The sequence below is a fragment of the Squalius cephalus genome, assembly GCF_949319135.1.
Source record: "Squalius cephalus genome assembly, chromosome: 17".
Lineage (NCBI taxonomy): Eukaryota > Metazoa > Chordata > Actinopteri > Cypriniformes > Leuciscidae > Squalius > Squalius cephalus.
This window is the reverse complement of record NC_137138.1, coordinates 10,829,720-10,894,956: the sequence shown is the minus strand read 5'-3', so window position 1 is coordinate 10,894,956 and position 65,237 is coordinate 10,829,720. Positions and strand designations below refer to the sequence as shown.

At 36.7% G+C, this 65,237-nt stretch overlaps 3 protein-coding genes across 7 annotated transcripts; all 3 read right to left on the bottom strand.

Moving 5' to 3' along the window:
• Positions 1-10,684: 10,684 nt before the first annotated feature.
• On the bottom strand, positions 10,685-35,814 carry LOC307144250 (dual specificity testis-specific protein kinase 2). 4 transcript variants are annotated; one of them, XM_079846489.1, is made up of 10 exons: positions 35,537-35,814; positions 34,860-34,920; positions 25,274-25,467; positions 24,056-24,177; positions 22,735-22,783; positions 22,317-22,466; positions 14,094-14,267; positions 13,670-13,753; positions 12,114-12,200; positions 10,685-11,936 (listed from the first exon to the last, which is right to left on the bottom strand). In XM_079846489.1, the coding sequence occupies exons 2-10, from the start codon at positions 34,891-34,893 to the stop codon at positions 11,835-11,837; spliced, it is 996 nt and encodes a 331-aa protein (XP_079702615.1). In that variant the 5' UTR covers positions 34,894-34,920; positions 35,537-35,814; the 3' UTR covers positions 10,685-11,834. The 4 variants fall into 4 exon arrangements, with proteins under 4 accessions (XP_079702615.1, XP_079702612.1, XP_079702613.1 ...); XM_079846486.1 differs by having other exon boundaries at positions 35,533-35,712; XM_079846487.1 differs by having other exon boundaries at positions 34,860-34,917; positions 35,533-35,709.
• Positions 35,815-36,574: 760 nt separating this feature from the next.
• On the bottom strand, positions 36,575-59,781 carry camkk2 (calcium/calmodulin-dependent protein kinase kinase 2). Of its 2 annotated transcripts, XM_079898668.1 has the most exons (17): positions 59,643-59,742; positions 52,498-53,116; positions 50,882-50,929; positions 49,483-49,536; positions 47,360-47,411; positions 47,078-47,211; positions 45,588-45,624; positions 45,421-45,442; positions 45,235-45,323; positions 44,069-44,268; positions 43,924-43,977; positions 43,717-43,790; positions 43,553-43,640; positions 42,567-42,698; positions 42,310-42,410; positions 40,660-40,710; positions 36,575-39,877 (listed from the first exon to the last, which is right to left on the bottom strand). In XM_079898668.1, exons 2-17 carry the CDS (start codon positions 53,071-53,073, stop codon positions 39,805-39,807), a joined length of 1,785 nt encoding a protein of 594 aa, XP_079754794.1. In that variant the 5' UTR covers positions 53,074-53,116; positions 59,643-59,742; the 3' UTR covers positions 36,575-39,804. The 2 variants fall into 2 exon arrangements, with proteins under 2 accessions (XP_079754794.1, XP_079754795.1); XM_079898669.1 differs by lacking the exon at positions 40,660-40,710 and having other exon boundaries at positions 59,643-59,781.
• A 1,203-nt stretch (positions 59,782-60,984) lies between these two features.
• Positions 60,985-62,678, bottom strand: snrpd3l (small nuclear ribonucleoprotein D3 polypeptide, like). Its single transcript, XM_079847915.1, has 4 exons — positions 62,572-62,678; positions 61,908-62,041; positions 61,564-61,756; positions 60,985-61,294 (listed from the first exon to the last, which is right to left on the bottom strand). The coding sequence occupies exons 2-4, from the start codon at positions 62,031-62,033 to the stop codon at positions 61,227-61,229; spliced, it is 387 nt and encodes a 128-aa protein (XP_079704041.1). The 5' UTR covers positions 62,034-62,041; positions 62,572-62,678; the 3' UTR covers positions 60,985-61,226.
• Between the last annotated feature and the right edge of the window lie 2,559 nt (positions 62,679-65,237).

Genomic DNA, 65,237 nt, shown 5'->3' with positions numbered 1-65,237 from the left:
TAGCTGTTCGAATCTACAAATGAGGCTAGGTTGCTTTTAGAGCAAATTTGAATCACACTTGACCTGCATGTGACCAATTTTTTGACTTGGGTGTGTTTTCATGATGTCAGAAACTTAATTCCAAGATCCAAGCAAATGGACTTGGGTTCACATCATCGGTTCTAGTGTGAAAACAGCCTTATTTTTTTCTCTACATTTAGTCTGAAGCCATTGGTGTAGTGGGTCATGAACAGGCATTATTCTGAAGGTCACTATTGCCTTATGGGGCGGGATGGTATTTGATGGCCATACCTGGATAATAGAACGATTAAGACCGTTTTATGGCAGCTTGCAGGTGTAAACTCTATGCATTCTTCTTCTTCCATTAGTAGCTTTCAAAGGTTTTGAGCAACTCGGGAGTTGATTTTCATGTGTATCTTTATGAATGTTCTATTGTACTCAGCTAATAAGCCATACACTCTTTAGCAAGCTGCTCAGACTGATGGCTCTTTGATGTGGATGGCTTCAGGCACTCATGATGAACTTCCAGCTAGTTGAATGATGGAATCTTCTATTGTCTTGCTTATAGCATCATCCACAATGCTAATTGGCAACTCCTTTGGTGTTGTTCAGGCAATCTTTAACTTAACTGATAGACAGAATGAGGTCTTGCCCCATGGAAATAAGTGAAGCAGTCAGTACTCTGTGCGAATTGGTCTTAGATATGAGAATGAGAGGAAAGGAACTCCATCATGCTATTAGAACGTTACCTTGCCAAGATGTGCATCATCTGGAATGCATGACATTCAAATTTAGAGGTGATTTAAGGGTGTTTAATGTTAAAACGCCTTCTCTTACTATAATTTAATGTGGTGACACAACTAAAAATAAGGTTTATTTCCTAAAATGTGTAAACACTGTTGGGGTTGGGGCGGGACTAATCAGTTTGGGTCAGGCCAAGTGTTGTCGATATACTTTTGGTCATGTAGGGTACATTCTTAATCACAAATGTTGCGAAATATTTTAGCATCTGACAGGGAACATTTTAGCAACATATTTAAATGTTAAAACATTTATTTTGCATCTGAGAGGCCGTTTACACAACACCATTTTCAACTAAAAACGTAATGGAAAAAAAATGAAAATTTTGGTCGTTCATTTACACGACAACAGTGTTTTGGGGACCTGACAACGCAAACTTTTGAAAGCAGGTTTCATAGTGCAATTTTTTGAAAACCATACCGTTATTGTCTCCGTGTAAACTACAAAAAACGTGAATTTGTGAAAACGATGCCTTCATGCACATGCATATAACGTGTTCAGTCTATAGGCGTGTAGTGTTTCTTTACAAAGTGACATTGTCAACTACTGGCCTGACAGCATAATGCAGCGCTTTTCGTTTTCGTCAATGGGGATTGGGAACATTGTTGTACATCGTTGTCGTGTAAACGTAACCTTAGATGAAAATGCACACATTGAATGGACATCTTGGAAACGTACATGTACTATCAAGATATATATCCATTCATACCCCAGTTTTAAAGGTACATAAAGTGATCCAATATGGCGGACATACACAAAAGCTAATGAAGAAAACCTTTAAATAGTCTTCAAAGTTTCCACTTCCACTGGTGTGTGTCTGGATATAGAATAGAGGAGGGTTGTCTTATCATAGGGGACATTGCCGGTGGTCGGTGCAGTCAGATAAGCACACCATTTCCCCTAAAGGTTTGCACCCCAGCCAGAAAATAGGCTGCAAATGAATTGGACTGATCCTCTAGCAATTCCAGTCATTATGGGGCCATCTGTGACTCGCAGTAGGTGTCAGAGAGCCTGGCATGTCAGAGGGAACGAGAGCGAATCCACATTCACTATTCTACAGACGCCAACATCACGTTAACGGGAACATTTGGTGGCGAGAGTGAATGTCGTCTTGGGATGTCCAACATGAGCAGAATGCATCAAAAGGAGGGCAGTCATATCACATGTATCGCTCGTATCACTTATAACCACCGTCCTGTTAAAATGTTTGCACATTTATTCATTTACTTTTAATGAATAGTGTTTTAAAACGGTTTGTCAATGTAGCAATATATGTAACTCCTCTATGATGTAAATGTAAATGTTTTGATCTTTTTACTAATTTATTATATATTTATGCTATTTATTTTGTACTTGTGCTGGACAGTAATAGCAGTTTGTGCAAAGCTTTCTTTTAATTCTGGAAGAATCTCAGCTTCTTCTGTACACAAAGCTTTGGCAATGTCTTAAAATTGATCTTTGTATTATATTAGCCTCAAAAATTAAAGTAACACTTTATGAAAAGGGTAAATTTGTTAACATTAGTTAATGCAATATGCACAATATTTTCACAGCATTTATTAATCAGTGTTATTTCAGTATTATTTCTATATTATTTGAGTATTTATTAATATTTGTATATTTTGTTTTCATTTTAGTTTATTTTTTGTTTTTGTATTTTAGTTTTTTTCATTAAAGGCTCCTTTTTCAGTTATTTGCCAACGCAACATGACATTAGCTTGTTTTCATCTAGGCCTATTATTTATATTTTATTTAAACTTTTTTTTAATGAATGAAAATGATTTTAATAGTTTTAGATAACATTAAAAACCCTGTTATAAATCTAGTTTTTCCAGTAGGAAAAACTGAAATAGCTTGTTAAACATGAAAATATTATGCAATCATCCTTATATACAAGCTTTTTGGCATAATATGAAATGTTTTGAAGAAACTGTCCTACGCTTGATCTTACTTTCATAAAAGGGCCTACATTAACTACAGTAATGTTAATAAATTCAGCCTTATTGTAAAGTGTTACCGATCTCATTTAATGCCAGCTTGCTTGTACTTGATGTAAACAGAGATGGCTGATCGAAGGCTGACGAGAAAAAACTCCCGCCCGAATGTCAACTATGACCCAACCCCTAAACCCTAAAAAATTGGTTGTAGAGGTTGATTCTAAACCAGCTAACCAACAGAATTTGCATATGTTTAAATCAGCATTGTTTGTTGACAATGTTTGACGTGCATGAATGGGCGGTTTCAGCCGTCGCTCTACATGATCAGAAGATTCCCTCAGCTTTAACAGTGTTTAGCCATCTAATGTATTCCCTTTGTTGTTGGGCCTAAACTAATTATGTGTAAAAAAAAAAATGTATTAAAGGAGTGGTGCTGTGAATTAATTTTTTTTTTTTAGATAAATGATTTATTTATTCAAACATACAAGGTATTTTTATGAGACTTTATGGACAACAGTATGTTGGTATTTGTTTTTATTCACAATATTAGTAGCCTTTATCAGGCATTACAGTCGAGTAAGTCTACCTTGAGAAAGCTGTCTGTTAGCATTTCCATTCATCGCAACCGCACTTGTGCAAAACCCCCGGAAGCATTTAAACTACATTATTCTGCATCCCGGAAAAAATTTATGGAATTAAAATAGCATCTACCAGAACTAACTTGGTCATGCCAACTAGCTTAACCTTGACCTCTTGAGTACAGTATTTACACACATAAATCTTGCATTGGTCGGCTACAATGACCAAATCAAGCTGGTGCTTCCAGTGAGAGCACAAATGAAAATGAAAACCATTGGCGTATAATGAGATATGGTATAAACAGTATTATTTTATATCCTGTGCATATATTTAAACCCTTTGTGATCATGCAATATGCTTATTAACGAAGTTTAATGGTTCTCTGGTCGACGATGTACCGAATTAATTTCAAGTGAGGGTGCAGTTGCAGCCTTTCAGCGCTCACTCTAAATGCTCTTGAGTAGCATAATTATCTCACAATCTCCCCATAAACTTTCACCCCCTCACGTTTTGTCTCTTTCACCACGTCCCGTTCACGTGTGCAGGAAGGTGAGCAGGAGCGCAGGTGCACCAGAGCTCATTAGCTTTATGAGAGACTTGATGGATGGTTTGGTTTTCAGAGCATTACACTCCAACCCTCTTCACATCATATGAGATTGTGTTTTATAATTAAAGAGAATGAATATTCAGCAAAAATACATCCTTTATCGTCCGTTATTCAGTAAAGAGAATGAAAATGTCCTCTGTGCCACTGGAGAGGTGGATGATAATTGATTTGTTTTTTCGATGCTCCCGTGAATAATGATGACATGCTATTTTTTGTATGAGGTAGATATTGTAGATATAAATTACATAACAGATATATCTGGTGTTGATTATGTCATTGAGATATCTACATCTGCAGATTTGTGTCTTGTGCATTTCATGGTGTAACTGAATCATTGTGCTGGAGATGAAACTCACGCGGTCGCTGGGCCCGCAGCGTCTTAAATACGAGATATTCCAACATGCTGGCACTGAACGGGTGCAAAGTGTTTCTAATGCTTTTCTTTTCTAATAAAATGTTGTTTCGACCAATCTTTGTGGACCCTTTCCTTTGTTCCTCAATTTTTTTTTTCTGAATGAATGAATGCCATTCCCTTCTCTTCCTTTTTAAGAATTTGATTGCATTTTGTATTGGAGTGCATGAGGCAACAATTAAAGGTTTATATGCTTAAGCAATAACGTATGAGAATTGTTAGGCACCAAGTACAATGTGGTTATTATGGTATTGCCATGGTAACATCCCTTTTGCATCATAAACAAATACTACAATTAATTAATAACATAAAATATTATTAATATTACAAATGTCGTTTTGTTAGTTTAATTCATTAAATGGATAGTGTTCCCTAAAATGAAAGTCAATATTTTCTAACCTTCATTTTCCTCTTCCACTGAACACAACTAGCTTCCATGGCCGATTTTAGACGTCTGTAAAAAAGGAAAGCAATTTCATAGAAATAGCAAGTTACTACATTTTGATTAAAAATGATAAAAGCAAACAATTTGGAAAATATTATTTTAATGATAAATGAATATGTATTATGTTTGTAATAGGCGTGAATTCAGGTTGATTCTGACACTTTTTCCAAGTCATCTCAATGGCAAAAAGTGTCCCTATGTTTTAACTTAAAACCTTGATTATTCTTGAATGAAAAATATTTGAAAGATTTAATATTTTGATATGTGGAAAAAGGAATTGTTGGAAGTGAACAATAAATATTAAAAGAGGAAACTAAGGGGCTGTTTACACTACACTATTTTTCAACTAAAAACTGAAAACTTTTAATGTATTTTGGTCTTTCATTTACACGACAACAGTGGTTTGGGGGCCTGGAAACTCAAACTTTTGAAAACCGGTTTCAAAGTGCTAGTGTGTTCTATGTTCTATGAACGATAATAACTTGATGACCAGATAACTTTGCCACGACGTTAATCAAAGTTCTGAGTGAGTTCCCTTTTAGTTAGGATAATTCAACATTTTCTCTAAAAAAGAAAATCTTTTGTTTATTCAACACTAAATATACAGTGCACCATGTTTACTCTTCCCCAGAAGGCCATCTGGACAGGCGAGGTGAGAGCAGACAGGATCATGAGAAGAGAGGGCCATGATCTACTGACCTTGCTGAGCTCAAGGCTGAGGTGAGGACGGAGATGGCCTGTCAGAACACAACGTGCGTCTTGAGATTTACAATTTATACTGTGTGTCTGCATGGCATGGACCGTGAGAGGTTTGGAGCTGTGAACTCTCCTCTCTCAATTTTTATTACTTTATTCATTTACCTAAATGAGCACCTGTTTTAACATGCATCAAAAAACTGATTAATATTTGCTTTGGTGGTATTATGTAAGAATATTATGTTTAATACACTCTTTTCTCCTTTTGTAGTCCAAAAAACTGCGGTATTAGAGTAACACCAGGGTAAATAATGACTGACTTTTTATTTTTAGGTCAACTATCCCTTTATAGTTTTCTTAGGCTGGCTAATTACTCCATAATGTGACAATGTGTGTCTGATTTTTCCATGTGAGACGTTCAAAGTTTCCCACTAAACACTGGACGTCGGATAGACATGCAGATCATGTTTATATTGGGTCCGTCGGTCCATGACCAATTCTGGACATCTATTCGACGTCCAAACTAGGTCCACTATTTGGACGTCAAACCATGACCCAACTTGGACGTCATATTGATGTTCAACATTTGACCTTTGAACTGGGTCATTTTTTAGGACGTCATTTGGACGTCTATGACAGGTGCAGGAAATTTACATGATTAATATGTAATATTTTTTTATTTACTACAGTTGTATAAAAACAACGTCTAAAATTAGTTTAAATTTGATGTTGAAAAGACGTCCACAACCGACCACATTTGGACTATAAATAGCCCTTACGCGGAGGTCCCACGGATGTCAACATTAGACGTGCGGTAGACGTCGAAAAAAGACGTCGCCTGGCGTTACAAAACAACCCGTTCAGTGGACCGAAATTGGAAGTCCAAAAATTACATAGAAAATTTGTACTTGAATTGTGCAGTGGGTTGGGTCAATGCCAAGACTTTAAAGACAGGCCTACATCAAATAAATAAATATAGAGTGTGACAACTAGCCAAGGCCTATACAATAAGAAAAAGTTTAAATTACTGTAAAATTGTGTGGAAAAGCCTTCGTTTATGTGAAAGCACATGAGCCTTGAGAATGATGCAGTGGACAGACTGGCCTTGCACAGAGAACATCAATCCATACAGCCATATGAGCCAGTAAAACCTTCAGCTGTGACACTAGTGGTAATATATGTGTTTTCTCTTCCATCATACACTGACCTAGATGAGACAGTCCTGTGTCCATTATTATATCTTATCCAGATCTGAGAGCGGTCCTGCTCAGTAATAATCCGTCTGACGGAAGGTTCGACTGTAACGCCACCCAGAGGACAGGGTGAGCATGCCACACTGAGAGAAAAACGTGTCACAAAACTGTCCCTGCCCTATAGCATTTAATTGGACTTTCTTATTTAAAAAATAAGTTCAAGGTCACGTGGGCTATGTGAGATTAATAGTTTTTTATCTGCTCATAATTTTATCAACTAATAACGATATATTAGTTGTGAAAAAAATATGAGCACAATCATAAAATCAAAGGTGGACAGTAACAAAGTACATTTACTTGAGTACTGTACTTAGTACACTTTTTGAGTATCTGTTCTTTACTTGAGTATTATTTTTACTGGAAACAATTTACTTAAACTTCACTAAATTTGAAAGACAAATATCGTACTTTTTACTCCACTACATTTCTGTCAAGGTCCTTGAGAAGAAAGTAGTAATGTCAGTCAGTGGATGATTCTGGTTGCATTTTGGTTGAAAGTCGGGTTGACGTCAGAACCCGACGTCATATTAATTTGACCAGTCGTATCTGTACTTTCACTCAAGTAAAGAAGTTGTGTACTTTGTCCACCTCTGCATAAAATAATAATAAAACAGCTATAAAGAAATCGTTTGGGACTTTAGGTAATTTCCCCGTTATGTAGGCTATGTACTACAGGTTCAGTTTTGAACAAAATTAGGCTGACCATAAAATCTAGATGAACAATTCTTACATTTTATGCAATAGGCTATTTCATTATTTATTATAAACTATTTATCAATGCACATCATCATTTTTTATATTCATGTGCCCTTGTAATCTTTAATCAAAATAACTTCCTCTCCCTCTTGTAGCAACCTCTTCTTCTACGATGACTTTACTTGCGCGAGAGCGGGACAAATGATAAAGACAAAGTCCCGCCCTACTTTTTATTTTTTCTTGTTCAATTTTTGTTCATGCCAACTGTGTCTGATGGTTTTCATTCATCATTTAATGTGTGAAAATTAACAATAGTGTTCATGGATAATAAACCATATAGTGTGAAATGATTGAGTGATGAGTGTTTGGAACCAAATTTGTCCTTTTCTACTTCGTTCTGTCGTTTTGCTGAGTGAGACCTAAATAGGAGTAATTGAACTCAAGGGAAAATAATCTCTGAAAACAACAAAGATAGAAAACACAGCCATTATGAGTTTGGAGCTGTTTGTTGCTGCACCTGTTCTCTGAGTAAACAATTAAACATGGCGTCTGGATACAAACCTCCCCTGGAATCAGCAAATCTTGTGTGCTGACTCGAGGATCTGAACCCCACATGTGCCGCTGGGTTCAACGTACCTCACATGAGCCTTTGAACAAGAGCTTTTAATGCCACTTTCTTGGCGAGCGAGCCGAGACTATGATGCCTGTTCCCACAACCGTTGCATTTTCTAAAAGCTCTTAGCATAGCAATGTATTTAATTTAGGCAAGACATTATGGCGCAAGATAACAAACATGGCTGAATCAACAAAATAATGACAGATTCAATTTTGACGTGTGCACAGTGAATTCCACGGTGACTCAGGTTGTGTATAATTTTAGATGTTTCACCTTTCTATGTATAATCTGTAACAAAAGGCCATTACACTTTCTGCCTGAAACATGCTGACCAGAGAGAATGAAATGGTTTTGCTGACTCTTAAACCCCACGTTCTTTACCCCCAAGCAACTTATAGCCTACTTTGATTTGTGCAGTGCTTGTGAAGGACAACCTGCAAGTATGCTCCGATTCTATGTATTTTACCTACTAAATGAAGCATATACTGTACCTGATGGTCTTTAGATTATCTTTTGGATGGAAAATTGTGCAGATTTTCTATAGCATCTTGAGATGATACCAGCTTGTAAGGAGATTTTTTTAAGCTACCAAGAAATCATACAAGCATTATATTCTTACAAAAAAGTACTGTGACAGTACTGTGGTAATTTGATAAGCATTACATGATATTGAATGATGGCCATATTCAAATACCATAGCATTTTCAATATATGTCAGCATTGAATAAACCGTTTTGTCCAGCATACACTGCAAAATCTAACAAATGTCCTATACTGAACACTTTTTAGTTGACAATGTGCAACAGTTGAACCTAATTGCATAGCTCTAGTAAGTGTTACTATTTGTGTAGTAGCCTACTAGAAACGGGATAGTTCACCCAAAAATGAAAATTCTGTCATCATTTACTCACCCTCATGTTGTTCCAAACCTGTATGAATTTCTTTCTTCTGTTGAACACAAAAGAAGATATTTTGAAGAATGTTGGTAACCAAACAGTCGGTGGTACTCATTGACTTCCATAGTATTTTCTTTCCTACTAGGGAAGTCAGTGGGTGCGTCCAACTGTCTGGTTACCAACATTCTTCAAAATATCTTTTTGTGTGTTCAACAGAAGAAAGAAACTCATACAGACTTGAAACAATTTTAGGGTGAGTAAATGGTGACAAATTTTTCATTTTTTTCACTACTGTATCCCTTGAAGGTATGATGCCCTTTTGCTTGTCATCTGTCCTCAGTTTAAAGAAAACTGCTGGTCTCTTTAATCTTATTTAGTAGCAAAGTGTTTAACACACTAATATTAATTCTGCTCAACAGTAAAACAGTTGTACACGTTGTCATTTAGCACTGAAAGCAACACAAGAGCGAAATAAATCAATAAAAATGTGAATTACCACATGGATGCTCAGTCTCGTTTCCGGTGATCTACCTTCATACAAAGCTATAAGCTTTGGCTTAATAAACTACACCACAGTCACGACTTTAGTGTCACTATCACTAAGCTTACGATAACCCTTTCAGTCTTTATAAAAAAAAAAAAAAAATTGAGTTCACAAGAGCTCAGTTAAACACGAGTCTGTAAAATTGGACTAGTGAGTAGATGAGTTTACAAGTGACAACCTATGTCGTCCCATTTATCCACTTGTTATAGTAACCGCCCTTTTCACAAGTCACAAGAGGGTACTACTGATGGATTTCATTTAACCAAAAACCCATTAGAAAACCATTGACCCGTTTCGTGGTTTTGGCCTACAAGTCATCCCTGTATAGCACTCATGATTAGGATAAGTAGCCTACGCTTGATAATCGGAAATGGGCGTTAGCGGATTTATTTGTTAGAATCATGCTTTTTTTAATTTGCAGCCTTACAGATTAATTTTTTATCAGTGTATTGTTTTGATATTATTTTTTAAATGTCTTAGTATAATAAAAGAGTGCTCAGGGTGTGTTTCAATGAATCACTTGAATGACAGCCTTGTTCTGAGAGACACTGATTGCATTTCTCATATAACGAGACCTGCGTCCATATATTTGCCACGGTCATTTACACCAGGGTCATTTACAACCGCCATAGGAACATATTTCCCAGCAGAAATGACACCCACTTACCGTCACCAACGTACATTTCCTCGCAGGGAGGCATGTCACGTATTCCTCTGGCTGTAAACGATTCTGTCACAAATCATATGTACTGTTTACCACCAAGTGCTCTCGTTTCACACCGCTGGTGGCCTCCAAATGGATTTTCCCTGATCATAAATTACCATCACCCAGGCCATGTCTCTTACAGGAGAAGCCCAGCGAGGATCGAACTTTCGAGCACACACCATTGTCAGAACGGTAAATCCATGGCCTCCAAGTCACCTCAATTACAGAGGAGAGTACAGGGCAGTAATGCAGACGCCTGTATCTGAGAAACCGAGCCAGACCCCTGAACTGTACCTGAATACTAATGACAAAAATAAGCAATGCTCCATTAACATAGCATCACACAAATCAGACTTGTTTTTATCACGTTTAAGTACTTTGCATATTGATTTATTGTTGTGATTTGTTTTAAGCAGATCTTTTTGTGTGCTCTAAAGGAGTTTAAAAAGGACATATTGATTTTTGATGGATCTTGTTTTCATAAATGTCAAAAGACTTAAAAACGAATCAATATGCTTTTATTGGTGTAACTAATAAACTAGAAATATAACTGAACCCATATTTGAATGTAACCAAACACCATGTACACAAATATAGTCAGGAATAATACAAACTGCTCAATTAGATTCAGTAAACAAAATAGATTCCCGCTTAGAAACACTAGTTAAAGGGCTATACAAACATATCTACAAGGAAAAAGTACAAGACGAATACGAGAATATTCACATATTTAAAGCTCCTGTGTGACCTGAGAAAATAGTGATCCACAGCCTTTACTAAAGTACATTAACAAACAGCTTTGTACTGTTATTTTTAGTATGATCATTCAGCAGTTACACCTAAATGAACTGAATTTTTATTCAGATATACACTATGTATTTATGTGTAAACAGTGTCTCTATATGCATGTTCTACGAGCACATTTTTGAGAAAATTATTAGGATATTTTAGAGCTCCATTAATCTTAAAGATGTTTACACTGGGAAAATGAGTGACATGGAAAGCACAACAAGGCAAAAATGGGTGACATCAACAGTGCATGTCAAATGAGCAACTGTGCAATTACTTGGTACAGTAAATGTACTGATGGAATATGCTTTTTTTAAACAAAGGCAAGATGTGAAATTAAATCTAGCACACCTTCATTTCTCAAGTTTGGTCTGTTCCAGGTTTGTGCAACCTTTGCTATATACTTATTTTAAACACATTTCCTGCTTTTGCAGCTATCAAAAAAGTAAGCTCATATTGTATTTTCCTGAAACCTTCAATCAAGGAATCAACGGGGTGGTCCATGTTGAATTTGGTCTTTTCAAAAAAGAAATTGACAAGTTGGTCCCTAATGAATCATACTACTTTCATCTATCTGGGAAAAAACAAAAAACAAAAAAAACAGAAAAGGTACATTTCAGCCTCTAAATTGGACTCTTGCAATCGTTCAGTGTCACGGCTGCAGGCAGGGCGTCCAGAACTGGTTATTGAGTGAACATTCAGTTGAGTGGTTTTGTCCTCAGTTACCAGACATTCCCCTGTATGTTCTACTCTTGGGAGAACAGAGTGCCAGTCACGGTCCACTGCTGCAGATTTTTATGCAGTACAGTGCCTTAAATCCTTCAGTCCAGGGGTTTGTTAGGAGGGATTTGTGAAGATCACCCTGTGGTTAGGTTGTGGCCTGGTGGCTCTAGGGTCTCGGCGATGTCCTCCAGCTCATCCAGAAGCTCAGTGAAGGAAGGTCTTCGGAATGCATCCATCTGAGAGAAAGAAAGAAACTGGTTAAGCTTTGGTGTTTCATTGAATCTGCTATATATACATCTTCAAAGCAGTTAACCAGGTGATTTGGGCTGCCACATTGTGAATGCTGAAGGTGAAATGTCTCACTTGGCAGGTGTTATTCCTATTCACGCCATATTAAACACACCACTTCATACCTGGCAACAGCTGGCCGACAGCTGCAGAACCCGCTCTGGGCAACCGTGCACCAGCTCTCTGAACGATTCCACATCCAGCCCATAGTCCTGTGAACACAATGATGTACATTTTGATGTAAAAACAAACAAACAACCAATGAACCAATTTTCTTTTCACTCGTTCCTTTGAAAGAACATGGAAATGCTCCATACTAAAAGATGTGGTGTTGTCAGGTGAGTCTAAGACAAACTCCATCTTACCAGAAAATTGTAGGACAAAATTGTAGGTTTGTTGTACCAACAAACTCTAATTATAAATTGAAATTCTCAATGAACATTACACAATGTTTATAGTTGGTGTCAGTGCAATTCTGGTACATAATATATATGTCTCTTATGCTCACCAAGGCAGCATTTATTTGATGAAAAATACAAAAACATTAAAATCTTAATTATTCCAAATTCCAGTAGTGTGTACAACATAACCATGTGTCTTTAGCCTCATACATAAATTAACAACTACAGTGAAAAAGTAGATTGACCAGAAAATCATTATCCTTGATGTGGTAGAAGAACACAATGAATAAATCCATACTAAAGAATCTAAATGTCCGTACGATGGTTCCCTTGACCAAGATCAGATCTATCTGTTCTCTCCCCTCCAGACAAAATCGGTTGTCCATCAGCATTAATGAAGCGTAAATGACCACACTGCTGTACACCAGAGGGCAAATACTCTGTCTGAGCTTACTTTTATCGCCAGTGCGGGAAAGAGAACCATACTAATTCATGCGACATAACAAGCCTCTCTTACGGGTTATTTGTAACCATCCCAGAGCTCATGCAAGTACTAAATTATGCATTCTGTGTAACGATTTAGTGTAAATGAAAAAACACATTTGCCTTCATTTATGGACAAATCTTTTGAAATAAATCCATTTAAAGGACATATATTTGTGATCTGGAGAATTTTGATTTCATGCATCAAAAATATAATCCATGTCTTAGTGAACAAACTTCATTTTAAAATATTTATAGTCATAAATTATTTGTATGTTATGAGGAATTGCTTGAATTTGTTTTTTTTTTTGCCCAGAAGCAACACAGTACGACAGTGGGATGAATATGAATGCAGTGGATATGGATGCAGCATATTTATTACATCAGATATTTATTAATAATTTTTGCATTATTTATTATTAAAGTATTTACTTAAGATTTTATTAAAAAAAAAATGAAAAGAGCAGTGAAAGTTTGTTGCACTAATGTTTAATTTAATAAAAAGGGTTTAATAATATTGTTCTTTGCTGTTTTTTTTTTTTACTATTCTGACATCAATAAAAAATACTATATTATATATATATATATATGTTTGTACTAGTATTTTTATTGATGTCAGTATACTAAAAAAACAATTCCCATTGTATTACAATTTTGCCACCAAAACACGACTTTGTGGTGTGGAAATTTGTGGATTTTATCATTGATGGCCATTTTCTACAAGAAAAGTAAACACATTTTTTAAGCATTGCTTTCCTAATGTATGCGATAGAAGGTTGATGGCTTTGAGTATTTACCTGTGTCCTGGGAAGCACCTCTGGGTCAGCAGGGATTCTTGCTAAGATCTCACACAACATGATCCCGAAAGAAAAAACATCAACCTATGATTAAACAGGGAAAAACGGCCAGTCAGCAGAGGTTGAATTCAGTCTTTAATCACATCAGCACCAGCACTGCCTCTCTCTTTACCCCTCACAGTGAGGAAGAAACAGTTTACAGTTTACTGCATTATAAATGACTTTCCAAATCTTTTCCTCAGCCCTGACCTGATTAAGTCTGGCATCAAATTAGATGCAACTGCAAAAGGTTATATGGATTAATGTGAAATCTGTCAGTAATCAATACTAATTTAGTTTTCAGGGAAAAGACAATTCAACCATGAATGTCCTAATATCATACACTTTCATTTTCAAAGTCGTCTTTGTATTTGGTTCTCAGTACCTTGCGATCGTACGGCTCTCCTCTAAGCATTTCAGGGGCCATCCAGAAGGCCGAGCCCACCAGAGACAGCTTCCTGTCTGGTTCATTTGCGGGCAGTTCCCCCACCTCTCTGGCCAGCCCGAAGTCAGTGACCAAGGCCTCCCTGCCACGCGAGGTCACGCGGATCAGACAGTTCTGCATCAGCAAAAACAACAGATTACACATGAAGTTTGTTGCATGAATCACAGTTTGAGATCTTTATCTCACGGCTATCACTACAGCATGAGGAAAGAAAGCAGTAGGAAATTGGTAAAGCACAACACAATAAGGAAGATTTCTCTCCATCTCAGATTACCAAAACGATATGCAGAAGTCAAATCAGGTCACCTTTATTTATATAGTGCTTTATACAACAGATTGTGTTAAAGCAGCTTTACAGTGATAACAGGAAAATGATTCAACGATGCACACAGAGTTCAGCTGTACAGCAGTTCTAACAGAAAATAGTGTCATTGTTCAGCTAAAGTCAGTTCCATTGAAAAGATCATCAATTATTAGATTAGTTCAATTCATCTATAAAGCAGCTCTGCAGCGTTGGCTGATGAGAGAGACTTGTTATTTTTCAAAACAGAACTACCAAGCACAGTTACAGAATTACACCACAGGATGGCAGCATTGCTCTATAAAAGGATTCGGATGAGCACTATGAAATGTTGTCTTTCACTCTGCTTCTCTTTCACAAAATCCAGCTAGAGCCTGAAGAAAGATCCAGTCATTACCTGACTGATCTATTCAAATCTGACCTGGTCGTCAAAGCTGTGGAACTTTATAGTTCCTATTTTCCTCTATTTTCTATCTTAAAACAGAAAGTTACGCCTGTAACATCAGATTGGACTAATAATATATATTTCTATGCAATAAATAGTATTATGAAAAATGTTTATTAAATAATAATACTTATAATTGTAATTATTTTATAATCTAATAATATTAAATAGATAATATGAAATATAATCATTACATTTAGTCATAATTAAATATATATATTTTATTCATATTATTAATTATACATTATATTAATATTTTTAGTACACAAAAACCTAACTGAAGTGAGTTTTACTGAATCTTCTCTCCATGTTATTCAGCGAATGTGTGTAACCAAGTGAATTTCATTCTTCACAGTTCTTTCCATGAAACAATATGTCTAGTCGGCTTTCATTTTTCCAGTCAATGAGCCAGTAACATTAGTGAAATGCAAAAATTGATAAATAATATGATGCTGAATAGTGAGAGAAAACACATGAGAGAGGCATCCAGCTAGGCTTTCATTACACAAGCATCATCTACACACAAAAGAGGGAAAACTCTTCTCTCTGACTTCACACAGTAGAGCATCAGGTAGAGCTTTACATCAATAAGACATCAATGAGAATGTGCAATGCAGTTGTGAGTGTGGTATCAGGCTCTGAGGTTTCATGTGTGGCAGTAACAGTACCCCTGTATTTTAAATACACCCACTGACAAAAAGCATATATACAACCACACTTGAACCAGAAACTTGAACTTCTTGTGTTATGTAAGCCAGTAATGCTTCAACCCCACACTGATAATGGCATCTTTGCTTCAATTAATGCACTTAGATGACAGAAAGAAAACAACACGGTGGTGGGTGAATGCGTGGTATGGTAGGTTGTGTGTGTCTAAGTGTGTTCATGGTTAGGAATAGGTTTAGGCAAAGGGTTAGGGGATAGAAAATATAATTATAATTAGTAATAATAATAATAAAATTATGTATAATAATGGTCAATAGAAACATCATGATAAAAGCATACACATAAATAATGTGTATTGATTTTAAAAAAAATATTTAAAAATTATGGATAGGGTTACACTCTGAATCTGTAGTAAACTATAGTAGTGATTTTTGTGCTATGGATTTAAAGGAGAACTCCGGTCAATTTTAACATTGAGCTCATTTTTTTGTACATTTGGAGTGCTGTCAATCCAGAGAACAACGACAAAAATCGGTGTTGCCTACACCGAGTTATTCTATTTTTAAAATTTGCACCCTGTTGACTTCAATGGGGCAAGTACTAAACCTGCTTTTAGCCTCTTAACATCCTTGATGTGTCATTACAAGTGCACAGAAAATGTGAGTGATTCCTTCAGAGTGAACACGAGTGAGTCTGACTGCAGTAGATGTGAAAGATATGTATAAAAATGATGTTATTTAAGCCAGCGCAAATACCTTTGTTTACATCCTGTTTTTCGGTTGAAGTCCAAAGTAGTCGATTGCCGAGTTCACGCGCGTGATCATAGGTATTAAACCTATGCGTGTGAACTCTGCAATCGACTACTTTGGACTTTAAATACAGGGGTGGTGTGGTCTCCTTTAAATACAGGGGTGGTGTGGCGCAATGGATAAGACACATGCCTTTGGTGTGAGAGACCCGGGTTCGAATCCACTGTGAGACACCAATGTGTCCCTGAGCAAGACACTTAACCCCTAGTTGCTCCAGAGGCGTGCGACCTCTGACATATATAGCAATTGTAAGTCGCTTTGGATAAAAGCGTCAGCTAAATGAATAAATGTAAAATGTAAATGTAAATATCACAGATCATGTGGCTTGTTCAGGTGTGCTATTACTTCTCTAACTAATCAGATTTATGTTTTCTGCCTGGCAGATGATAAAAAGAAAAAGAAAAATCCCTCGGGCCAGTAAACAACCCCCTAGCTATGCCCCATCTAACAGGGAACATTCTCAAAAACTTGGCTAACATTCTAGCAAGGTTCTCTCAAAGTTATGAACAAACATTCCTTTATTAACGTTAATAGAATGTTTGTTCAAAGTCTTTTTAATACCATTATCAAAAATGTAATTCAAAACCTTCATGCAATTTTTTTCTGAAACTTTATAGTTGGATGTTAGTCTAATGTTTTTTTTTTTTGTCTCAGATGGGTTGAGAACATTCAAACAATGTTCTCATATTGTTTACAAAATGATCAAATTTAACATTCACTTAATGTTTTCGCTAACGTTTAATTAAACAAGAAAAACGTATTTAAAACATTTAAAGGTGCAGTATGTTATTTCTAAAAGTCGTTGCTGAACATTTTAGATGTTTGAAATCAACCTAAACAAACACACCCCTCTCTTCATTGCTCCGCCTCCAAAGCTCATCCTCCAATCCTAACCGCCCTGCTCCGAGTCGGTCTCAAACCGCGATAGCCAGCGGGTGCACTAACAAGGACGCTAAACAGTAAACACCTTCTCTAGCAGTCATCAGCTTGCACAACTCTTACTAGCTGGCCTCTGTTACATATGCAATGCGAGACTTCGTTGTTAGTTGCCAACAGCACAGCAGCTCTAGACAAACAATGACACTCAAAACTAGTGATATTCACGTATGGAGCGGAATCAACGCAACCTCTGTGTCTGTTTTCAGGCCTTCCCGCTTAGCTCTGTCCAGCGCTGGAAAGCTTTTCTAAAATGTTCTCATATTTTTTTTTCACTGATATTTTTATGAGCTTTTCACTTTTGTAATGTCTCTCAGCCATCTCTCTTTCTACAGTCTTTCTTCAAATCTCCCTCTTGCTCGTTTTCTCTCCTCCACCGTCATACGCCCCTCAATGCCGATTTGCTACACGTTTGTTGTTGTGTCTGGTTGTGTCGGTTCGACCAACTTTCAAACAGCGTTTTTCAAATATCGCTTACCCCACCTTTAAAAAAAATAGGATGTTTTAAACATTTAGAGAACATCCAGAAATAACGTTTTCATAACTTAATGGTAATGTTAACAAAAAGTACGTCGAACATTTTTGTTGGCTGGGACCCAAGCAACCATTCCAAACACCTTAGCAACCACATACAGAGGCAATGTGATAAACCATTCAAAACCCTTTATTACACACATAGCAACACCATAGCAACCCAACGCATTGCAAGCACCACCATACATGCCAACCCTCCCGATTTGTCCGGGAGACTCCCGAATTTCAAAGCCCCTCCCGAAAATCTCCCGGACCGACCTTTCTCCCGAATTTCTCCCGATTTCCACCCGGACAACAATATTGCTACACCATCCGTCACTGGGCGCCGTTTCAGACCAAACGCTTGCGCTCCCATGGCGTCTGTCGTTGCTATGCAACCAAACTGCGCTCTCCATGATGACGACGTATCAGCAAAGGATTAATTGATTTCTAGCCCTCGCATTAGCTTTACTGCTAGATATATTTCTGGAGATGATAAGGAAAAACCCGCCTGGAAAAACTAGCGCACGTTGCTTCCATTATGAGCGTGCTCACCGCGGCCGCGCGCCTACGGTTGAAATAACAACCTTGAGCGCGAAAAAGACGCGATATGTGAACGGCCCCTAGAAGCAGATGTCTGAAATGAAAGGCAAGAACAGCTATTTATTTAGCTTTAGACTGTTACATGAAAATTTAAAAATGAAATGTCATAATTATAATGTTTTGAGAGTTTACTTATGTAATTGTTGCATTAGGCTATGAAGTAATAAATGTTTATTGATAAGATCTAGCCTAGCTATTTCATGTCTTTTCATTTACAGTAGCATGAACCACGAGTAGTCGAGTAACTCGAGTATTGTTTTGATAAGAAATCGACTAGTAGTAGTCGTGCAACCCCTAGTAGAGGAGTGTTGTTGTTATTGTAAGTTACAAATTAGGGTGTAACCTCCTGAGGAGAGGCCTTAAGGAATTGAATTTGTCAAATAAATGAATTACATTTTTCTTTCCGTTTGTGTGTGTTATATATATGAGTATGAGTTCGAGTCCCCCCCCCCCATTTTGAATATCTCCCTAATTCTGAGGTCTCAAGGTTGGCAAGTATGAGCACCACTCACATTCTAGTATGTGAAATCTATTTTTTTCAAATCCAATATTAAACTGTTTAAAAATAACAAGGCTAAGGCTATGTCTGGTTTTAGTAAAATTGTGTGCGTGTGAGCAGGGTGAGAGGATAAAAGCTTGAAAGTGGACGGGAGTCAGCATGTCATTTTATATAGAGAGAGCGAGAAGAAAGGAAAAGAGGTGAAAAGCAGTCGCAGGTCTGGTGTTTATGAAATGGTGAATGTTGGGTACAGCATTAGCATAATAAAGGTCTGACCTCCTCATCTCTGTTCAAACACAGTCCTGTGCTCACTGCTCACTGCAGCCTGGCAACAGACACAGTTAAATCTGTCAAGACCATGACTGCTTTTCACAGCTCAGAACTTTATAGGATCCCTTCCCAAAAAGTAACACTTTTGTATTTTTGTCTACTTCACTAACAATATTAGTGACCCGTCATATACACTACAATTTAAATGTATGGGGTCTAAGAAATTAATACTTTATTTGGCAAGAATGCATTAAAGGCAGGGCTGGCGATTTTTTCCAGAATTTTGTTTTGTTATGCTGGATGAAAGTTTCTTCACATCCTGATGGCAATCACTATGGCTACATTCAGACTGTCAGTCCAAATCCGATTTTTGTGCATATAGATTGAAATCAGATCAGAATTAGCAAGTGTGAACTGGAAAAAACATACATTCATATGTGGTTTGAAATTCTATTCAAATCGTATTTCTGGAAATCCGTTTCAGTCTGACCGCTCTGATCGGATTTCGCATGGTTTATGCGACTTTCCCACACCACGTAAAACGTAAACGTCAGATGTTGTTATTGGAAACATGCTGAAAAAGTTGCAGCAGAAACAAGGTTGTGTTGTTGCAAAGTGCCGAACGAGCAGAAGATAATGTAATGGAGACATGTTTTGAAACCGGTGGAGACGACAGCACAGAATAAAGCCACTCATACCAGCCTCCTACGGTTCTGCCGCTGCCTCAGAAGACGCAGTAGTCCAGCGTGGCGGATACACGTTGTCATGCGGTAAAAAATAAGACAACATCTGTATTGCAAACCCCTCCATGTTGCGGTTGTTGTTAACACAAGACCATTGCCATAGAAACCAATGCAGATATTCCAGAAAAAGAAAGACCAGCATGGACACACAAATCAGTGTGGACATCAATCATTTTAGATCAGATTCCAATAGAATAAACAAATAATCGGATTTGGACTGACAGTGTGAACATAGCCTAAGTTAAGTGGCTTAAATGTATTTATAAGTATGTATATCATCTGTGGAAGGTGTAGGACCATAACATTTTCGTCATTGGCGTGTGTTATGCGCATGCTCAGCCGCATCTAACTTCCACTGTAAACACATGTATGATGCGAAAACAAAACCATCGAGCGAAATACCGGAGTGAACATGGCTGTGAACGACTTTTGCAGATTATGTGAAGTAAATCTACGCATCCACGGTACAATCAGCGTCTACGTCACAGCTCTCAGCCCGCCCTCTGTTCGTTGATTGGCCGGCTGTTTTCAGGCCGGAGGAAAACGGGGAAAACGGTTGCTATCTCAGACTGAGTACAGAAGCGAAATGAAATTGAGTGGAAGTACGAAGTCTGACGTAGTCAGGCTAACGATGTCCTACCTGCCAGTCAACATATGTATTTCCATAACTTTGCGCAGACATCACACTTTATCAGCGCATTTCATGCTTTGCAGAGTTAGACAGACGTCAGTCACTGAGCACCGCAACCGAAACAGCAGCTTTTAAAGTTCCTCCTGACAATTAACAATTAGATTATGCTGTGTTCATGCCATAACTACAGTAATTTGGAAGAGATGGAAACCCGTGACGTTATACTTGGAGTGATTCGCGACTCGAATTTATGTATTTCAATGCCAACACTATCAACGGCGAAATGAACTGCAGCAGTCAGGTGGTACAGGTCAGTGCTCTTTAAGTTATTCATGTTCTTTTTCATTGTAATGTTATGTGCTGGGTAATGTGTAATGTTCTGAAGGATCATGTGACACTGAAGACTGGAGCAATGATGCTGAAAATTCAGCTGTCATCACAGGAATAAATTACATTTTAAAATATATTAAAAAGAGATCTGTTATTTGAAATTATAATAATATTTCACAATATTTGTTTGTTACTGTTTTTAATATTTTAATCAAATAAATGCAGCTTTGGTGATTATAAGAAACTTAAAAAAAAAAAAAAAAAAACTTTTGAACGGCAGTGCATTTACAGTAGAGTTTCATTTTTGTTTCCTTTACTGCACCTGTACCATTCTGTAAAAATATTCAGAAGAAAAACAGAAAGAAGCCCTGGGCTAATCCTGTTCCTTTACAGGACACGTCTTCTTAGGACACAATGTTCTTTACAAAATTTTTTTTAAATACCTTGGCCCATGGTGTGAGAATGGTCACATGTGTTTTGCTATCTACGTTCCATCACTCTGCTTCTGTGTTCATAATGGACAAAGGAAAACCATAACCGTAGTAAATCTCAGATATGACTTTACACCTAACCAAAGCCTTTCACTCAAGATATTATCAGTTTCACACATTGAAAAACTATTTGTTACAAAATGCCATTCAATATTTTTATAGTTTCAAATGTGAATTTAAAGTATCCAAAAGTGAATGGGAGTCAAAAAGATATTTTTGCAAATATACCACACTTAAAATGCATCATTTATGCATTGAAATTCATTCACAATTTAGATAACATAATATCAACTAGCAGCATCAGCAAGCAAATAATGCAAGACCTTTTTCCTAGAACTAACTTCACTTTAGTTGGTTAAATGGTAATTGTAAAAATAACAAAAAAGAGTGAGTTCACTTTTATTTACAATCATTTTATTTTAAAAGATATTAAGCGTTACTAAAGCATCCAGAAAACTTTTGGGTCACTGTGTAAGTATGCCAATCTTCACTTTGACTTTGAGTGAGATTGTGTGAGATAATACTATGGCTATCTCATAACTACTATCAGAAATTAAAGCAATAAAAAAGTACAAAAAGTACCAAAGCAATAAAAAAGTCTTTGCCACAGCCAGCTATGTTATATGGGAAAGGAAGTAATGGACACAAGAAAAGTGTACGAACTACCAGTTAAACACTGGAATACGTGGTCTTGCTGAATCATTTTGTCCACAACATGACTCAAGTCAGGCAAGTTAAGAGTGAAAAAACATTAGCGCATGTTTCATTGGATTGGCATTAGAAATGTCTGTCATTATCTATAATTGCAAGGCGTGTTTTTGGCCTCAAATGCCTTCAAATCAAGGTTGAACGCTGCAAGGTGATGTTTCATAATATGTCTTTGCCATAAACTGCTAAACTTTGATCCCTAAAGGCTGCCAACACACCTTAGAGTTGAGGTCTCTGTGGTAGATGTTCTTGTAGTGGAGATAGGCCATTCCTCGACTGATATCACAGCCCAGTTCGATCTTCTCCCTCCAGCAGAGGCTGACATCATCTCTGGCCAGCAGCTCCTCCAGACAGCCTCCGCTAACATACTAGGAGGAGGAGGAGGAGGGAAGCACATGAGATTATAAAACACTTCCAATCCTGACCTGATTTATACAGTGAAAACGCAACTCACTTTTACAGCACGTTAAATCAGGAAAACTTTCGCTTTGTAGAAAATTATATACTCTTGACACATTAGAAGAACATGATGGTGAGTCACTGGTTGTGTCATAAGATTTGACGGGCAGCCCATTGAGAAAGCATGTACTGGATACACTGAATTGTGTATACTAAATCCTAAAAGTTGTCACCCACCTCGAGAATTGGGTACAGCTTGTTCTCCTTGACACAGATCCCCAGGTACCTACAACAAGAAAATTAGAACATTTATTAGCTATGACAAATCTTTATACATCTGTGTAAACCCTTTTAAATTGACTTGAGATAAATTATAAAGCTCTTACTGTAAGTGAAATAAAACTTAATTTCAAGCATTTTAGAAGTGCAAAATAAGCTAGATTTTTACATTTCCAACCAAATGTGAGTGCCTATCGAAAGCTCACTGCCTTAATGCTAGGGTGTTTACCAGATACTATAGTAGTTTTTAGTTGCTATTGGGTTGCTAGGGTGTTCTGGGTGGTTGCTAGGTTGTGCATGAGGCCACCTCAAGCCTTTATAATACTATGGCCTGAATACAAAGGGTCAAATGTTTACTCTTACCCTAAGTATGAGCAAATAGAAATATTAAAATCAGTCATTATTTTCATGTTATGAATGATAACTAATAAATGTCTGATAATACTATTTTACCAAAATAAATTAAAAATAAAACAAAAATAGCAAGTCAATCGTTTCACATTTTACGAAAGAATTTATGCATCACAGCATTGTACAGTGTGAAAAATTGATATTCATATGGAAATTTGCTAAAGATTATATGTAACAGTGTTATTAAGATTTGAAGACTAACTAAGATTTGAAGTTAATATATTGAATTAAAATATTAGAATTAACATGCACATTTAAAGGGATAGTTCACCCTAAAATTAAAATTCTGTCATCATTTAGTTGTTCCAAACCTGTATCAATTTCTTTCAATTTATGAAGATATATTGAAGAATATCGGTAACCAAACATTTGATGGACCCCATTGACTTCCATAGTATTTTTTTTTTCTCCATACTATGGAAGTCAATGGGGTCCATCAACTGTTTGGTTTCCCTTATTCTTCAAAATATAGAATTTTCATTTTTGAATGAACTATCCCTTTAAATATCCAATAATGCCTGACACCAATGAATTAAAAATCTCTAATACTTGCCAAAAACTGATATGGTCTAGATATATAATGCATCCTAACAAGCAGTACTAATAATGATGCTTGGTTTAGCAAACATTACTAAAGCTCAGTAACTAAAACAAGGGCTGTGTTGTAGGCATTACAGTCTCAAAGGCTGATGCTTTTTGTAGCCAATCACTGGTTACTTTAGTTAAAAGTCAAGAAATTTGAACCCAGTCAGGTTTTATTATTTAGAGTCAGAGTTGTTTTCTTCCCATGTTCTGAGTGGGCGCTATGAGCATCAGGCCGGCGTGGGATTGACGGAAGTGATTAATCGTGTGCGCAGGGGCGGCTCACCTCACTATGTTCGGGTGGGAGAGTTTCTGGAGTAGACTGATCTCCCTTACAATGCTGTTCTGATCCACGTCGTTCTTATAGATCTTCACCACCATTACTTTTTTTGTAGTGCTGTGCATCACCTGAGCGGTAGAGAACAACAGCATATTCACTTGTGAGTTTCTTTCACTGAGATTCTGTAAACACATTCACAACGAAAAAGGAGCATCCCTCTTATTTCCCCCTGGGGTAATCCTCTTCCTTTACAGCGCTCGTTTCCTTTAGTACACAATGTTCTTTACACAGAATATAAATTAATGATTTCTTGGCCCGTGGTGTGAGAATGGTCACAGTCGAGGCATGTGCCACAGTTTTTCATGCTCTGTGTGCACTGATATTAAACACGGTATCTATCACTGATTCTACGTTCTATCACTGTGCTATTGTAAAGCTCTGATGTGAGCTTAGTCCACACCAAAGTCTTTCTTTCACTCAAGATATCAAGTACAAAGGGTTTCACACATTGGAAATCCCCTTATGGCATTTTTGTGAGGTCTACTTGTAACAAAATGCCCTTTATTTTCTTTCATGAGGTAAAAGTAACGCAGGAGTGAGAATATTTTGCAAAACAAGAAAATAAAAGCATATACTGTAAAAAAAAAAAAAAAATGTGGTTAACAAAATGTAATTCCTCAGTTTTTTTTTTTTTAAATCACCTAGTTATTTTCTTGTTTGTGAAGGCTTTTAAGAGCATTTAAGCTTGACTGGGTGGTGACAGTACATGACGTTAACCTCTATTTCTTTGTTGGGTTAAAAACCGTCTGCAGGACGTAGCTTGTTTTTGGGAGACTACAGACACGTCATGTCTGTACAGTTCTGTTGTAAGGACTAATAGGGCCGTGACTTCCAGACAAAATGAATAGTAGATTATTTGGCAGCATAATTTGGTATGGAACAAAACCTTTGCTCTTGAAAGGCTGCAAGTGGTGGAACAAAAACATTTATCTTGAATGCCTGAGATCTCATTGTGCCTCATTTTCACAGCTTTGATTAAATCAGTGCACATTGGCTAAAGGGCAGATTATCTAATCAGATTCTGTGCTGTTCAATATCAGCGACACAGCAGCTGCGTCCATTTTTACATGCTGCCTTTAGGAGATTCTAGCAATTTTTTGCAAACTTTCCATCTCCAAACAGTAATTTGTTTTTGCTCCTCCATTATTGACAGGAAACCCTTACCTTGTAGACCTTAGAGAAGAAGCCGGTTCCGATAAGCTCTGCGCTGAAGTCCTCCCAGAATTCCAGTTTGCGGACGGTGGTGCGGAGTGGGTGCCAGCAGTCGGTCTGGCAGTAGGTGTCTGTGGACTCGCTGAGCAGCGTGGGACTGACCGGTTCCGGAGTCTCATCTACCTCACACATCTTAGAGATCTCATCTGCAACAAAAAAAGCAGAAGCAACAGAGATAAAGCTTAGTTTTAAACTGCAGAAGTGGATGTAGAGCAATCAAAGCAAGCGAGATTTATTTGTAGCTGATGATTTTTTTGTAATGCACCAACAATTCATCATAAACAGCGCCTTAATCATATGACGTAAGACCAGTTTTGTAGTAAAGCCAGCATTGTTTGAGATCAATCCTAATGCCCAACACTGCATCTATGCGGAGGATTATCCACAGATACATGAAAAAAAAAAAAAAAAAAAAAACCTGAGATGAAAAATGACAAGAACAGACAATGAAAAAGATTACTTTATCCTTTGGTACTTTGGTTTGGTACTTTTTTGTACCCGTTTAATCACAACTCAATTATATTTCAGGATACATTTCTTTTCTCCAGCTGTAACCTCATATAATAATTCTGTTATACATTAAATAAATCTGTTTCTATACTTTCAAGACATGTGCGTAGTTGCAAAGCCTTTACAAAAATCTCAATCATACAACACACTTAAAGGGATAGTTCTGTCATCATTTATACCGTCAAGTTGTTCCAAACCTGTATGAATTCCTTACTTCTTCTGAACACAAAAGAATAGATTTTGAAGAATATGAGTAAGCAAACAGTTGATGGGCACCACTGACATCCATAATATGAAGAAAAAAGAAAAAAAAAATACTATGGAAGTCAATGGTTACTATCAACTGTTTGGTTATGGACATTCTTCAAAATATCTTCTTTTGTGTTCAGCAGAAGAGAGATTTTCATACAGGTTTGGAACAACTTGAGGGTATAAATTATTTTTAATTTGAGGGTGAACTATCAAGTCAAGTCAAGTCAAGTCACCTTTATTTATATAGCGCTTTTTACAAAACAGATTGTTTCAAACAAATCAGCGTTACAGTGATAACAGGAAAATAATGCAACAAAGTTTGTTTCGTGTGTACAGCAGATCTAGAAGAAAATAGTATCATAGTCCAGCTTAAGTAAGTTCAGTGATGGTTAATTTTCATTGTAAAACAGTTATTAATTTAGTTTACAGTGATGTCATTGTGTTTTTTTTTTATATAGGTCTACAATTACTTTGCAAATGATTTTCATTTCAATAATTTCAGTACTTTTTAAAAACATTTCCATAGAAATGTGTATATACAGTATACTGATATCAACCAAAATTGTAAGAATCTCATAATATAAAGTTTTGTTTATATCGTTCACCTCTACTATAGTCATAATTCACTGCATGCAAGTTGAACAAGGATCATACACTTCAATGAGTTTGCGATGATGTCAAATCTCTGAAACATACTCAAGAAAGAGTTTTGTTTGAGAAACAAGTAAAGGAGATATCCTTGAGCACACCTGCAGAATTTACTTTGTTGTCAGAGTTATATCCAATTTCAAATTTACCCAACTCGAAAAGAACCTCTGGTTGGTCACTCTGGATGTTGGCCAGACGTCTTTCTATTTCAGTTGGCAGTTTTTGGTGTTCTATATAGTATGAATGGAATCCGGACAAACTACATACAGTATCACGTGACCTATCAGTGTCAGTTTCGTCGATTCTTAATGACCTCACTGGATGAACATGATGTCAAAATGTAGACTCTGGTCTAAATAAAAAAGGGGCCAGCCAAAGTTTATATTTATTTATGTCTTTCCTGATGCTTGGTGTACTGTAGATGATGCCATACACTGTGCAAGCCTTTATGTGCTACAGTAGCACAAACTTGTGGCTGACCATGAGATCTATAAAGACCACGGCTTGCAAATAAAAAGTCTACGTGTACATGTGTGCATAGTGCGGATAATCTAGACATTTTATTGAGCTGCGCATTAGTGTCTCAGCTGGAGATTACATCATTGCTCGATTGAAAACGCGTCATTTTTGGTGCCCAGAGCACCGGGTGTCCTAACTGCCCAATAACATGTTTACTGGCTTCCACACATAACATCCTTACAGGGTTTCTCAGTGATGATCCTGCCACAACCTCCATCCATCAGCTGCCACCGACACACCAGCCAATGACCCAAGGCTACTGACACCAACACACTCCCTCGCACTGTATTACATATGTGTTGGCTTAGATATTCAAAGCTCTGTATCGGTTGCAATAATCCCAAAGGCAATGAGGCATTGCTGCTGCACTGGCAAGATCTGTGAAGTAGAGTTCATATAATATCAGTGTTAGCTCAGCATAAACAGCGATTAGATAACTAGCTGGCCACACATATGGAGAAAAGGCTATAGTCATTAGAGAGTCTAAGGGATTTGCAGTGTTGCTCTGAAGTTTGTCTACAAGATACATAATTTAGTCCATCAACATGTTTTGGTCAAGTTTTTGGTCAAAGCTGCCAATTAAAATTGTTTTGACCTTGTTTTTGTGCTTGTCGTTGTTTGAGTTTTACAAATTACAATGTACTACCCACAAAGCATCAGAATTACTTTGTCATTGTTTATTTTGGACATGCACAATGAAAATACAAAAGTTGATATTTATATGAATATGGTAATCATTCAATACTAGTGCAATATGTATTTACAAAAATCTATTATTTTATCTAATCTCTTATATGTAATATTTCAAAATTTCAAAATTAAACAAAGAAGATGCTCAAATATTAGATGGTTTTGATTTATTTCCCACTATTTACCACACCTGCCAGTGCCGGTGACTTAAGAAAATTTACCGGCCATAAATATTTTTTACCGGCCATGAAAATGTTTTTGCAAAAACAGGCAGTATTGACACCAAAATAGTGAAAATTCACAATTCTCATGTACAGAAATTTAATTAAGCAAATGTAAAATAACACTGCATTGTCTTCACTGTATTAAACATCCTTATTAATTAACCATTATTAAAGTGAATAAAGTTATTTAGTCAAGAGCAGTCAGTGATTTTTGTCTTTGTGCTTTTTTGTTTGATTAACATTAAAAACACAGACAGCAACAGGAATATTAGGCTGCTGTCACTTTAAGAGCGAATGCTCTTGTACACATGCGTTTACTTTCTCAACTGTTTACGATACTTAAGACATAACCGACAATGTTTACTAAAAAACTCGCTATTTTTTTATAGAATTTTGTGTGAATTTGTCTGTGATTTTGACGTGGCCTTGTTAGAATTCATAAAAATGTTACTGGCCAACTGGTGAATGACAACGTTTCATATTCTCGCCATGCCAATTTTTAACTTGTATTTGGCACTTGGCGACTGTGAATGTTAGGCTAATAAATATATATACTTTCCAGATATACATGGTCACTATATATTTCCCATAATTACATTAGTGTTATTTCATAGCTTTACAATTATTCTAAATTTGCAAAATATTAACAATAAAGAATCAGCCACAACTTTATTATACTGTTTCACCAAATACCATGGTATTTCCATCTGATACACCTGTATTACAGTACCAGCACAATACTGTATGTAAGGATGATTTGTGGAAAAAACATGGTGTGTGTTGAGTGCACATATGCTAACAAAAGGTGTTGATTGAAACGTTTCTTTTTCACATCTGGTTGATATTAAATGCTTCCGCATTACACTTGTGTGTGGTTTCATGTGTGAACAAACAAAAGCATTTTTCCAAAAACTTCCATGAATACTTTATGATGGCATATGTACGTAAGATGTAATAAGATCCATCGGGGTCTAAATCTTGGTATTTCTGTTATCATCTAAAGGGATCATTACCAGAATTATATAAAGTAAACAGCACTCAAAGATAGACAGGTCACCTAACCATCAAACCTGACATAACAACAGATAAGATAAGAAACTCACAAATCCTGTATGATAAGAGAGAGAGAGAGAGAGAGAGAGAGAGAGAGAGAGAGAGAGAGAGAGAGAGAGAGAGAGAGAGAGAGAGAGAGAGAGAGAGAGAGAGAGAGAGAGAGAGAGAGAGAGAGAGAGAGAGAGAGAGAGAGAGAGAGAGAGAGAGAGAGAGAGAGAGAGAGAGAGAGAGTGATTGCTGCCAATACATAACTGGCTGATATTTGATATCTTGTACAATCACGCACAAACCCATGCACATGCACGCACACGGATGCACTGACTCTTAATGCCATCCTCGAATGTCATTGTCGTTATGCGTGATACTTGAAACCTGCTTCGCCAGACGTACCTTGCCTCTCTCACATGCACATGACAATGGTGAACGTAGGATCGAGTGACGTGGTCTTTGAGGGGTTTAGCAACCCAGTGAGTCAAAAGACCAAGTGTGACATGGACACGACATGGAAAGAACAAACAAGTGTAGAATGGATTCAGATGTGGTGTGACGCAAAGCTCTTGCTTGATCTGTACCTTGGAAAGAGAGGAAGAAATTAGAAACAGGGCTCCTGAAATGGTGAACAACACCTCTTTATCCACTTAAAAAGAAAAAAAGAAAGAAAGAAAAAGGGTCCAATTCTGAGGCAAAGCAAAGCCATTTTTGGGGGGATTGGGAAAAAATAGTGGTTTACAGTGTGTCTATTCAACAAAGTGTTTTTTTTCCTGAGGCCAGCATATTTTTAAAAACCGTTTCCAATGGGAGCGCTGCGTATTCAAAATGCCAGCAACATTGGCGTTTTTTTCTTGTTGCCGAAAGTTGAAACATTTTCAGCTTTGAGTGAAACACAATGCTCATTGCTCATCACTGTCAATTTTTACTCAACAGCCCAATCACAGTGGAGGAGAGGCGGGACTAATACCACATCGACCAACCATCACATCCTGGATGTACAATGACAACTTTCTACGTGGTTCAGCCATCTCCTCATCCGAAACAAAGGCCAGAGCAAGTACTTTACATTGTGTTGACCCACAGTTTCACAGACTAAAATGCATGTTTGAGCTGTTTTAACTGAAAGCAACTTACACTGATATATCTTAAAATATGTCAGTGCCACTGTTTTGTCTCAAAATGCACACAAGTAATGTTTTTTTCTAAGGCATGTTTATTAAAGCTACTTAAATGTCCTATTTGAACTAAGGCCTAATCCTGGCTTAATCTAAGCCCTGTCTGTGAAACAAGGCCTTATATTCAGAAACAAACTATCTGCGAAATCAGATAGTCTTTAGCATTTGGGGTCCACCAAAACATTTTCAACTTTTTACTCTCGGCAACACACAACAACAACAAAAGCACAGCACTCAGAATGAAATAGATGCTCGGCGCCTCATCAAGCTGCTGGCGTTTTAAATATACGTCGCTACCTTTGAAAACAATTGGAAACACTTTGGTGGGCACTCAACCTTTAAGGCATTCAGGTACTGTGATTATCAAAACTCTTCAAAGTCCACAGATGAAGAACAGAATAACTAAAAAACATGGGCTTTTGCATTTAAAACAACTGAGGGTTAAAACAGGTCATTTACATAATAAATAATTCAGTGTAAGGCGAGGACTCTCGTGTGTGTCTCTTTGGACGCTCTCCTTTAGAGATCTATTAAGTTTCCTTATGTCTGTGTGGCAACTGAAACTATCTGGGTCAGATCCCCTCTGCTTTCAATGACGTGAGCTTGAGAGTGTGTGAATGAGACAGAAAGAGTGAGAGAAAAAAAAAAACCCGAAAGAGGCGATGAAGATTACAGTTTGGCTAGATTCATCCCAAAGCTTCATATTATGTTAGAATATTCAGTGCAATGTCGTCTCACAGCTGGTAACTGAAAACACAAGCTGTGAAAATCTGTCATTTCAGATCGGTAACCATCTCTACTCTAAGTGCTTTCATTTGGCCGATAATAACCCTGAAGTCACGGGTGGGTTAAGCAGGTCTCAGTCATCATAGGTAATGCAGACGACACATGCATAATTTACACATACAGGACGGGTGTGATGAGTAATGCATTCTGGACAGAGACACTCCTATAAATGCAGGTCAAATATCAGTACAGCTAATGGACATCTAACCAAACTGCAAACTAGTAATAATCCGGTTTGATTCAGTTTGTTCCATAACAAAAATGACATGCTTTTTTGTTTTTCTAGACTGTTTAAAGGGGTCCAGTCATACATTTGCATGCTAATAAAGTTTATTGCACTAAAAACACTGGTAATTTAGTTTTCCATGAACATTTTCTAGCCTCCCTGATTATTAGAATTAAACATGCTTTCTTTTCTGCTGCTGTGCCTTTATGGATGTCTATATGTAAATTAGCGCTTTGCATGTGAAATGATTATTCAAATGAATTATATAGTTGGCACTGCTTCAAGCATTTCCATAACAAACTCCCTTGCAAGACCTGCATTACATTCTGACAGGTTCACACAACAATCCACACTGAAATGTGACGCAAACTGTTAAAGTTGGACTTGGATGTGATCAGGAACATTGTTGAAAATACATTTTCTTTCCTAACATTATGCAGAGCTGCTGTGCAGTCTAGCAACGAGGAATAGCGAAAGACTTGGCAGAGTATCTTAGTTAATGTTAGTTACATACAAACTGTAGTTATAGTTACTTCTTCTTTTGGAATTTAGGATTAATTGTTTCAATCCCACTTTTACTTCACCATGACTGGCCGAGCCAAACCGAATATCGAAAAGGTCTTGTTGGAGTGGTTTGGAAATGTTAGAAAACAGCACAACCAGAGTGAAAGGATAGTATAAAATTATGTAGAAAACGTTCTTAAAAATAATTTGTCTGATACTCGAATGTTGCCAAGTGTAAGTATCAGTTAATGTCAAAACTACATGGGGTTCAAGAACAAACAGATGTCTTCAGGGTGTGATGACAGGTTATCGGTTTCATTCAAAATAAACAGAGTAAAGGAGTCACCCTGCAGGACATGGATAGCTGAGCTCAGGCAAACACTGGAAAAAGCTGGTGCGGTTAAGTCAGAGAGGTCAGGCACTACTGACTCATGTACTCACAGTGATATAAGGCCATGTACACTATGACCTTTGGGGTCAGTAAGATTTGTTTTAAAGAAATTAAAAATACTTCATGCATTCAATTGATTCAAAGCGACAGTAAAAACTTTTACATTTGTACAAAAAAAAAAAAATCTATTTCAAATAAATGCCGATTGAACTTCATAATCATCAAAGAATCCAGAAAACACATTGGATCATGTGACACTGAAGACTGGAGTAATGGCAGCTTTTTTCTGTGTAACTTATTTTTATATATTGGTGATTATTTGGGATTTTTCTGGTATTTGTGTTTAAAAAAAAAAAAAAATGAGATGATTGGGTTAATGAGTCAAATAATTAGATCAGTTGTGACGGATCACATTTATGTAAATTGTATCTTGCTGAGTTGCTGTGTACTTGTTGTTTGCCTGAGGAAGACCTTCGGGTTGAACATTTTACTCTCTTACTATGATTTATAAGCTGTTTTCCTGTTGGGGACCAAAAAATGTCCACACTAGGACAAGGATTTTGGATATTGCGATCTTTGTGGGGACATTTCATCCCCATAACGTAGGGTTTACCTAAACCACACACACACACAGAGGGTGCGGTTCATACCAAGACACCATTCTGTGAAATTCCACACTTTGTGAAGATTCTGAAGCACCTGACATGAGAAAAAAAAAACACATATCTGCTCGTCTTACCAGACTATCAAGAGGACAGACGCATCAAATAAAGCCTTGAAGAAAGACCGTAGAGAACTACATAAACCAAATTCAGAAAGGCCAAATCACAGTGTGGCCTAAATAACTGATACGACTAGAAAAGCTTAGGCTGTCCAGCAACGTCACCCACACATATGAAAACGAGACTTCCGATGATTGTTTGCTTGCTGTTTGTTTGCTATTTGTATTGCATTGTGAAGCGACCTTGGGTTCTTGAAAGGCGCTATAGAAAATAAACATATTATTATTATTATTATTATTATTATGTACAAGGGTTTAAAGACACTTGATCTCCATTTGCACGTGTACGGATGGATCTACCAACTCCAACCGGTAATATACAAAACGTGAGGGAAAAGGTAATCTGACTTTCCACAAAGGATATTTATTCTAATTACATCAAAAAGAGAGAGATTATAGCTGCAGCTTGAGATCATTAGCAGGCTCACTCAGTCATAATGAATCAAACCCCTTGTTCTCTTTGTTTAGCCTACACTGCATAGATGACCTTTAACCTTCTATTGAGACCTTCCACTACAAATGCGAAAGTCAACAGTGTTTCCAACAACTTTCATGTTGAACTAACTGATGGACATGCTGTCCAAATCATTCATGACTGGCTTTATTCCCCTCTTGGGTGACATAACAGAACTGTCAAAAAGGTAACTGACCTCAGGTATGAGGTGTAGTTTGGCAAAACCCATAAGCAAATATGACACTTAAACAAATTAACTGCCTGTATAAATATATAGACATCTTGTGACCCTGAAGACTGGACATTAAACAGTTCTTTTAAAATGTAACAATATTCACAATGTCAGTTTTTTTGGGGGGTTAAATAAATGCATAGGCTACTAAGTGAGCATAAGAGACTTCTTACAAAAACCATAAAATATTTAATATGTTTGGTAATGTTTGGTAGCTCGATTCAGAGTATAAATAGACATCTTGACTTGAATTGTGTTTAAAAGTATAGGGACATTCAGTGCTTTTTCGACAGCTTCATGAGCGCACAGAAACTAATTTCGCTTTGTCTCTCAGTATGTAAACAAGAAACAAACAAAAAATGCACTGACAGAAATGCCCTTACAATAGAAGTCTATGGGGAAATCATTTATTGTTTTGCTTCCTGTAAAGCAACTGATAGAGAGCGAATCAAAACCAGTCATTTTTTCAATTGATTTAAGTGTAAAACCTCATAAAATCCTGCAATGTTTCCGTTTGTGCTAAACTGACAGTGCTGGTAGACACCCCGCGGTCTCTGTATCTCTCGGTAGATATAAATATCTGATTTATCACCTACAGTACATTTCCATTCGTACTCTCTAACCTCTCAACAAACCTTCACACCTACACAATGTGTCAGATGTCACACAATATAATATAAATCCTTTTGATAGATATATGAGACAATGCAGAGAGAAATAATATTTTTAGTCAATCATTTTTAAAGTCACACGCACATGATTTGAACAGCCAGTAACATAAACACACCATCTATCAGCATGTGACAGTATATTCGTATTCAGCATTTATAACTGAATATTTGCCAACTGCAGTAAATTTCAGACGTCATTTGGTACAGCTGGGGAGACGGGAAGACCAACCCGTCATTTTCCGCTGCAATACAACACAATCCAATCTTCTGACCTAACTTGCAACTAATTTTAACCCAGGCTATTAGAAGGTTCATATGCATCTCAGTCCAAACAAAATATCGGAGATATCGACATACGGCACATAAAGTTAGCCAAAATACGTTCTGCATGGTCCTTTCTTACAAAAAAAGAGAACACGTTTAATACTTACTCCATCGGTTCAATAAGCTGTTCATATGCATCATGAGGAGATCTTCTTCCTGTGACTGCTTCTAGGAGAGACCACACAAGTATGAGCAAGAGCAAATGATACCTAAACATGTGATTGACTTGAGTGTTGATTGACTAGGAAGTGTTTATTTCTTCTCTCCAGGTTTTTTTTTTTTTGTTTTTTTTTTGTTTTTTTGCAAAGCTAGATCTTGTCTACGCTTGTAAAAGATAAAGTGTTAGATAACTGTCTTTAAATAAACTTGCTAGATAAAAGATCATTTGATTGTACATTTGGACACTGATTTGTTCCAGACCATCTTTCGAGCAAAAAGTTTTAAATTGAAACAGTAACCCTAAAATGAAAATAATATATATATTTTTTTATTTTACTATATTTTATGTTATATTAATTATTTTTTTTCAATTAGGCTATATTTTAATTATATAAATAATATATTTTATTATGCTTCTCATAACAAAAAGCAATGACAACAAAAAAAATACACTGTGCATGAGATACTTAATATTAAAATGTTCTACATAGAAATATCTGAATGGTTACTAATATTCAGTAAACAAACAAACAAAACAAACACATGGTTATCTAAATATGAACTAAAACGGTATCCTGCAATATCATTTCTAATTGGATTACAAGAAAGGAAAATACTCACTTACAAAAACACCTGCCTCTCTTCAAAAATCTTTCTGGCACCTTCCAGAGAAAACGTTCGTTAGATGTTGATGGTCCATCAAAGCGTGAATCCACAGTGTTATGAAGAAGACTTCCTCCTCCAGACCAGGCGCGCAGCTCAGTGCGCATTCACGCTGATCCGCGCGCTTTGCTGTTCACAAGCACAGAACGCGCGCACGGCTCAAGTTAATACACGTTTGATCAGTTGCTATAGGAACCTGCGAGATGAAGCCTTCATGCTGAACGGAGGCTCCACTTATCTGCGCATACAGTTCTCAGACTGCAAATCTGTGGCGCTTTCAACACGCGATAGATTTTTTATTTAAGAATTTTTTTTAATTTTTTTTTTTTTTTTTTTTACTTTCTAAATATTCTGCTGAGTAGGCTACTGATATTGTTTTTGTTTGCAGAATGAACAATCTTTCACGAGACCACTGTCCTCTGACGCCCTCTAGTGATGTATAAATGGATTTTTAAGGAATATTTCTTTCCCTACCTACACACATACACATACACACACACACATAATTTATTGTGTAATGTGTGTGTTGTGTCTGACCTCAATGTGTTTGTCCACCACAGTGACCCTCGGTAATGTGTTTGTGTATATTATGTTAAAACACTGTGGTATCAAATGTTCACACATGTTCTAATTTGTTATTTAAGTTTTTAAATATTATATATTACATATAACTACTTAAATTTAAGTTAGTTATTATTCTATTATTTTGATGTGTTTATTATTATTCTAAGTATTCCAAGCTTTGGCAATATTGTATTATTTACAGTCATGCCAATAAAGCAATTTTGAATTTGAGAGAGATAAAAATTCTGTCATAATTTCCACACCCTCACCCACCCACATTGTGGAATGTAGGTAATGAGCTAACAGAATAATTATTTTTGTGTGAACCATTTCTTTAAATCTAAACTATAACTATACTGTGTATTGTTTAAAGACTGTCTGATTCTTTTATTTTTTTAATAATGAGCAAAAAGATATAATTATGAAAAAGAAAAACTAAAGGCAACTTCAATTTATTCAAATAATCAACTGGATACAATATATAGAATTATCAGTAATGAGATCAGAGGATGCTGTAAAGAGCTCAAACATGCTTCGAAAACATGCTGAATGAAACTGCGTGAATGTGACGGCATGCATTTTTGTAACATGTAAACAGCCCTCTCAACAGTGCTCAAAACGCAATCTCTTTTGTGACATGGATGCAAACATTTACCCTAGCCCTTGAAGAAATACTGGGCAGATACAGTGAGGAATTATATTGAGAGGTTAGAAATATACAGTACAGCGTTCTCTTCAATATACACCTCTACAATCAATCAATTCAAAGTACCGTTCGCATGGTCAGTGTCTGAGAAAATGGCTATACATAGGAAACTGAAAGATGCTGTCTTTGATTTCAGCTGGTTAATTTTGCTCCTAGTTTTGATCGTACAGAAGAAAACATGGTTACAGAGGCCTTCATTTAAAGTTTTCAATAAACATGCATCATTTGAATTATGATAAAATTCTAATGTGCAAAGATAAATCTCTCTCTCTATATATATATTTAGATTTTCTCTAGAAATATTTACTCTGGGAACGGTGCTTCTATGGTTCTGAATATATATATTATTTAAAGGTGCAGTATGTAATATTGACAGCTAGTGGTTGAAATGGGTACTACAGTCCAAATTCAAATTACTGGAGAGTTGTTACCACCCGCCCCCTCCTCCTCAGACGCGACGCTCACACGGGTTGCCAGATTGAGGACATGCAACAGAAACAAGTGCAGTTGACAATGGAACTGTAAGTTGCCCAGCTAATGTATACGCTTGCAATGTTTTATTTCCAATTTTTGTTTTTTAGGTCGAGTAGAATCTGCGATTTCTGACCCTGTTCGTTAGCTGGCTTCCATGGCTGTGTTTTCCGTCAACTGGCAACCCGGAGTGTCTAAATACCATTGGGTGAATTGGCAGTAGGCGGGGTCACACAGACCAAAACAAAAACAGACATTCCAACACGGAATGCACATTTCAAAATAGAATAAAGTTGTTTTTCGGAGAAACAAGTATTTGAACTTAGAATGCTTCCTAAATCTCTAAACATATGGCATTTTAATGACAAATGATGTCCATAAAGCACCTTTAAAAGGTCATCAAAATCTGTCCACTTACATATAGTGGTATTGTATAACCAGCTTGGGTTTGTCAGTGCACATGCATATTTGAGTCAATATTGCAAGTTTCCTTCAATTTTCAATAGTCAACATCCAATAGAACAAACACAAAGGACCAACAGACTGACTCTGTCCAGAACTGCACCACAATGTGAGATTTCTTATGCATAGTAATAGTACCTACACAAAAATAAATCTCTAAAAGAGAGAGGGGAAAAAAAATAAATCACAAAAAACAAGTACTGTAAAACACAGCAAAGTTTAACATGCAGGGGAAAAACAGTTAAAGAAAAAGGGTATAGAGTTTACTTTAGTTACAAGGTAAACCAACAACATACATTCAACCTACTTGTGCAGAAAAGACTCCCCTGATACATGGAAGCATGAACTATGTTATAAATTTCAGTGGTGGAAAAGCACCATCACTCAGACATTTTGAAACTACAGCTAAAACGATCATAGAAAAATAATCAGCACAGGAGATACATGACCATAGTGCACATTGAGAAAATCTCAACAGGGCTTTGGACTATTTTTGCTAACTTTAAAACTGAGCTTAAGCAAGTTACTATATTTCTACACTTATCTAAAATTCTACTATTCTATTGTACCAACAAAAACAAAACAAAATCTGCACATATACTGATGATCTATGCTACAGTTATGAGTATGAAAATGTAAGGCATACATTTGTGTCAAAACAGACTGACAAACATTGATTCCTTTAAGTGAAAATTCATGCATAGATTGCACAAAGTTATTGTATTTCCTCAAGAACGTTGAACGTAGAGTTTAGAAATGGCTAGGACTAATTCACTCTGATCACGACGAAGTCGGGAATGCACTACTATATGGCATTTTGGTAATTCTACACAGGAAAAGGAAGCGAAAGATACTGTTACCTTCATGATTAAAAGGGTCACGTTACTGTACAGACAATGGTCACGATGCATATAGTTGCACTACTTAGATGTTATTTGCGCCCTAAATAATTAAACTACTATTTAAAAACATGCTATGCATAATGCTCTGATCTCTTGGATTTGGACTTTGTTGTATTAAAAAAAAAGTTTCCAGGACTGGTCCTGTTCACTGTCTACAGCGCAGACATTATAATACAAACACAAAGCGGTGTGATTTGATATATAAACAAACACACACATACAAACATATCTGTATTTTCTTTAAATCGCACCTGAAGTGTCTCCTTACTATATTTATACACATTTCCTGGCTGCAAATTTGAATTATTATAAACTCATTTAAAACTTTTAAAAATTGTACTTTTTTAAATTTATTTGTTTTTATTAATATTTTTTACATTTTATCTTTGATCAAACAAACCTGATTTTTTGAGAAGATTTTCAAGTTGAAATTAATATCTGATGAAACTCCGAGCTATTTTTCTTTTGTTATTTTCAAACTCAGTTCTACTAATCTAATGAGAATCAAGCATGTCTCTAACCGATGAGTGATGGACCAACCTAAGAAATCATACATTTCTTCTAAAGACGTATTAGTGAACATAATTATTAAAGGCCATCAAATTTATTTGACTAAACTTAATATACATACAGTATATTATTTATTCTTAATTTTGTCAAACCTGTTTTTTTTGGGGGTTTTTTTTCAAGATTTTTGAAATGAAATGAATTTTGAATGATTATTTTCAAATTTACTTCAGATCTCCAAAACTGAAATCAAGCAGAATGTCTCTCTAATTAATGACTGATGGACTTAGGAGGACAAACCTAAGAAATTGTAAATGTGATGATCATCCGTTTAGCCTTCAATGGCGCCCCCTAGCTACAGTAGAGGAGTAGAGCAGAGTCTCCAGGCCGGAGAGGAGAGTAGAAACACGCGCACACAGAAAACGGGTCCTGAGAGACGGCAGAGACCTGGGCGGACAGATACGGTGCATGCTGCTGTGGACTGTACAAATGCATGCATGAGCGGGTGGGCACCCTCCACATCAACAACGCCCCAGCCCCAGGTCCATATCCTGGCCTTCCGGAAGCCACAACAGCCTCATCTTGATGCATTTCCCTTGAGTAAGATGCCCACAGTTATCAGGAAAGAACTTCATCCTCGCCCACGAAGGGCAGGTCCATGCTCCGCACGCCTTCCTCGCTCTCTTGTTTCCTAGGAAACAGACAAATGTGGAGGTTTAAAACAGTCGCACATTCCAGGCGCGTCAACCTGTCTGCGGCAACGCAGACTGTTGTTAAGTGCGACTAGAACTGTTAGGCAGAGGGTAAATTAAGTCAGCGCGAGGGGAAGTACATGGCATCGCATCAGTCATATGCTCAGGTCAGGAGGTGGCACATGAGAGTGACTGACTGCCATGTTTTTGCGAGGGGTTGTCCCGGGGAGGCTGGGACTGCAGTGCCACATGCAAATGCACCCAGTCTGACAAACCAATCAAAGTCCTTGTAGAAAATGACCATGGCTGGGTGGCAAATCAGGATGCTCTTTTCTTTTCGTTGCTGATATTATGCATGAGGGGCATGCAGATATTTAGAAGGACCTGGAAAACATCATCCTGAACTGCCCATGAACTTATATTTAGCTGTTAAAACATTACATGCAAAATATAAATGCTTGATGTACTATTATTGAACATAGCTTGTACAGTTAAATACATACAAGAGGTTTTTAGAAGGGAATATCATGAATATTTTAGATATTACATGCATAAAATGCGGTTTATTAGGTAGGAAAACACAAGCGGAGAAGTTCGTTATTCATTAAGCCATCTGAATGAGAATTGTTTTGATCTTAAAAGCATGCTAAAAAACACCACATCATTCATTTTAAGTGCAGATCATTCAATATGGGCATGACCATTATCTCCTACATATAATACAGGTGGAGGAGAGTGAACAGGACATAGGTGGAGCGCTAACAGGCTAGCGGAGCTTTACCTGGGGGTACAGAGATTGCGGCAGTATTTCAAACTCCCTGCTCTCCCTTTTCTAGACGGCAGGAGAGATGCGGATATGTGAGAATTCTTAAATCGGAGCTTATCTATCAAATATTCCTGAAACCATGACTAAACAAAAGCCTTAAAAGAATGTTTCATGCTAAATATTACTCAAACATGCTATTGATTACCACAGAAAATAATTTATACTCGTCCCTATGGTTTTAAAAAGTAAAGTAACGACGAGCTTAGCAAAGCTAATATTATACGCTAATATTACTTTGCTAGGTAGTAATCAACCTAGAATATCATTGCAACAGTGTGAATAGCTGCAAGGGGGCGCTCATGAGTCAAAAAATGACATATGGGCGTTATGTGTCAGAAAATGCATACTTCCCTACTATATAGTAGGTGAAAAAAGTAGTATATCCAAATTCAAGTATTCATAAAACATTAGGTGAAAAGTAACCGGATGACCTACAACTTCTGGTGAGATTCTGGCATGCGCATCCAATGGGCACTTTGCTGTAGCTCACATGACAGAGTCAACATGGTGAATGTAGTACGTCCGGATTCCATTCATACTACAAACATTCATACTATATAGAACGTACTTTTAAAAAAACAGTATACGATTTTGAATGCATCTTGTGGTGTTGTGGATTTAATGGATGCACACAAGTGAAGGCCACAAGTCCACATCAAGTGAGCCATTTGGGACAGATCCTTTAGCATCTTGCGTGAAGCGTTTTAGCTTAGCAGGCTAATCAGGTAAATAACGGAAAGTACATTAAAAGTGTTTCATGTTAACATGTGGCTTTGGTTTCAAAATGTGATATATGATTTGTGATGTATGATTTAAAAGCCATTCATTTATCAACTAAGAGAAAATTAGCCCTATGTTCCCACAGCCCTATGTTCCCACAAATGGCCTACCCCTGACCCCACCCCTAAACCTACCCGTAACTGGGGTTTAGACAAATCGTAAAAAAAAAATTCTTAGAAATGTGGGAACATAGGGCCGTAGGAACATGGCTGACCCCAATTAATTCCTGTGATTTTCAGCAACTATTACTCCAGAAATCGCATGATATGCTAATATGCTAATTTGGTGTTAGAGAATAATTTCTTATAATTTTCATCAATGTTGAAAACAGTTGTGCTGCTTCATATTTTTGTGGAAAAACTTTTCCCCCATAATTCGTACTGTAAATGAATAGAACGTTTTATTTGAAATAGAAATATTTTGTAACATTCTAAATGTCTTTACTGTCACTTTTGACCAATTTAATGCATCTTTGCTGAGTAAATATATTAAAGCATAGCTTGCCTGTCAGGCTTTATGTGCATTGCTGTAATTTTTCATTTGTATGAGAAAGTAGTCAAAATTATTTTCTGTGGAAATCCTGTGCATAGACATTAAACATTACTTAACCTGAAAATACATCATTATAGTATTACATTGGAACCTAGTGTAGTGACATAGCATTCTATATAGTACGTCTATCTATATTAGTAGGTCCAATTAAATTACTGTCAAACCAGCTATAAAATCAGATTTTCAATGATCCCTGAAACCACTGCAGAAGTTCAAGTCTAAGTTCAGGACGTCTGTTCCAGTTATAGCCCATCCCAACTGAGGAAGACTTACGATAGCATGTGTCCTGGAGCGGTGGGACTCCTGTCTTCCCTGCGGGCCCAATCAAACGGGTTTCCAAAAGAACGCTTCCGCAACATAGTCCTAACCAAGATCTGTAGCAGAGAACATGCGGTAAGTTTCAAAAACAGGCATCGGGTCATTAATCTGTTTATTCATTTGATGTGGTTATTAGCATTGAATTCATTATGCGTATTCATGAAACAGAATTAAGGTTGTGTAAATAGGCCACCAGGGGGTTGAGATCTCACCACGGTGGCCAGGCTGGGGATGTGCTTGACAGAGTTTTCCACTTCCTCCTCTGTCACTTCTATTAGACTGCAGCAGTTGTCGTCCTCAGGGGGGAGGGGCTCAGCGCCGTGCCGTGTCACCCATGGGTGCACCTACAACAACAACGGAACAAAAATCCGGCTTTGATATCATTAATTAACTCAAGACTGTGTCTAGGTTGTTGGAGTGTCCTATATTCACACAGGAAGTGCTTTGAAATCCTCTTTTAAGAATAAGGAAGGGTTCTATTTTAGGTTCAGTTGAAGTATGGAGGCTAAATATAACATTATAAGAAAAACTACACTACCGTGTACAAAACAAAAGTTTGGGGTCAGTGAGAGTTGTTCCAAATGAGTTTCTTTCTAAAGTCAAACACAAAAAGAAGATATTTTGAAGAATATGGTAACCAGACAGTTGATGGGACCCACTGACTTCCAGAGTATGGAAGATACAAAATAAATACTATTACATATATATTCTTCAAAATATCTTTTGTATTCAACAGAACAAAGACTCTCATACAGGTTTGGGACAACTTGAGGGTGAGTAAATGATGACAGACTTTTCATTTTTGGGTGAACTATCCCTTTAAGACTTATTAAACATTACGCAGCACAAGTGTATTCAATTTTGATAAAAAATAATCACCATATTAGAATGATATGTGACACTGAAGACTGGAGTAAAATTTTGCTTTGCCATCAAAGGAATCAATTACATTTTAATACATATATATATATACACACACACATATATACACACATATATACATATATATATATATATATATATATATATGAGAGAGAGAGAGAGAGAGAGAGAGAGAGAGAGAGAGAGAGAGAGAGAGAGAGAGAGAGAGAGAGAAAGAGAGAGAGATATTATTGGTGTCATTAGTGTTTCTGAAATTCCGCATTTCACCTATGATGGACTCGAAGGAGACGTTGGTGAGGAAAAGAGTCATACTGACCTTGATTTGTGGGACAGTAATTCTGGTTTCGGGATTCTTGTCCAACATTTTAAAAAGAAGGTCCTTTAAGTCATCTGATATGTCCGCGCTGTAAAGTGGTACAAAAATGCTATCAATGTCAAAACGGATGGGGAAGGTCTTTCAGGCTCAAGAGAAATACTCACTTCTCGGGAAGCTCCACTGGTTGGGTCTTGATCTTCTGATGGAGGCTCAAAATACGCTCATCCATAAAAGGACACTGTGGAGAGAGAAAGTAAAGTCAAAGGCAACATCCATTTTACACACTTTACACAGTTTTGCTGAATTAAATGTTGGATTATTTTTAACACCGCATATTTCATGAGAAATACGAAGGTCAAAACAGGGCGTACCACTCCAAAGATGAAACAGTACAAGGTGACTCCCATTGCCCACACATCCAGAGCCTATAAAAACATGATGTTAACCTGATCAAATCAAAATTGACTGCAATACTGACTGTTATTAGCATCTAGCTAAGAGAAAAGAGCTTTTAACCTTTCCAGAGAAGTTCTTGCGGGTCTCTGAAAGGGTCTCTGGGGCAAGAAATGCTGGCGTTCCCACTGTGCTGGTCAGCAGGGCGTCCGTTCCCTCAAACTGGTTACTGACCCCAAAGTCGGCAATCTTAACGTGGCCATCTTCTCCCACCAGCAGGTTGGAAGGCTTGATGTCCCGATGGATGATTTTCTGATAATGTACTGTTGAGGATGAGTAGTTGACATCACTTTTGATTATTTAAAGCATTCTGATGACTAGCAACAAGAACTGTATCTAGTCTCACTGTCTGATGCATATTGCAGATAAAAATGACAAGAACTTTCTGAAAACTAAAAGCTCTAATCCGATTGGTTTTTATGCTATTGGTACACAGATTTACTTTAAATGTCAGTCAGATGGCAGTGCTGTTGTCATTAACTAAAACTATTAAAAAGCTGAAATAAAATATAAATATTTTATATACTTATTTTACATTTAAAAAAAAAAAAAAACTTGTATTGATAACCTTGTATTAGTAACTAACTGAAATATGATTAAGTATTAAATTTAAAATAAAATAAAAATATATATCTTTTTTTAAATATTTAAATATTAAAAATATAGTAAAAATGACAAAAGCACATGATGAAATGATTTAAACTTGAAAAAATTAGGATATAAAAAGTTGTACATTTATACAAAACTTAATGCTATAATAGTATAAAAATTAACAATATATAGACAAAATGATAAGAATGACAAACTTAAACAAACTAAAACTAAAAATCTGAATATATATATATATATATATATATATATAGCCTATGAAAAAATTAATACATACAGTATATATAAAAATGTAGCTATACAATATTTAAAAAAAACATAAAAATGTCAAAACCACATGACAAAATGACAAACTGAAGATATAAAAAAGCTAATTCAAAATAGTAATAAATACTATAATAGTATATAAATAATACTAAAATAACACTGCTAAGTGGGTTGTTCTTGGCCAGAATAAGCTTTGTGGAAAAGACTAATAGTCTAAGTCTAAAAGTGTGGCTCCATAACACTTATCAGAGCCTAGCCAATTGCAAGGTATCGTGCCCTTTTAGCTGGATGTACCAGAACCAATCATGAGTACTGATGACATTGCTAAGCTTTAGCTAAATTCCCGCACTCACAATATTCGATTCCCCTCAGCAAGTCCTGGAAGTAGAAGCGTGCCTGGTCCTCATCCAGGGGCTTATCAGCAGGAACCTCCATCACTGCTCTGCAAACACATGGGGAATGAGACACAGTTTCTCTCGCAGAGTGACACTAGCACAGCATGGGCCGGCGCTACACTCAGAAATAACGTGCTTACTCACCCTCGTTTGACAAGCTCGAATACTGTGAAAGCACAGAGGAAAAGAGTAAAGGTGCTGTGCAGTACATTCTCTGGCTTCACATACATTAAGCACCGAAAAGTAGAATAAAATGTGCATGTGCAAGTGTGTAGCATCTGCCAAGAGGATGAGTATCTGGCCAGACTTACCCATGTACAGATGGTCTTCACTTGGATCATCCAGCACCTACAAAAAAACAACAACCCAAAGCTGTTTAGAAAGAGAACGGAACCAGTCAGCAGAAAACTTAGATCTAATTTGATGCAAATACAAACAAGGCTTTGAGGAAAAAAATTCAGTTCATTTGATATGATGGACTGCATTAACTTTCAACGTCTAATTATGACAACCCAGTTTTCCTGACTTGGAAATTCATGGAAAGGCTTACTTTCAGTGTTTTACTGACTAAATAACAGCTGCCCTGTACATATCAGTACACAGCAAATTAATTAATTTTCCAGTAAAATATATTTTTTTAAAAACAGTTTGTTTCTTCTTCATATTTTTTTTTCTTTTGACCTCACTACATATTGTTAGATTTATGCTTTAAAAGTTTAAACATTTAACAAAGCTAAATGTATTTTTGAGGTGTTTAACAAACTGTATATCTATCCCTCACTGTTTCACATTCATTCATGGTTAAAATACTTTCCCCATCCCAGTTTAATAAATGTATAGGTGGATTTTCTGTTTGTCCGACGGTGGAAGCATTTTGGGAAACCTGTTCGAAAAGAGTCATTATGTTTTAAATTCCACTTCCATTAGTGGGGCATAAATTACACACTTCACGCTGACTTAAAGGGATAGTTCACCCAAAAATGAAAATTCTGTCAGTAATTACTCACCCTCATGTTGTTCCAACCCCGTAAGACATTCGTTCATCTTCGGAACACAAATGAAGATATTTTTGATGAAATCTGACAGCTGGATCAATTCTCCATAGGCTTCTAAGGGACTGAAACTTGCTGGTCCAGAAAAGTTATTAAAGAGATCGTTAATATAGTCCAAGTGACTCCAGTGGCTCAATCTTAAGTATATCAAGCGACGAGAATACTTTTTGTGCGCAAAAAAAACTAAAATAACGACTTTATTCCACTATTCATTTCATTCTCTCTCTGTGCCTCGAGTTGGTTTACGTAGTGTTTTTGCGCAGCGCGTCTGTGTTACACGTCACCACGTAGGCTCACTATTGGCCGACGCTGGTCATGTGTGTAATGCCTGTGATGTTCAACACAGACGCGCAGCGCAAAAACACTACGTGAACCAACTCGAGGCCCAGAGAGAAGGAAATGAATAGTGGAATAAAGTTTTTTTTTTTTTTTTTTTTTTGCGCACAAAAAGTATTCTCGTCGCTTGATATACTTAAGATTGAGCCACTGGAGTCACTTGGACTATATTAACGATGTCTTTAATAACTTTTCTGGGCCAGCAAGTTTCAGTCCCTTAGAAGCCTATGGAGAAGTGATCCAGCTGTCAGATTTCATCAAAAATATCTTCATTTGTGTTCCGAAGATGAACGAATGTCTTACGGGGTTGGCACAACATGAGGGTGAGTAATTACTTACATAATTTTCATTTTTGGGTGAACTAACCCTTTAAGTCTGTGAGAATACTGCATACTGAGAATAGAAGCACCCACCTCCACAAGCTTAACCACATTAGGGTGATCAAGCTTCTTGAGGATGGCTATCTCCTGGTAAACACGCTCCAGAGGCCCTTTTGGCTGAGGGGGGCCCTCAGGGGCCAATCTTGCCCCACGAGGAGGAGGTCTGCCTGTTTAAACCAGCAAAGAGGAAATCATGTGAAAGGTTGAAGTATTAGGCGTTCTGCTAGCTGATGAAAGTGCGCCCCCAACCTCACACACATACACTCAATCATAAACCCCGCTGTGCGTTCCATCTGCTTTAAAGCAGACACTTACGCGGGAACCCAGCCTGCCTCATCAGTCGTTTCTTGGACAGCACTTTCATGGCCTGTGGAGAGCAGTGAGAATGAGAGAGTGAGAGCAGATATCCAGTGTCATTACTGGTGCTGGGTAACATATGCCCCATTCTACAACCAGCACTGTGATACAACTACACCAAAAAATGGGATAAAAAAGTAGCAATAACTAATCAGAGCAAGGAGCAAATTTAAGCTAACATTAAATTATTTCAACAACAACATATTATATTCTTATTATTATCATTACTACAGCATGTTAATAATAATATTATTATCAAGATAAGGATATTCTATCTCAAATTAAAATTAAACAATTTATCAAATCTCAACAATACACAATGGCAAGAATATGAAAAATACATAAAAATCACAAACATTAACTCTTTCCCCACCAGGGTTTTTTTTTTTTTTTTTTTTTAAGTTGCCAGCCACCGCCAACATTTTCACAAAATTTTCATGGCCCCCAGAATTTTTTTTTGTATGAATATCTGAACATGCAATATATCAAAAGAAAGAAAAGAGCCTCTGCTTTTAAACAAACAAACAAACAAAAAACTTTTATTCTTAATGCATCCGTTTTAGTTTTTCTTATCAACACTTGAATGTGGGAAAGTTTCATAAAAAAGCAACATTTTGAGTAAAAAGCTGAGAAAATAGCGTTTTTGTCATAGACTGCAAAGAAATATGGACGTAGTGTCCGTGGCGTCACCCGTAGGTTTTTGAAGAGCATTTTTTAAGCCCAAAGTGGGCGGAGCCAGCCGTCGCCATCTTGGTAGCGTGCTGACGCGCGTCACTCCCGGATAAACGAAAATGGGCAAGAAGCGGGATTAGCTGAGGTGAAGTGAAAACAGACAGCAGACAAAAGACTAGTAGTGACAGCAGCAGCAATCCACCTGTCACTCAAGTGGCCACGCCCTTAATTATGCAGAACTTTAAGGCTTAATATTATTTAAACGGATGAGTTATAAAAAAAAACACCTCCCTCACAGTTGTCATGAAGGGCAAAATTAGCAATATAGACCAAAACCACTTTTTGCACCAGGCTGTAAACACATTTTTTGTGCTATAACATTTAACATGGGGGGTATATGGGATTGACTCTCTTTTGCAGCCTGTCTCTAGTGGCCAGTCAATGAACTGCAGTTTAAGTCACTTCCGTGTTGGTTTCAAGAGAGAGACAGGAAGGTTGCCGCTTGGTTTTTGACTACATCCAGATCGGATTCAGAACGATGATCAAAACATAGATTGAGTAGATTGAGTCCATCAACAACCCCAAAGCTTCACAATCCTATAGCTTGTCCTGGGTCGACATGTCATTCAGTATCATTAGGCAGTTTGATTTATATGCCGTTTAATGTTGATGATCGTGTTATTTTACATGCCTCTGCTTAGATATGCTATCGCTTGTCTCTACTTCTTCTTCACATGTTTTTTGATCAGGAGATTCAGTTCTCTTTCAGAAGATGTGTCATAGCGCCCCCTACCGTATAACAGTGAAAACACGGCAAACCGGAAATTTCCGTCAATGGCGTGAAAGCGTTGTCTCATAAGTGATGGAAATTTCCATCAATGGCAGGGAAAGAGTTAATAGAGGAGTTAGCTGGATTATGACTGGATTAAAACTACAAATCCCATCATTCTTTTAAAAAAATAGAGCATACCAGAGCAGGGGTAGGCAAGTTCGGTCCTAGAGAGCCGCTGTCGTGTCCTGTAGACTTTTTTTTCCTTTTTTCAGGGCTGGAGCCAAACTCTGCAGGACAGTGGCTCTCTAGGACCAAACTTGCCTACCTCTGCACTAGAGCTAAAAAAATAGAATGAAACATGTCCATTTTACTCCAATTCAAATCACTTGAATGCACATCATAATTATGATTTTTAGAGCCCGTAAGGAGGAACTTCCTGAGAGGATTTGGAGGCAGCCTGTGATGGTGTCTATGGGACCATTTTTGGCTGCTGAAGGGCACCTCAACTAGGCAATCATAATTCAAAGATTACCGATAACACTAGGATGTTCGCTCTTTACTCGCCTAAATAAAACTGAAATGAAGTGTGTAAATATATGTGTGCGAGATTGTTAAGAGACCGGGTTGCATCACTTACATAGTATGTGTTGTCGTCTTCATTGTACGCCAGCTTGACAACTCCATAGGAGCCCTTTATCCAAAAAACAAGGTGCGTCATTCACGACAACTTGTAAGTGGAACAAATTGCAGTGCAAACACAATCAGTAACAGGCATTAACCTGAGGGAAACAGGAAGCTAAAGTGTCCAAGCATTTTTGCCATTTGATTAACTGGAGAACATGTAAACCAAACCGAGCCAGTAGGCAACAGCCGGTGTCATGATGAACTCCACAGACAGGCATAATTCCACTTCTGTTCTGTCTCTATCTCTCTCAAACCTACACACACACACAGGTCCCAGCTGGGAGAGCAGATTGCCATCCCAGCAGGGAATCCAACCCTCAGACACAAGAGATGAGAGCAGAGCAGGAATCTCCACATCCAAGCTGACAGTTTTCCATGCCCTCGTATCAAGATGAAGCTTAGTGGAACAGCAACAGAGAAAACACATCACTGCTCCTTTAAATTGCATTGCTGCATTACTATAAATATTGTAGAAAATTCATTTCATGCTCTTATCCTACTCTATGCTTCTTAGAATAATGTATGGTGGTAGTACTATGGTTTATTGATGGCATCAGATGGGAATACCATGGTACTTTGCTATATATATATTATGATCACCATACTTATATCCCATAGCTAAAACAAAACAAACATGGTAAAACATGGTACGTTGTCTTAAAACATACTATGTTTGTTCTGTTAAATTCTATGGTCATAAAAAAGCATTTATTTAATACATTTTAATATATTAAGCAATTGTGCCTAAAAGGAAATCTACCTTGTTTTAGAAATGTTAAAAAATAAAGCAAAAATACTACTAAAATACAAATTATTTAATTATCTTTGAAGTGTACAACATTGAACAAACAGTTACAAACTGTATTCTCTATTCTATTCTATTCCATAAAAAAAAAACATGATGATTTTACTTAAATTCTGAATGGTCAACAGTGTCAATCTGTTTTGTTTTTTTCATTTTATACAACGTTTGGGATTGGTAAGAATTTACCAAGAAATTTTGAAAGAAGTAACTTATTCTCACCATGGCTGCATTTATTTGTAGTAAAATAGTAATATTGTGAAATATTATTACCATTTTAAATGACTGTTTCCTACTTTAACATATTTGAAAGATTTATTTATTCCTGTAATGGCAAAGCTGAATTTTCAGCAGCCATTACTCCAGTCTTCAGTGTCACATGATCCTTCAGAAATCATTTGCATTTTTTTATTTACTATACGAAATATGAGAGATATTAGTTTGTTCTGAAATAACAACAGCACAATTAATATTTCAGCAGAGTTTTCATTCATCTCACTCTCAGCAGGGTACGATCTATGCATAAATAATAAATGAAAAATAAACATACCTTTCCGATCTCATCTTTCAGCTTGTACTGGTTGAGCTGCACGCAGTCCTTTTGAAATAAAGACACAAATTTCATTGATCAGTGACACTGAGGTCTTTTTAAGGGGGTTTTAGTCACTGAAAAACAACTACTTCAGCCAGTGTGGCCAAAGATCACAGCAAACGCAAACTTGATTCTCTCATCAAGAATGATGCTCGCAACATTCCAGGTTCAAAGAATCAAAAGCATTAGCAAAAGAAGTACTACAGGGAGTACTTGAGCCGAGAAAGGCACACAAGCTAAAGCTACACAGGTTTCTTGCTGATTTCATGTCCTACTGGAAAAGCAGAAGCATCTATTGGGAAATTGTTACTTGACAAGCACCATTAAGAGGAAGGTAATTGCTCCTGTCAGTAACCTTACCTTACACACCTTCTCAACCTTGACTTTGCAGACTTGAAGAAAAGGAAATGATCTTCTCAAAGACAACATCAGTTCTCAAACAAGCAGCCATAGCATTGTCTCGTTTTTAGTGGTTGTTACGATTTTTTAATGTTTTTGAAAGTAGTCTCTAATGCTCACCAAGGCTGCATTCATTTGATTAAAAATACAGTAAAAACAGTAACATTGTGAAATTTTACAATTTAAAAGAACTGATTTTATGTGAATATATTTCAAAATGTAATTTAATCCTGTGATGAAAGCTGTTTTTTTCATGTGAAAGTCTTAAGTGTCACATGACCTGTCAAAAATCATTCTAACAAGCTGCTCAAGATACATTTCTTATTTTCAATGCTGAAAACAGTTGTGCTGCTTCATATTTTTGTGGAAACCATGATGCACTACCAACCAATTAAGTAAGATTTAAAAAAAAGAAAAATTAATACTTTTATTCAGCAAGAATGCATTAAATGCATCAAAAGTGACAGTAAAGACATTTATAATGTTTCTTTTCAAATAAAAGTTGTTCATCTGAACTTCCTATTCATCAAATAATCCTGAAATCTTTTTATTATGATTTCCACAAACATATTAAGCAGCAAAAACTGTTTTCAACATTGATAATTAAAGGAACCATTACTATTATTATACCATTACATAATTTAGTACCAATAATAATTGAGCAGCAAATCAGAATGATTTCTGAACGATCATGTGACGCTAAAGACTGGAGTAATGATGCTGAAAATTCAGCATTGCATCACAGGAATAAATTACATATTAAAATAGAAAACAGTTATTTTATTTAGTAATAATATTTCACAATTACTGTTTTTATTGTATGTTCATGGATCACATTAAGGTATAGTGGAGGATTTTTTACTTCCGGGTGGATCACCAATACTATTGGTCCTCCTAATTGTCAATCATTCTGGTGAATCAATCAAACTTGTTCAAAAAGTGGAGAGGGCGGGTCTCATCTAAAATTTGGAAAGATCCTCCACTATACCTTTAACGCAGCCTTGATGAGCATAAGAGACTTAAAAAATAAATAAATAAATAAAAATAAAAATTATTCCAAACTTTTGACAGGTAGTCTACATAATTATTAGGCATGATGATAGCCATTGTGTTGTCGTTTGTAAGAGACTTTCAAACACTTCCAAACACACTTGGCGTTAACTCGGGCCACCTACCTGCAGGTCTGTGATGGACACACGATGAGACTCCACGGTTGGTCTTCGAGGGAGGCGTGGAGACGAGTGAGGGGAGGTGATTGGCGAGTAGGGCAGCGATGGGTAAATATAGCGTCCGTTCAGCCCCGGAGAACCACAGGGCGACGAAAGTGTCTGTGAGCGTTCCTGTAGCGACAGCTTCCTGTCAGAGAGGCTAAGTCTACCTCTGTGCTCCTGCGGTTCTGGGAAGAGCGCTTCCGGGCGGCCCAACGTGTGGGATAAGAGATCACAGGAGGCCATACGGAAGGGCGGTACCGGACCTGACGATGCCGGCTCTGGCGTTTCCGAGCTGTCCATGTCCTCCACCTCCTCCTCCTCTCCGCCCTCCTGCCCTGAGCCATCACTGGGCTCGTACTCCGTCACCACAATCATTGACTCCATCTCGTTGGTGCAAGGGCTCAGGCGCGTGGATGGGGAAGGGAATACAACGCAGCTCCGCAGCAGGTCAGGCAGTGGCTGTACCGAGGGAATGGGCGGAGCATGGCCGAGAGCGGCAGGGGGATCAGAAGAGGGCCAGGAGGAGACACAGGGAAACATAGTGTCCTTCCCAAACACCTCTCAGTAGTCCCTCCATCAACACCTTGCAAGAAAAACAGGTTTGGTAAATCTTAGGTGTCATACAGAACATACAGAAATGTCAACTCACAGGGCTCCCACAGGTTTTGACTAATACATTTCTTTGATTTTGAGAATCATTTGGGAAGTGGCCTTATGAAAATTAGGAGGAGTCAAGTCAAAAGGACATTATATTTTCTGTACTTTTTTCATTAGTTTTCCCTTAGTTTTTTTTCTTATCACGAAGAGCAATTTCAACCCCCAATATTTTATAATGTACAATTTATACATAATATATTTATTATATTTGTTATATAATAATTATATTTAACATTTACATTTTAATTAATTGGTATTAATTTATAATATGATATATATTAAATATCTATATTTTTTATATTTTTTTCCCATGACTTTGAAGTCTACGTCATATAAAAAAAGTCTACTCTATGCCATAAAAATAATTATAATTTCATATATATATATATATATATATATATATATATATATATATATATATATATATATATATATATTTTTTTATTTTTTTTTTATTGATTAAAATTAATAATGTATTATAATATTTTTACTATTGTATGCATTTATGTAATTTTTCTGTTTATGCATTTTACCTTTTGACAATAGAGGGTTAAATATATATATATTCCATACCTTTTACAACCCTACAAAATCAAGATTTAAAAAAATTTTTCCAGGTCTTCCCTGATGCTGATTAAGATAAAGCATAAATGGGAACGGACTCAAAAACATATGCTTGACCTCTCTTAGAGTCTTGTCCTCCTTATCTGTACAAATTAAATGACTGTATACAGCTAATAAGCTGAATATAAGATGCTTCAAACGTTCCTCAAAGTAAAGCCTGCTGGAAAAAGATTACATATCTCCATTCTGCTCTGAGCTCTAATGCTCTGTTTCTAATGGCCTTGATTTACATGCAAAGTGCTGCAGTTTCTTTGGAAAGCAGATTTTCTGAACATTAGAGACACTGTGTGTGTGGGAGAGGTGTGGGTCTCACAGAACGAGAGAAATATAAGCAAGTACAATAAAAAAAGACATTCATTACTCCGAGGGGTTCAGAAAGGAGAACTTGTGTGGGTTGTGCCCACCCCCTCCATGCGTCCTCATTTCTATCTATCTCTCACATTCACAGAGATTCAATGCAGCTTAGTTTTTCTTCTCTGTCTCTGTCATTTCTTCATCTGCGATCGAATCTCTACTGATGTTTTTGCTGTAATATCATCTCGGGGCCCTGGCCTCCATGCATTCTCCTGTCAAAACACCCACACAGCTGGAAGATGGTGTTCTCTCTCCCTCTTTCGAGAACACGCTGCGAAAAAAAAAGCATATTTTTCTCAGCGTTCCTCATCTTTGACCCCTCCCGCATCCATTTCTCAAGTTATTACGTCCCTGACACTCATTTTCACATTAAATCAGAACACACTGATGAGGATTCGAGCTTTTCTAGCTAAAAATGTCAGTCATACTGGAAATAACCTCAATGAAAATCACATTGAAAGAAGGACCAAGCCATATCCAGAGACCAGAATACCATAGACACTTGGGGCTAGACTTTAAACCACTTTATAATTACCCAGAACACCCTAGCGACCACATAGCAACATGATAGAACCAGTCAGAACACCTTAAAAACAACTTATGTGTCAACCTTTGTATTAAGCAAGCCGAGCACCATTCATATTTAGGCATAAAATGCAAAAATGTAGTTTATTTTGTTTATTAAACTGTCTCTCTCCATCCATCACCTACTGAGAGATTCTGCCAGCAGGAGAATGAATGATGGATTCTACATGACATCAATATGACAACAAGTGACAGCCAAGTGATTGTAACATGATATTTGCAGCATCCTGTGTTATAAACATTTTCAAACATACATTGATTCATCAGTCAAGCAGACAAAAGTACTATTATGCTCATTATTAAACTTTAAACATTTTAATAAGTTATATATTACTGCCATTATATTTATGCAGTTTCTATTTTAATCTTAAATGTCATTTTACAAAACCGTTCAAATATTTGGGGACAGTAAGAATTTTTTCTTGTTGTTGTTGTTGAACGAAATTAATAATTTTATTCAGCAAGGATGCATTAAATTAATGAAGTTTCCACAAAACAAATATTAAGCAGCACAACTGTTTTCAACATTGATATTGCCAATCTCTAATATAGAGATCATATACATTTTTTATTAAGTATTATATAAATAGTATGCAAAATATTGAGCATAATTGCAAAAAATATTTTTTAATTGTCATGAAACTTACAAGCTTACACCAATTTAAAATTCCCTGATATTTATTTGTTATATATGAATATTGTGTAGTAAGAAATGTTTCCTGAGCACCAAAAATATTAAAATATATTTCAATACAGCTGGTTAAATTAAACTGGTAATAATATTTCACATTATTTCAGTATTTCAATATTTTTACTACTGTTTTTACAGTATTTTTGATCAAATAAATGCAGCTCTGCAGAGACTTATTTCAAAAACCTTACTGATTGCGTTGAAAAGTGTGACTATCTCTGATGACAATCATTCAGTATCATATCAAAGTATGACATCTGATGCCATTACTGTACCATGGCACCCCTTTCTTATTAGTAGGCTACATGTTGGCTAATAAAGTAGCACGCAACAAAATGAATCAGCTATCTGAATCACTGGTGTGGACGCCGTTTGAGACTTCCCATCCTCACATCTCTCAACCTCGCAGACAGAGAGACAGCCCAGCTGAGCACAGAGCGACCAGGCATGTCCGACACATTTATCAGACCAGGTGCTGATGGCGGGATGATGAAAGTGTGCAGAAACTCAGAGGGATTGATGTGCATTTACCCAGTCCGAGCGGCAAGCAACTTTGAAACTGACGCGGTAGAATTACGTGGACGTTGCAAGCATACCTTACCAAAAAAAGCAGATTATCACATCCTCTTTTCAAAAACAGGAAATACACGGTAGATGCGGGCAAGATGTGACCTGACTGCAATGGTAGGCTGAGCTATTTTAATCTGAGAGCAGTTTCCACATTCTTCTGTGACCTACTTCGATCTTTGATGGATTGCAAACCAAGTGTTTCTCCTCCATGTGCCCAACCATCCAAACCTCATTTGTTATAGAGACTTGGACTCACACAGAAACAATCCCTAGGGTCTGGTTCCCCACTGACCACATGTATAACAAAAGGGGTCTACATTAAAGGGCTTCTACAAAGTACAACATCAAATGCATAAAAAGATCCACCGTTTTCAATCGAGCCCTTGGATAACCTCCTGGAAGAAATCAATCATCCCCTAGAAACAAACAGATGCAGCCTTACACCAGATGACTGAGTTTAACACACACTTTCCACTCCCTGGTTGTTATTATCATGGTGAGATTGATACACAGGGCGTCCACAGGGAAAAGGTTCCAGAGAGGATTGACCGTATGGGACCATCTGGAGTGCAGCATTCTTTGAAACGTACGCTTTAACAGGGAAAAAAACAAAGTACTAATCTTTGGTCAAGAGTAATGATTTTTATAATTTATAATTATATTTATCATTTTTATATAGTAAAAATGTTACTTGTTAATTGGTTAACAGTAAGTTCCATTACAGTTCTTATGTAGCCCCGCCCCTTTTCAGCGCTGCGCTCGTTGTGTTCTGTCTTCCGGTAAGATCTTTCGGATTTATGAATGAACCACTTGTTTTAAAATGTTCCCAGTCTGCAGACATTTGTTAAGCCACCCGCTTCAAACATTAAAATGCTCATGATAGCTTTCATTAATTCTACAATAAGTAAATCCACTTCACCAGCTAATTACTCTTCGACAGCGATACCACAGAAACATACAGAGCTATCGCAAAAAAAAACAAAAAAAAAAGTTCAAAGATAAAATTGTAAAGATGGCGTTTCTCTGGCGCATCAGGTCTGTACATTGAAAACTGTAATACATCTATCAGGCTATTTCATGTCATTTCACAGTAAAATACTCTTAAATTGATGGTTTTTGGAAGTGAAAAGGAAGTTATAATTTTGACTGAAATAAACGTAAATTCCCAGACATTCCCAGTGTGACACTTCGCATTTGATGGTTTTTCATTGTACTGAATCGGTTTCTTAGTTTTTTACTGTACATTTCACAGATTTTTTTAAAAAGTGTGATTTAAAGGGATACTTCACCGATTAGCATTAAGCTTTGTATCAGTAGAAACCCGGTAGTATTTTCGAATGACCGTGCTTCCCTCCCTCATGTCCCCCTGAGACGAGAGATTTCTGTATTGTCAAATCAGAAAATGACACAAAATCGTAATTTTGCGTCATCGGAGGCTGTTTTGGCCAGAGGCTAAAGACTACAGCCAGTACGAGCTAGTTCCGCATGTTTTCAACCCGCCTATAGGTGGTGGGATCTCACGACAAAACGGCGTCTTTTCAGTTTCGAGTCAACTAGTAGCCTAGTTGTATAATTTCTTCCGATACTGCCCTCTGTAACCGGTAGGCGTAGCTTGGGAGTGGCCTCGTAGGGCAGCAAAGCAAGTGCATTCTGGGAGTTGTTGTCTTTCATAGCCAAAAATACATTTTCTGGCTTTTCTCAGTCTAGAAGCCACCAACTTCTAAAATAATTTCACATTTCTACTACATAAATGACCCAATTTAAAGACATTCATCTTTCAATTTCCAACATTAAACCACCATGTTATACCTAACATTTTAAACACAAGTTCTGGGTGGAAAATGAGTAAAGCTCTCTCAACACATATGTAACAGTCTCGATGATGACCACAGATAATTATGTTTCTTTACTTTATACTGCTTTTACAGCGGATACCATTGAAAACACACTAAGTCTATCCCTCACAGCCTCGCTTTCATATGTCATGGCGCTGCTCTGAATAAGGTCTATGGGGCAAAATATTCAGCAGGGTTTAAAAAGCAGAAATGAGCAGGTCATATTATGTATATATATGTTTTTTTTTTATTTTTTTTTTTTATTAATATACAAATTTTTATGTATATATATGTATCATATAAAAAATTTTCTTGTAATCTGTAATTCTTTTTTTCTGGAATTTTACAGCAGTTTAAAAACAAAAAGGCCAAGCCGGTGGATAATTACTGTGTCATTATGTTAGTTGCATCTGATCACATTCCATAAACTAAGAAATGAAAAGTAACTATGGCAACCACAATCATACTTTTTGCACATAAAGCCTGATAAATAAACAACTTGATCGAGCTCATCCAAAGCTAGATTTCAAATCATACCCGAATGGCTCATTCCACAGGGAAAAGCCCACCAGGGACCTTCTTATGCCACTCTCTCCAAACAAGGCAAACTATTTTAGACCCAAACACTGAAGCAAGTCAGTGGATACAAAATATCATTTGTTAATAATACAGCACAATTGACATCTAATGTACTTGCATGCATGCATCTCCTTTCATTATATTATACGGATTAAAGCATCACACAATAACTGTCGAAACCTGGTGAGCTATCAAACTAGACAGCATTTTTGGACATGTGCACCTTTCAAATGTGCCTTTGATGCACAAAAATACTGTCTAGGCAAGAAAGCTCACAAGATGTTGATACACAGCCAGTGATTTTACGGGTTTCACTTGTCAGCTGTCAAACAGGCAGGATGAAAATGAATTAAGGATGCTGAATTCTTCGGTAACTGGGTCATTCTACAAAACAGGTGCCATTTTTGTCTCTCATATACATATGTGGGGAAAAAATTATTTTAACAATCAATGGATAATGCCAACTTCAAACACAATAAGAAAATTACAAATATGCAAACTTTTCAAACAAAAAGAAGTTACAATCTTTTCTTTCTTTTTTGCCAACGTTGTCAGTATTTAATTCTTAATTTTCAATCATGTTTACCTGAACACGTAATGTAAAAATATGGATATTTGCTGAAATACCAGTATTAAATGATCCTCCAAATAAGCACTTTCTAGTTTCACGACATTGTAATATCAACTTTAACTAAAAACTGTCAACCCTGTTACAATATATCATTCCTGGCGGTCCTATAATACATTGAAATGCATTCATTTCGCTTGATATAGCACAATGCAATTCATTAACACTTAACTGTCTCAGTGAATATAAAAAATCTTTTTTTCTTTTTTTTTAACTTTAAATCCCCTTATCGAACTGGAAAATGCGTCTATTTCGTATAATAACCCAACTTCTCATATGTGAATATATAGATGTGTATAGGCTTTATCACTCCAGTTTTACAGTTGACATGCAACGCAATTTCGTGCCACATAATCTGCAAAAGCGTCAAGTAAACACTGAGACTGGCTCGAAGAGCTGATGCCGTTTGGAGAATAATTTTAAGGCAGGTTGTTATTTTGCTAAAGCTGGCTAACGCATCTCTTACGAAACAGATGTTTGGAAAATCCAGCCGAGGATTAAAAAAAATGATTGTGATCACGTATGTTCACGCATGTCGCTATAGAGAAGTACAATACAAATCGTTAATTCAGTGTTATGTCCTTACCTCGGGCGTTTATAAGATCCTGTTTTTGAAGGGTATGTTGTTAGCTCGCTGGCAGTAATGGTAGCGGTTTATGATATGGTATGATGTGCAGGCAGCGGGGGACGAGGTGCTTCTGCTGCTGAGTGAATGTGAGAGGAGTGGCGACATCTAGCGCTCACACGGGGAACTGCGCCTAATGATCCACTGACAAGCAGGGGGTTATTAGTCCTTGATTAATTGAACTTCATTGCTGTACTTCACTCGAATTCCTGCACTCTTATTCAGTTGCATTTTGACACGGAGTCAATCACAAATTCAACTTTTCACTCTTACAATTTCATGTAAATCCCCAAAGTATCATTTTATTGATCTTTAGTGCTGTCAAATCAATTAACTGCATCTAACATAGTATCTAACAAAGTTTGTATTCAATATCAATATATGAAGAGTTCAGATGCAAAAGCCTCTAAGTGCCATCTGAAATTTTCTTCTAGAATGATAATTTTTATCAAGCTCGTATATTTAAATTCAGTAATTTCACTTAAATGGCAATGAAAATGACCTATTAATTGTCATTTAAGTGAAATTACTGAACTTAAATATACAAGCTTGATAAAAATGATCATTCTAGAAGAAAATTTCAGATGGCACTTAAGAGGCTTTTGCATCTGAACTCTTCATATATATATATATATATATATATATATATATACAGACACACATATATATTTAGAAACTTTTATAAGAGATGTAATTAATCAATTTTACAGCACTATTGATCTTACAAGCCAATACAATTATGCTCCTGGCTGAACTTTCATTGCCATTGACATTTCAGTGCAAACTGTATTTGGACACAAGGGCATTTATTCTTGTGAAGAGGCATCTCATCATTTACCACAACAGTGTTGGACCTAAAGAAATAAACTTATAGACATTGCTGAAGGTGGACAAATTATCGACCGGGTTTAAATTTAACATCTGGTGTGTTCTAGAGCAGGGGTTTTAATTTAAAATTGATTAAAAAAAATATATATATATAAAAAAAAGAGATTTAAACAACTTCCTAAAAATGTGTTAAAACAAACTAAAATAATAAATCTAGCAGTACAGTACTATAGTAAGTAGAAAAGTAAAATTTATTGTATAAATTGAGTTTTTAAACATGAAAATAATTTATTTTAAATATGAGGATTGCAGACCCTTGCATAAGGATGATCATATTTGATGGTCCATAACATCTAAAAACACAGCATTACATAACCAGAACCCTGGGAAAATACTGAACAAAAAGGTTCTTATCAATTAAATCAATCATTTAATGCAAACTGTGTGTGCGCTGAGGTGTTATGATATTGCACTGTTAATAAACAGAATGACACGCTGCTAAATCAGTCCTTCACCTAATTGATGCATTAATAAAACACTTTTTATATAATTAAACAGCTTTATTACATGAGAAAAGTGGAAAAAACTTTATTGCAAAATCAACAAAACAACAAGATCAATTTTAACAAACCAAAAAAAAAAAAAAAAAGCGCACAATTTCTCAAAAGGAAAATAAAACTGTACAAAAATGACATTGTGATAGAAACAGGATTCACATTATCGCCTTTTCTGGAAAATATTTCCCCTTCCTCCTGGTCCTCCTCGACCTCGGCCCCTTGCTGCGACTGCAAGGGGAAAACAAACAGTTTAGTGGTTTCATCTTATGCTTTTACCATGAAAAAAAAAAAAAAAGCCTTAACTTGTTCAGAAACTTAATGACAAAAAGTGCTCAGTGCATCTTTTCCATTGTATTTTGTGCATATTTAAACAAATTGTAATATTAATTTTAAATTTTGCAGCTAAAGTGCACTTGACATTGGAACGACTGAATAATACAACTGCAGTTAGTGTAATCAAGTCAACGATACCATAAAAAAGATGTTTGATGACGAACCTTGTGCTTTGAGAATAGCAGCTTTGCCTCTTCCGGCTCCTGCCCCTTGGTTTTTGTTTTTCATGCTCTTCAACATTGGGGCGTTTTTCAACATGTCAGGCAGAATGAGAAAGCGTATTTTGCTGCCGCGGATGTACACCTGCTCCAGCTGGGACACTCTGCCGTCTCGATAGGTCACTGTAATGTTGGACATCTGATTCACACAACATAAGTGCAGTTAGCTGCATTATTCACACACGACTCTTTGCAAAATACAAGTTTAGGGAAAATGTTTGGGTAACAGAAGAACAACGTATCAAGTATGAATTCAGATTTTTGTGGGTTCAACACATTTTTAGCAGTACCTGGCAGTTCATGTTATCCTCTGCTTCGATCAGTTTGCCCCTGTACACCTCACCAGTGTTTGTCTCACAGGTCACGATGTGACCCTCTGCTTCATGCAGGACTTTGATGGGAACACCAATAGACATGTTTTAATCTGGGGGGGAAAAGACAAGTTAATTAACAGCTAATTAAGTTAAGATTATTTTCGAAACAGACACGACTAAAGTAATAACTAGTGGACAGCAGTACAGCGAGAATGTCTCACAGTTCCTATCTAAAAAGAGCCGACTCATTAGAACGATTCGTCCGGCAATCGGACTACACTTGTCACCACGCGTTATAGCTGTGATTCACTAAAAAGATTCGGCTCATAAGAATCATTCGTTTGGAAATCGTGTTCACAATCCACGCTCGATAATAAACGTCATGAAAATCATTCAGTTCTGGTATTAACTATAGTTAGCTTATACTGCCTTCAGTACCTAAACTAACACATTCACAATAAATATCTAGAATGATCTCAAACGAGTCGAATGCATAAACCAAGCAAACAATGAACGTGTAAAATGGACGCTGCTACGCTACAGATTCGAACAGACCAAAGAGGACTGTATATTTTAGTGAAAGACCAAACAACAGACTACAAGTAGCCTAGTAAGTTTTTGCCAACAAACATTACAGTACCTTGAATCGACGGCTTTGTAGAAATCCACACTATTGAACAACGTGAGTATTTGCGGCGTTTTCCCGCTCCCACAATGCAGCTGAAATCAGAAACCCCGCCCTTTCCTGAAACCCTGTTGCATTTTGGGAGTTGAAGTCCTATTACAATGGACAATTCAGGTCAGTGTGAACAAGCAGAACGACACATCAGATTTACAGAAGAGGGCGGTATTGAATTGTGGATACGACTAAAACATTGTCATTCAATTTAATCTTTCAATTCAATGTCACAGGTAGCAATTATTATAATAAACTGTTTCAAAAATCTGTATGTGACAAATTCAGTAGGTGTCTCTTTGATGTTTTCATTCTTCAGCATTTATTTCTGCTTGTTGGTTATTTATGAATTATTATTTAATACAAACAAATGAATATTATTAATGAATTAATAATTTATTTAATTAATTAATGAATTATAAGAGAGAGAGAGAGAGAGAGAGAGAGAGAGAGAGAGAGAGAGATTGTCCATGAAATCCATCTTTGACACAGATCTTATAAATTATTCTAAAACCATATATGTGTGTGTGTGTGTGTGTGTGTGTGTGTGTGTGTGTGTGTGTGTGTGTGTGTGTGTGTGAGAGAGAGATACAGTAGCCTATGGCACATATAAAACAATAATGGTCAGAAGAATTATTAAACATTGGAAAATGCTCGAAGTCATTTGTCTGGTTTTGGCATTATCAAGATTCATTGCTCTACTCTCAGGAATTGTGCGAGGCAGCATTATACAGTCTAAATTTGTTCTGTCATCCAGGTGCTTGATAGACTGATTCTGTGTCTATTCTTAGCAGTAGTCTCTTCCTCTTTGTCTGTATGTTATGTTCAAAATTGGCTGAATTGAGCCTAAGAAAGGAAGTAAACGTCATAAAAAAACGTCTGCCAATTCTCTTTATTAATTGGATGTTCCTGTTTTACAGAAATAAAGAGAAGTGGTACAAACTAATAAAGGTCTGAAATAGTGTTTGTCAAAGCGCAGAACGTTAAACATTTGGTTTATTTAAGTTTGCCGCATAGCCATTTATTAACCTATTCTTTTATTTTGTATCAGATGCTATCTAAGGAATTTTATCATTGGTAAGAAGGAAAATGAAAAATACAATTCTTTAACAACATTAACAGGAAAATGTAAGTGTTTATTAAAAAAAAAAAAAAGTCAACAAAGACAGTTTCTGTGACCTGAAACGAACCCCATGGGCTTGAACCTGACATTCTGAAGAATTTCACCTGCATTGAATCCACAAAAGAGAAAGAAAAAAACTCAATTCAACCAATTACAAAACAGTGCCAGTGGAATAGGTGGGGTGGGGGCATATGTCTGTTGATTACACAGTAACTCTCTGCAATGTCTTCAAACCTCATTTTACCAGCAGAATGAACCTGCCAGCTGCTGCTGATCTATGTGACATGCTGACAGTCTGTTAGCTTCACTCCGATCTGATTTACACCACAAGCATTCATGATGGAATAAGATAAATTTCTGCGTAAGCCTGGAGATCCGTTTTTGTAAAGGACATCTGTCTCATTAAAAAATAGTGCTGTCAAAACAAAATCAAACCATGCCACTGCTGCGCTGACTGGCATTTCTCAGCTAGAATCAACAAACCAGTAGATTTGAACTGATATACTCTGTAGTAATATAATTAAAATAACCTAAATAATAAAACAATTTTTATGCACACAGCTTCAATAAGCTCATTATTATTATTATTATTTTTAAAATGCATGAACTGTATATTTTTAATATTTACTCAACAAATATTAATGCAATTATATATATAATTACATAATTATTTGTTGAGTAAATATTAAAAATGTAATTTAATACATATGATCCCTATGTATTAAACATATATATGTAAGGGGATAGAATAGACAGTTTGTGCAATATAAAAAGCATTATGTATATGGAAAAGTCCCCATAAGTAGTGAAAACACTACGTGTGTGTGTGTGTGTGTGTGTAAATATGAGAACGTCTGCTGATTTACAGCAAATGATAATGTGTTGACTACCCAGGTCTATGATCCTTCAGCGTAGACCAAATATAGAGGCAATATTGATCAAAGTTATAAAAAAATAAAAATCTAGCTTACTTGTTCCATATTTATGAATGGTCACTCTATACTCACTCCTTCTATAAACGGACCGTTACACACTACTAAACCTAAAAATGTCAACTCCCATGTGACAAATTCAATACTATGCATCATAGTGCAAGATTTTCCCACTCTAGAGCTTCTTTATGAGGAAAAGAGAAGTGTAATGATACAGTTTAAGGGATCATCAAATGCCCCTTCATTTGATTTCCACTGCATTAGGCCAGCCGCTGGCGTCAGCAGCCTCTCTGTAAATACAATCATAGCTGGTCTGTGTATAGTCCACGATTGTGCTTGTATGCGTGTGTGTCACAAGAGAGGATTATACACCACTGTCCTACATCTTCTGACAATTTTATGATCCCTAATCATTATGTTGTGTTGAAGAACAAATTAGATCTATTACAAATGATTGCACATTTAATATAGTATTTGTGAATCATTACAGTTTATACTTGCATTCTTCTGGAAATTCAATCATTATGTAGGAATCAAAGTCCACTTTATTGAGCACCAATAAGTCCACTTGACGT

What these genes read in the sequence shown, in the direction of transcription:
- snrpd3l (XM_079847915.1), bottom strand. Translation starts at nt 62,033, where the DNA reads ATGTCTATTGGTGTTCCCATCAAAGTCCTGCATGAAGCAGAGGGTCAC. An exon ending in AGGATAACATGAACTGCCAG is followed by an intron (nt 61,757 to 61,907) that starts GTACTGCTAAAA and finishes TGTGTGAATCAG; the next exon opens with ATGTCCAACATTACAGTGAC. An exon ending in TGCTATTCTCAAAGCACAAG is followed by an intron (nt 61,295 to 61,563) that starts GTTCGTCATCAA and finishes TTCCCCTTGCAG; the next exon opens with TCGCAGCAAGGGGCCGAGGT.
- LOC307144250 (XM_079846489.1), bottom strand. Translation starts at nt 34,893, where the DNA reads ATGATGCATATGAACAGCTTATTGAACCGATGGA. An exon ending in GAGAGCCGTACGATCGCAAG is followed by an intron (nt 13,754 to 14,093) that starts GTACTGAGAACC and finishes GTTTAATCATAG; the next exon opens with GTTGATGTTTTTTCTTTCGG. An exon ending in TGTCGGCCAGCTGTTGCCAG is followed by an intron (nt 11,937 to 12,113) that starts GTATGAAGTGGT and finishes TCTTTCTCTCAG; the next exon opens with ATGGATGCATTCCGAAGACC.
- camkk2 (XM_079898668.1), bottom strand. Translation starts at nt 53,073, where the DNA reads ATGTTTCCCTGTGTCTCCTCCTGGCCCTCTTCTGATCCCCCTGCCGCT. An exon ending in TGTCCATCACAGACCTGCAG is followed by an intron (nt 50,930 to 52,497) that starts GTAGGTGGCCCG and finishes TTATTTCAAAAG; the next exon opens with GACTGCGTGCAGCTCAACCA. An exon ending in TGAAGACCATCTGTACATGG is followed by an intron (nt 45,443 to 45,587) that starts GTAAGTCTGGCC and finishes GTGCTTTCACAG; the next exon opens with TATTCGAGCTTGTCAAACGA.